The 72,089-nt window shown below is 39.4% G+C and overlaps 1 protein-coding gene and 1 pseudogene across 1 annotated transcript; one reads left to right on the forward strand and one right to left on the reverse strand.

Moving 5' to 3' along the window:
* Nucleotides 1–15,708: 15,708 nt before the first annotated feature.
* Nucleotides 15,709–52,609, reverse strand: QRFPR (pyroglutamylated RFamide peptide receptor). The gene is made up of 6 exons (XM_040967233.1): nucleotides 52,270–52,609; nucleotides 25,491–25,649; nucleotides 22,378–22,439; nucleotides 18,418–18,653; nucleotides 16,950–17,047; nucleotides 15,709–16,239 (listed from the first exon to the last, which is right to left on the reverse strand). The coding sequence occupies exons 1-6, from the start codon at nucleotides 52,607–52,609 to the stop codon at nucleotides 15,839–15,841; spliced, it is 1,296 nt and encodes a 431-aa protein (XP_040823167.1). The 3' UTR covers nucleotides 15,709–15,838.
* A 12,893-nt stretch (nucleotides 52,610–65,502) lies between these two features.
* The window catches only part of LOC121147504, a 7,105-nt pseudogene continuing 518 nt past the window's right edge, over nucleotides 65,503–72,089 (forward strand).

The raw sequence follows: 72,089 nt of genomic DNA on the forward strand, positions 1-72,089 counted from the left end.
TTTTCCTAGACAAGTAAATCTGGACAACCATAAGCTTTATATATAGTCACTGTATTTTCTAACACAAGATAAATATATGACATCTAAATTCTGAAATGTTCAAGTGCATACCACAAAAGCTCACCTTGTATGCTTCTATCAACACCCAGAGATGCAGGAAGACTGTAGATTCGGGAAACATTACTAAAAAATAAACAAAACAAAACAAGCAGTGATCAGCTGTTTTGAGTGTTTAAGCAATGAGGGAGAAGTCACAGAAAGAATGAATGAGGGAGAGAAAAAGAAGCAGAAACTGAGATTCTCTTATTCATTGTTTTACTCCGTAAATTATCTCAACAGCCAGGCTGAAGCCAAGTACTAGGAACTTCATCATGGTCTCAGACCCACACGGATGGCAGGGACCCAAACCCTCGAACAATCTTTTGCTACCCTCCCAGGCACATTAGCAACAAGCTGGATCAGGAAGAGAAGCCAGTACTCAAACAAATATTTCAATATGGGTTGTTGGTGTTGCAAATGGCAACATAACTCATGCCACAACTCTGTACTAAGGTCTAACCTTAGATCCTGCTCTGCCTTTTTCATCTTCAGTAAGTAGCAGGCTCCTAACTGTGAGCTAGGAGGAACATTACATGCCAGAAGGATTCATTTAGATTTTAAAGAAACATTTTCAGATCAAGATTACTGAGTAATTTTGAACATCAAAACCAGATAGGTATTTTATAGCTTTTCAAGCATTCTGACATAGTAAAATGGCTCTTCCAGAAATTAAAAATGATCAAGTTTTGAGATATTTAACTACACACTATTTGATAACTACTTTTATTGGAATATTTCGCTTAGGAAAAACATATGGAGTGCAGTTAATCATACAGATAATATTAACATCAGTATAAAAATGTTGAAATTGGATCCAGGATGTAGTGGATTAATCCTCTACCTGTTGTGCCAGCATCTCAAATAGGTGCCCCTTTGTGTCCTGGCTGCTTCACTTCCAATCCAGCTACCTGCTCATGGCCCAGGAAAGCAACAGAGGTTGATTTAAGTCCTTGGACACCTGTGCCACCGTGGGAAACCTGGAAGATGCTCCTGGCTACTGGTGTTGTGTTGACTCAGCTCTGGCTGTTATGACCATTTGGGGAATTAAGCATCAGATGAAAAACCTCTGTTTCTTCTTCTCACTGTAAACCTGCCTTTCAAATAAAAATAGATAAATATATTTTAAAATGTTGGCAGTCCCTTTTGCTATTTGAACCTGTTTTTCCTCTATTTGTTGTCATCCCGTAAGCAGTTTGTAATAATTGTAGCCAGCATTGTGGTATAGCAGGTAAAGCTGCCACCTACAGAGCCAGCATTGAATATGGGCACCAGTTCGAGTTCTGGCTGCCTCTCTTCTGACCCAGCTCCCTGTTAATGTGTCTTAGAAAACAGCAAAGGAAAGTCCCAGTGTCTGAGCTGCTGAACTAATGTGGGAGACCTGGATGATGCTTCAGATTCCTGACTTCATTTTGGCTCAGCCCATGTCACTGCAGCCATTTGGTAAAATAAATCTGAGTATGGAAGATCACTCTATAGCTCCATGTCTCTCTGTAACTCTCTCAGATAAATAGAAAATATTTTTCAAGAAACATTAAAAATGCATTCGTATTAAAAATACAAAATTGACTAAAAAGAAATTTTATTGAAATAATGCCAGAACATGATCAGTTATATTAAGCAGAATCTTGACATACTCTAGGACAAGAAGGGGCATTGAATGCAGAGCAGTATTTGAGTAATAAGAAGAGAACAATAAATAGGAACAATCAGTTATGTTCTGAGACTCCTGGTACAGGATATTAATGTTTCAGCCAATTTTCCATTGCTATACCGTAATACTCCAGACTGGGCAATTTGTAAAGAAGGTAAATTCGTTGTGCACACAGTTCTGGGGTCCTGGAGCCTGATGTTGGAATCTGCTTAACTGTATCGATACATGTCAACTCACGGCAGAAACACAGAAAGGAACAGGGTGCATACATGTAGGCCAAGACTGAAAGATGAGGTCAGGCTCATTTTTATTTTATTTTTTTTTTTAAAGATTTATTTTTATTATTATTTTTTATTGGAAAGGCGGATATACAGAGGAGATACAGAGAGGAAGATCTTCCATCCGATGATTCACTCCCCAAGTGAGCCGCAACGGGTCGATACTATGCCGATCCGAAGCCAGGAGCCTCTTCCGGGTCTCCCACGCGGGTGCAGGGTCCCAAAGCCTTGGGCCGTCCTCAACTGCCTTCCCAGGCCACAGGCAGGGAGCTGGAAGGGAAGCGGGGCTGCCGGGATTAGAACCGGCGCCCATATGGGATCCCGGGCATGCAAGGCGAGGACTTAACCACTTGCGCCACCGCGCCGGGCCCCGGGCTCATTTTTAACAACTCACTCTTTTGAACATTAAACTATTTCCTCAAAATCAAGAACTCGTTCCACAAGAACAGCATCAGTGCATCCCAAAGGCTAATGATCATTTAATGAAGGTCTTATGACTTCCCTACATTGGTTTGTTGGAGACCAAATTTGAACATGAGTTTTGGTGAAAACAAACCACATTTGAGCCATAGCAACAGCTTTTCAAATTGAAGAACTTTTGGTTTTACAGCATAATAAAAATAGATTTATGTATTACACCATAAATCAAATGGGAAAATGCACAATTTTTAAGAATTACCTTTTGGTGGTAAGCATTTGGCATAGCAATTAAGGCTCTATGTGAGACTCCTGCGGCCTGTATCAGGGTACTTTGAGCCCTGTTTACAGTGCTTCCAATCCAGCTTATTGTACTGCACTTCCTGGGGAGCAGTGTATGACAGCTTTAGTTTGTAGGTATCTACCACTCTTGGAGTCCTGGATTGAGGTCAGACCTGTCTTCAGCCAGGGACAAACCTGGCTGCTGTGGGCATTTCAGAAGTCAATCAGTACATGGATAATCTCTTTCTGTCTATTTGACTAGTTATTTGTCTTTCTAATAAAATACAAATCAAATAACTAAGCACATTTTTAAATGCTGTTTTAAGACACTAAGTTCATAAGAATTTGTTTTAAAAATTATCTTTCAATTACATCTCACTTGGCTTTCCCCCCATTTATTTGAATAAAGATTATAGTATTTTTCTCTCTTGTCATATAACTTCTTTTTCTTTTGTGTCCAATGTGATATTTCCTTTGCAGTATGATATGCTCATTGTCACGAACATTTTAATATAGGTACTCGTCTTTCAAATATTTGAAAAATGTGTTTTTTCCTCCCACAAACATGTAATGATGATGTATGGGAAGAGTCAAAGTGAATTTTAAATCGTCAAACAAAATATGCAAACACTAACAGTAATGCAAGTGTGAGTTATGAGAGGAGTCTAATAGAAACCCTCTAAAAATATAAAAAGGTGAAATAAACAAAGAAAATATTTATCTGTCTTGAAGAAGAATGTTTTCATCTAAAGAGAATATGGCTGTCCAAGTTTCTCTAGTATGCCTATGTGGTTCATTCTGTGGTGAGTAACAAAAACACCACTAAAAAATAGAATATTCAATGGTTTCAGAGTGGGTATTGATGTAAAGTCAGGTAAAACTGAAGTAGTGCCAGTTGGTTTCTCTATAGCAGAGACCAGATGACTCATTTGTTTATTCTTCATTGCAGAACCATAGCACCTGGACATTCATTCATTCTACTGCCATGAATCATAGAGAAAGTCCTGTGATCTGAGCACTGGCAGAGGAATTGGGTACCAGTTCCCACCCAAAGAGAGTTGGGAATTTTGTTAAAGTCCATTTTGCTTTAATCTCCTAGGCTATAGTCTATAGCTGTTGCGGCCAATTTAAATTAGCCAACACAGGATCAACTGAGCAGGAAAACAAATCAGTCAGAAAACAATCATAAAAATTGTTTAAACATTGAGGAAATATGATAGCCTATTTTCACAGATTTAGGATAAAACTGACATGTGATTTCAATGTGGTTTCAATGCTCTTGTCTCTGGCTTCTGGGTACTGTGGGTTCTGAGAGCAATGACTCTGGTCGAAGGAGGTGGGTTTTGATCACCCACAGGGAAAACAGAATTGAACTGAATTCATGATTCCCAGTTTCAGTCTGGCTCAGAAACAGTCATTGTGCAAATTTGGAGAGTAAAACAATTGATTGAGGGAGCTGCGTTTGTCTCTGCCCTCAAATAAATAAATGTACAAAAGTAAACTTCATTTTCTTACACAAATTAAAATGATGTGTAGTTTTTTTTTTCAAAATGTAGATAGTCCGGTGCCCAGCGCGGTGGCGCAAGTGGATAAGTCCTCGCCTTGCACACCCAGGATCCCATATGGGCGCCGGTTCTAATCCCAGCAGCCCCGCTTCCCATCCAGCTCCCTGCCTGTGGCCCGGGAAAGCAGTTGAGGACTGCCCAAGGCTTTGGGACCCTGCACCTGCGTGGGAGACCCGGAAGAGGCTCCTGGCTTCGGATTGGCATAGCATCAGCCGTTGTGCTCACTTGGGGAGTGAATCATTGGATGGAAGATCTTCCTCTCTGTCTCTCCTCTCTGCATATCCACCTTTCCAATAAAAAAAAATAAAAATAAATCTTAAAAAAAATGTAGATATTCTAAGAAATGTGTGAGGAACCCTCAAAGCCTTAGGTATGGATTTCCAATTTTTTTTCACAGCATTATAAATAATATCACATTGCATGGATATGCCACATTTTCTATCAGTTGATGAATTGCTGGACATATTTTTTTAACTTGTTAGCCATTGTGAATAATGTTGCCATCAACGTTTATGTACAAGTTTTTATCTGAGTATGCTTTTGCTTCTCTTGTGTTCATACTCAGGAGTGAAAGGATAGTTCAGAAGACAACTCTATATTCAACTTTTGAGGAACTGTCAAACCATTTCCAACAATACATGAGACTTACCATTTCCCCATTACTGTTGCACTCCGCCTTTCTGGTTACAGACATTCTCACAGATGTAAAGTGGTTTTTCACTGTGGTTTTGATTTGCAAAGATGTATGACGGGTGTTTTCAGGCGTATGCCAGGGGTCTTCTTTGGAAAATATCCATTCAAATTCTTTACGCACCTTTATTTTACATTATTTATCTTTTTCATTTTTGCTATATGTTCAAAAACAGGAAAATAAAACCAACTAGATAAAACATGCCATTATATATTCTGAGACCGGTTTTAAATCTGAATTTATTCTAGTATAAGTGTTATGTTAAATGGAGTACTTGGCAGTTTTCATTGTGGCCTTGACCTGACCCAGTTCTCCACCACAGAATGTGTTAGGAATGTAAGATTCAGAGATGGAAGATTCTGCTTGAAATATTCCTCTTTCTCCTAAAGAATATAGTATCTCAAGTTAGGGAGCAATGGCTCAGGGTAGATTGAATTTTGTTTCCCTCTCTTCCATGAGCCACAATGTCTTTTTGTCACATCTTAATCCTCACAATAACTTTTAAGATAAATATTTATACCTATATTTAACTTTAAATATTTATTTACTACATGTTATGATTACATCATATATTATGCTTTCATTTATTTCCTTACTATGTTTGTTGTACTCATAAAGAGTGTAGAAAGAAACATCACATAGTAGGATGTGAGAAAAAGAAAGTAAAACTAAAAAATTCTAATGGGAAACAGTAAGTCTTAATTTGAAGATCAAACAATGATATATTAGCATAAAACATAGAGAAAATTGGAGAAGCAAAGCACCAGGAACCTGTCTCCTCACCCACACAAAAGTTACATTACATTAGCAGCACATGTCTATTTTACCTTGTTGTAAGTCTAATGTTTGTTGAAGTCTTGGATTATTCAATAGTTAATTTCAGCTAACCTAGTAGAATCTGTCCATCTCCACTGCCGCTCTGCACAGGGAGCAATCTGAACACAGCTTGTGAAAGCCAGCAGGGAGGAAGGAGCCCTGCCTTCCAAATACTGAGGTGTGTGCTCTGACAGCCGATTGTTACAAAGAGGTGAGAGTTCACTGCTGTCACATTAATTGCCTTAATTCAGGCCTCTCTTCTGGCTGAAGTAGCTTCCACGAGATTTCAAGGGCTTTCACAGACTCCCATTTTCTAGGATAGACCATATGTGACGCACAATTAAATCTTACCAAAATAAAAAAGACAAATACTACACAAACTATCAGAAATAAATACTAGAGGTACAACTGAGAACTTAACATAGTTGTGGAAATTAGCACATTGTTTTGCAACGATGTGCTAATCAATCAAAAGCAAACTATAAAATACACCGCGATGATTGGATTAAAAACACAGCAAACCAAAATTTACAAGCTAAAGTACAGCAGTGCTAAGAAGAAATCTGTCAGCATTACCACAGTAAAAAATAAGGTCAAATCCATGACCAAAAATTGGCTCTATGAAAAGATCAATAAAATTGACAAAACCTTACCTGAATAACTGTTCCTGCTATGACAGGAGGTGAACTGAGCAGTGCTGGCTCATGGATCACCTGGCACTCGGAGGGGTTCTGATGGAGGAGCCTGTGCAACTCCTCTGGCAGGACATAGACCCTGCAGGTAAGTGCAAGAAGCATGGAAAGAAACAGCCAAGAGGTCATGGTAGGTGTCCCACATGTATTTGGCATGGGTTGGGGACAGACCAGGCTAAATCAGTTCACATCATCCACTGGCAAATCCGAACGCCGGAGCAGAGTGTGTGGGTCGAGCCAGGTTCGGTCGCAACAAAAGCAGTACACAACACGGAATGCCAAGGTGAGGTTGCCTGTGCCAGATGTGACCACAGCACTCAACCAGCACACCTGAGAACCAGGAAGGGAGGGGGCAGAGCTGGCAGGAGAATAAGGGGTGGTTCCCTTACTGGACAGCTACTCCCACTGGAGAGCATGAGCTGGGATGGGGACAGACCAGACTAGACAGGGCTACAACACATATGCACCTCATGTGGACCAGATCAGGGAAAAACCAGGCTGGGCTGATTATTCCTACTGGTGCAATCTACAATTACAGTGGGTGAGGGTTGTTTGGGATTAGCTGTAGCATCAGCTGGCAGAAGCTGGGGACTAGTTCTGTCAAGTTGAACCACAGAACCACCTAGAGAGTGCATAATCCGGGAGTGCAAGTGGCCTGGGAGGGAAATAGTGGGCTCCTCCCTCTTGGGTTACCACCCCCCCATGGAAGGGAACAAAAGCTAGGACAGGGGCTGGGGTGGCTTGAGAGATACCCATCAACATCCGTGAAGGCTGGATAGCTGAGCTGGTTAGATGGAACAAGGTTTTAATATCCATTGATATGTATGAGAGCAGAAGGGGATGTGGGACTGACTGGTCTAGTCTGCCACACATACTGGCAAACCAGGGCAGGGGACGAGCCCGGTGGAGGTTTATTGTGGGTTGGTCCGAGTAGGCTGCAGCCCACATTAGTTTGTGTGAGGGCTTTGTATGTGCTGGGCAGAGCCAGGATGGATTGTAACACCCATTGGTTCCAGTGGAAGACAGGGATGGAAAAAGAACCAACCCAGCAATTGCAACCACCAGCTGATCAGGGCAATGGACGGTGGCGGGCCCTGTGCTTGCTGGTACATACAAGAATCTGGTCTGGGAACACCTCAGACAAAAATTCTTTGGGGATCCCCTCAATCGAGCTTCCAGACTCAGAGCCCTAACCATCAAAAGAGAGAGAACAGAACAAGTCAAGCAACCACCTCAGCTATATGTTGGCAGTGAAAAACTGGGCAAATGGAGACTCTATGATGGACTATGTCAATCAGTAGATTCCTCAACGGCCTCATCGTTCTTGGAGTGGTGAGAGTGGCAGCAATTCAGAATTATCTAACCATCAAAACCACTTGATCAAGACCGTTGGAGTATGCCCCACATCCGGGACCTGGGGTGGGTGGGTGGGAGACTGGGTGGGCTTCTCCCTTAAAATGCCCTTTTACATCAGATATATTAAGGAAACAATATGGAACTAATTGTTTTGCCCATCTTCCTGTAGTGCTTGACCTTTTTACCCTAATTATGTCAAGATTGTAAAAAAAAAACATACCTGCATAAATGAAAGATAATAAAGAATATTCAACTTACAAAAAAAATCTGGTAATCTCTGTGGGGACATTACTGCTGATTCTATAGAAATATAAAAACAGAAGAACAATAGTTGTACATCAATGAATTGGGTAACTTCGTTGAAAAAGACAGATTCCTATAAACCCTAAACAGATACCAAGGAAATCAAGAACAAGTAGATATTTGAATAGATAGTCCAGTAATGAGATTGATCAACAAGTAGAAAAATCTTCTTCCATCAGAGAAAAGTCCTGGAGTTCTTTGGTCTTAGGGAATTCTAAAAATCGTTTAAAGCATTAGCAACCACAATTCTCAAAGCTTTTCCAAAAAAAAAAAAAAAAATTGAAAAGGAGCACTTGTTAATTCAATCTAAGACCCTGACATATAGGTGAGACAAATATACTGCAAACCCGAAATTATAGATAAATGCCCTTTGTGAACATTGTGGCAAAAAAAAATCCACACAAAATATTTCCCAACCAACTAAATTTATTGACACTTCAAATATACACCATGATCCAATAAGAAGTATTTGTGGACTAGAACTATAACTCAACATATTTAAAATGGATCTATGTAATATATCATTCTAAAAGAATGAGAGAAAAATGTTACATGATCATTGCAATTGATGGAGCAAAAGTACTTAGCAGAACAGGCATTGAGGCATAGCAGCTAAACCACATCTTAGGAGGGCCTTATCCCGTGCTGGAGTGCCAGTTTGAGTCACAGCTATTTTCGTTATGGTCCAGCTTCCTGCAAAGACATTTGGAAAACAGTAGATAATGTCCTTGCATACTTGGATTTTTTTGCCTCTGTGGGATAACTGGATGGAGTTCCTGACTCTTAGCTTTGGCCTGACGAAGCCCTGGGTGATGTGGACATTTAGGCAATGAGTCGGGGGCTGAAACAGCTCTTTCTCTCTGTCTCTTCCTCTGTTTCTGTCACTCTGCATTTCAAATAAAATAAATAAGTCATTTTGAAAAGTATTTGAAAAATTCAACCTTTTTTATGAAAGAAGATACTCCACAAACTGGAACTAGAAGGAAACTGTCTCACCAATATAAAACCCACACATGGGAAAGCTACGGTGAGCAAAACTGCATATTTTTCCTCCAAGATTAAGCAAACATAAGTATATTCATTCTCACTACTTATATTCAGTACAGTATTGGGAAATCTAGCCAGAGCAATTTAATAGAGAGAAAAGAAAGAAATTAAGTTCCAATTGAAAAGGCAAAAAGTAAAAGTATCTCTGTGGGTATTATCATGTGTATGTAGCCCTAAATTCCACTTAAAAACTATTACAACTATCAATAAAACCCATAGAGTAGCTGGATCCTGCATCAATACATAAAGAAAAATACTTCTACATATTTAAAGGTGAACAATCTAAAGAGGATATTGTGGAAGTTTCTATTATAATAGCATCAATAAGAATAAAATATGCAATATCCATAATCATGGAAGTGAAGGAAATGGAAAATTACAGGACATTGCTGAATGTAATCAAAAGGGACATGAGTAAATGAAAGCATATTCAACATGATTGGGAGATTTAATATTCTTAAGTTGGCAATATAGAACTGGAATAAAAACAAATATACAAACCAGTGACATGGAATGCATATACCAAAAATGTATTCACTGTTTTTTGACAAGGGTGCAAGGAGCACTAAATGCAGAAAGAAAAGATTAAAAAGCTAGATATGCATGTGAAAAAGGGAATAAATTGAATCCCTAACTCATAATGAATCAAAGAACAAAACATAAGATGTAAAGCTACAAAGGTTTTAGAAGCAAATTAAGGGGAGCATGTTGACACTGCTTTGGTGAAATTTTCTTGACTATGAAAAGTCAAGGCAACAATAGCCAAAAAAAAAAAATGATAAATCTAATTTAATTATTTATTTTAGAATTGTGCATTAAAAAATCTACTATAGACATAGTAAAAATTCAGCCCACAGAGTGGAGAAAATATCTGCAAATCATTTATATGACATGAAATTCAGAATATGGAAGAACTTCTAAAAATGGACAGCAATGAAAATTCCAATAGTTTAAATGAAAAATTATTGAGAACTTGGAAAGACATTTCTCCAAAGAAGATGCATTAATCACTAATAACAATATGAAAAAAACAATCAACGGCACTGATTAATAGATGTAAGACAAAATTTTAATTAGATGCCACCTCAGCCTACAGGGAGAAAAATAGCAAGTGTTGGATGGGGGTGTGGAAAATAATCAAAACCACTGAGTACTACTGATTGGAATGTAAAATAATTCAACTGCTTAGGAAACATTATGTAAGTTCTCAAAAATTCACAGTAGAATTATCATAACAGTCGGGAGTTCTGCTTCTGGGTTTATATCCAAAACAGTTAAGAGCATAATTGTGAAGAGATGTTTGCTCACTCATGATTGTTTACCATGAACAATTGAAGTGCCTATCTATGGAAGAAATGAATAAGTAAAACGTGGCATGTACACACAGTGGCATATGCAGCTTAAAAAGAAAAAAAAATCAACATATATTACCACAAGAATTAACTTTATGAATGTTGTGCTATGGGAAGTAAATGAGTTACAGAAAGACAAATAACACACAACTCTGCTTACTTGAGGCAATCAGAGTAGTCAAAATGCTATAAACAGAATTGCAGTTGCTAGGGACTTAGGGAAGGGTGATTTTCCAACAGAAATTTTTAGCATTGAAATTATGCCAAAAGGCAACATATGCTCACTGTGGAGCTTTAATGTCTTTCTGTTGTTGCTGTTAGCAAGGCAGGAAATCATTGGTATCGACAGCAAAGCTTTCAGAAACTGTACAGTCAGTAAGAGATCTTGCTTTCAGTCTCTTTCTCCCCCCTCCCTCACTCCCTTTCTTTTTCTCTCCGTCACTCCTCTGTCACTCCTTTAAATTAAATATAAGTAATTAAACCTTTTAAGATGCTAGAAAAATAAAGGAAATGTTTGAATAAATGTTAACTAAAAACTTTCTAAAAATAAAAGTAAGCAAATTCCAGCTGAAATGTCAAGCTCAGAGTACTGAAGAAAAAAAGTGTACACTCGCACACACATTTAAAATTGCCGAAGATCTGAGACAATGGCTGAGATCCTAAGGAGAAAGAAGATGCTTCAGACTGACATTAGAAGTTTAATCAGGCACATGGTACCTAAAAGACAAAACATAATGGATTCACATGCGCTGAAGCAAATGTACATAGAACTTACACTTTTAGATTCAGCCAAATTGCTGTTGAAACATGAAGATATAAACAACATATGGCTGGGCCCGACGCGATGGCACAGAGGTTAAGGTCCTCGCCTTGCACACCCGGGATCTCATATGGACGCCGGTTCTAATCCCGGCAGCCCCACTTCCCATCCAGCTCTCTGCTTGTGGCCTGGGAAAGCAGTCCAGGACTGCCCAAAGCTTTGGGACTCTGCACCCACGTGGGAGACCCGAAAGAGGCTCCTGTCTTCGGATCAGCATAGCATCGGCCGTTGTGCTCACTTGGGGAGTGAATCATCGGACGGAAGATCTTCCTCTCTGTATATCTGCCTTTAAAATAAATAAATAAATAAATCTTTTAAAAAAATGTCTACAACATTGAACCAGCACACTAACCCTAACCCTAACACTTTCTCAAAATCTCCCATGTGGGTGCAGGGGCCCAAGGACTTGAATCATCTTTGACTGCCTTCCCAAGTCATAAGGAGAGATGGATCAAAGGTGGAGCAGCTTATGATTCATCAATGCAATGATAGAGGCAGAAGGCCCTGAAAGAACATATTATCTCTCAAGCACTGCACTTCATGTCTTGATCTTGACTGGAAGTTCAAGGTACAAAACCCTAGTATTTGCTTTAGAAGATATGTTCATGTGTTCCCTGCGACCAAAAACCTCTGAAGATTTCACTAAAGTAGCAGACTCTTAAGTTGTTTTATCTTTGTTTCTCCCACTCTCTTGGATACATAGGTCCTGGCAAAGCATTGCTTTTTATTCTCATCAGTTCTATGAAATAAAAGCTCATAAATAGAGTGCACAAATATGATCTTCTGTGGAGTATCCGGACAATTCCTATCTCTTTGAACTGTACTGTGAAAGAATAGGAAAATAAATACAATTTCAGTTGACACAATGAAATCCTTATTATCACCTATCCCATGCTGATGTCAAATATTACTCATTCTATTTGTTAATAGGTGTTGAAAACAATACATTCATCTGATCAATAGCTATGGCACATGCTTGTAAAGGTAAAAGCTCTAGGTCCCAGCACGATGTTCTAGTGGCTAAATCCTTGTCTTGTATGCCTGGGACCCCATACGCATGCTAGTTCATGTCCTGCTGCTCCACTTCCCTTCCTACTGCCTGCTTGTGGCCTGGAAAGCAGCAGATGATGGCCCAAAACCTTGGGACCCTGCACCCATGTGGGAGACCTGGAAGAAGATTCTGGCTCCTGGGTTTGGACTGGCTTAGCTCTGGTCATTGAGGTCACTTGTGGAGTGAACCAGCACACAGATCTTTCTCTCTGTACCTCCTCTTTCTCGGTATATTTGTCTTTCCAACAAAAATAAACAAATGTTTTTTTCTTTTTTAAAGTACCAGCTGAGACTCTTGAAGAGTGTAAATATCTGCAGTCATTGCTCATGATGCATTCAGGAGCTAGATTAGTGAATTACATTAGAATGGATGAGCATGGTACCCAAGTGGGAGACCTGCTGAAAGCTCCTAGCCTCCTAGCTCCTGGCTTTGGACTGGGCCAGCCCAGCAGTTGCAGTCATTTGGGGACTAAACCAGCAGATGAACAATTTCTCTTTCTCATTCTCTCTCTCATCTTTCTCTCTGTACTTCTGACTTTCATAAATAAATAAATATATTAAAAATTTTAAGAGAAGAGGCAAATGCTCTTTATGAAGGACAGAAATTATATGAAGTAACTCTGTTTAGTGTAATGGTCCTCCAGGTTTAGAGGCTCGTGGAGCTGAGCTGTGAAATGCATCTTGTCTGTTGATATTTATCCAAATGTTAACAAATGAAATGCAAATTTTCTGCTCCCATCCCCAACCCTGTCTCTTTGACCCTCAGAAATCATTCCAATCCTTATTCCAAATATCAGGAAAGAAAAAGTGGATGGAAAAAAAGAAATGAGTAACAGCATATGGAGAGACAATAAGAGTGAAAGCAGATACCTCACCAAGGGTTCTAAGACTCAAAGGATTTTAAAAAGTGAGAAGAATAGGGGAAAAGGCAATGATTAGAGTGCCTCTGGCAAACTCAGGTTGAATTTTTGGTTGTGTTCTACCATCACTGGTATTCAGTGTCCAGATGGGACTCAGAGCTCTTGTGTCTCATAGTAGGAAATTCTAAGTAGCAGTCACACCACATTTCTCCTCTGAACTTATATAACATGGCAAAGGTATAGAATATTTGAAGGACCAAAATTATGCCCGACTACTTCTGTTTCTGCAACACCATTAATTCAATGCTAGTAAAAGAATGTGTTTTACAAAATGTCGGGACTTTCTTACAGTAAGAGTTTATTACCAGTACCTAAATATTTTCAGATGAAGTTCTGAAATATTTAAGAATTTAAATATTTAAATATTTAAATATTTAATTTAATAATTAAATAGTCACTGTCTCAATTGGGTAATCCTCTGCCTGCATGTTCTGGCATCCAATTAGGCACTGGTTCATGCCCCGGCTGTTCTATTCAGCCTGGGGAAGTGTGAAGGATGTCCCAAAAGCCTTGAGACCCTGTACCCTTGTGGGAAATCTGGAAGATGCTCTTGCCTCCTGGCTCCTGGCTCCTGGTTCCTGGTTCCTGGTTTTGGATTGGCTCAGTCCCAACCATTGAAGACATTTGGGGAGCAAACAAGTGGACTGGGGATATTTCTCTCTGTCCCTCCTCCCTGTAAATCTGCCTTTCCAATAAAAAATAATCAAATCTTTAAAAAATAAATAACTAACTAACTGATCAAAAATTATTGAAGTCCATGTCACATGAATCATGGCTGATAAGTACATATAACTCAAACTGGTTAATCAATTAATTTTCAATTATTTAATGTTTCATAATAATCAGTGCATGACTGCAGGGTTACCAGACATAACAAGTAGACACTTTATGTAAGTGATTCATAGTTAACTTACTTCCATACAAACTAATTTGTACCACTCTTTGTTTTGGGTTTTCTTCTCCTGTGTCTCATTGACAATTTTCCTAATACCATACAATGTTTTATCTTTGTCTTGATATCTTGATGCTGTGACTGGACTCAGGAATTCTCAGATGTTGAAGCAGAAGTGAGAGGATTGTGTTATGCTGGCCTCTGGATCCAGGATGCTGGAATGTCAGAGAAAAGACTGGAGTTTAAGGGAGACCAGAGTAAGGAAAGTGAGTGGAAAATTCTCTTATCTCTCTATCTCTCTCTCTATCTATTTATCTATCTATCTTGGCATTGGAAAGGCAGATTATACAGAGAAGGAGAAACAGAGAGAAAGATCTTCCATCTGCTGGTTTACTCGCAATATGGCCACAATGACCAGAGCTGAGCTGATCTGAAGCCAGGACTCAGGAGCTTCTTCTGGGTCTCCCATGTGGGTGCAGGGTCCCAAGGTTTTTGGCCATCGTCCGCTGCTTTCCTGGGCTACATGCGGGAGGTTTGGTTTTGGAAGTGGAGCAGCCAGGATGCAAACTAACACCCATATGGGATCCTGGTGGATGCAAGGTGAGGATTTAGTCACTAGGCTATTGTGCCAGGCCTTGAGTGGAGAATTCTTTCTGACTCTGTTCTTGGAGGCCAGCTTAGGGCATTATGACATTTTGAGGGCTTAAAGTTGATTCAATCATTACTCTCTTAATCATATATGGAACCTTCCAATCCACTAGCAAAACCAGCGGCTTATAATCATAAACACCTGACATAGTTTAGTCTAAATATATTACACTCAATCTATAAATGAAGTTTCCCAAATATCCTTCTTTTGGTTAGAGATTGCAGTGACAGAACAGTCATATGGAAGACATGGTACAGGGATGGGTGAAAGCCTCAGAAAGAAAAGTCAGCAGAAAGAGCAAGCCCAAGCAGCTATCGTAATTCTCTAGACCTTGAAGGTGCTTTAGAATACAAATGTGCTTGTCAAATCAAGTGCTTCTCTGTTCCTGTTATAGCAATTCTGTGAAATAAAGGAGGTCTCGCTGCCAGTTAACAGAGGAGAAATACCTAAGCTTAGAAAAGGTTAAGAGATTGGTCGTTCATCATAGAAACCATCACCATGAAGGCTGCAAGGAGCCCCAATGCAGTCTCATTTATCTGCCACTTGGCTGCTTCTCCATTTCATTAGGGTTTGATTATGGCATAGGATTCATTTACAAGAGACTATAACATTTAACTCCAGCAGCACACTAAACATGACAGTACAATGTCTGACTAGTAACAATATTCATTGAAGATATAATTTCCAAGTAACTTTCTCATTCAACTTTGTATTACATTGAAAATCACATGACATTGACTGTACAGAGGGAAACTGTTACTCAAGAACAAAGTTTTTCTCTGCAGATTGTTTATAAATTTTTCAAAATCTTAGTTTTATGTATAATGCCATCTTTCAATGGAAAAGTGATTTTTGGGGGTTGACATTTGAATCACAAGATGGTTTTTTACCTCTGTTCAAAATAATTTCCTCTTCAAGTTACAAATGAAAAGCATTAGTTATGAAGATATTGATGCAGCTAATGTCCACTGCCTAGAGCAGAATTCTCAGACAGTTCAGAACTAAAGAGGGCAAGATGTTGTCTGAGATGTTTTTTCTCCTCTGGCTGTTCACACAGTTTGACTTCAATGTTGCCGTCACTGAAGGCTTCTCCTTTGGTCTCTTCCACTGGGTTCTCTCTTCTGGAAAATTTTGCTTTCTTCTGCATCAGTGTAATTCCTGAATTTCCCTGTCTATGCACTGGAGAGAAGGTTTCTTTTACTATGCAATAACAAACCGCAGACAGAAAATTCTTCTTGAAGTTTTCATTCATAAATGCGTAGACAATTGGATTGCAGATGGAGTTGGAAAATCCAATTATTTGCACTATAGCAAAGATCATCTTGATTGTGACATCATCATATTTTTCTTCAAAATTACCTGAAATAAAGAAATACTTCAGAATTAACACTGGCTTTAATGAACGTGCCATGTAACTTCAGTTTGTTACCTGTTTTTCCCAAAAATTTACACTTGCACAAGGGCTTGAAAATGTGGAAAGTTCTCAAATTCGAGGGGTATTTGATATAAGAACAAAAATAACTTCTGAGATGAGTCTTCAAATTTAGAGAATTTAGCCTTGTATACAGAGCCTGGCAGTTAACTTGGGCATAGCATTATAACTGGAAACTGCAAACCACAGTTACCTTTCAATGTTCACTTGAATCACAGAAACACAGTAATAACGAGGACCCCAGTGAGTGCTGAGTTATCAGAGAGAAAACATTTCAGGTCAGATTGACATCCAAGTGTGTGACTAAATTCATATGATTCGAGTCAGTGTTTTAAATATGGAACACACAAAAAATGTCACAACTCTCTTAATATTTAAAAACTTGGAAAGAACTGGAGTAACCTGGGAGAGAAATCTCAAAGCTTTTTCTTTATTCTGTAATTATTAAAGATTTAGTCATACTGTTCATAATTACTTATCCTACCATGAACTGATGTTCTTGAAAACACGAAGGAAACATATTAGGTATCTGATGCTTGATTATCTAAATGATTAGCAACAAATTCCATCGATTCATTGTCCATTCTAGCAGGAAAAGAATCGGAACATCTACCAAGTGAGAATGACATGTACTCACTGTATTCATTCATCATGTGAACTATGTGGAAAGGTGCCCAGCACACTGCAAAGAGAGCCACCACTGTCAACATCATAATGACGGCTCGCTTCTTCTTCCTAGACCCACAAGCAAACATTGTATTGTTTAAACTGATTGTAAAGTTATTGAATAGACATAGAATCTAGGCTGTTAAACCTAAGTTTTCAAATTTAAAAGTTCATACTAGGTGAACTGTGGGCTGGTCATCATTCCCCCCCTTACATCATGAGTTCTCTAAGACTGGATTCTCGCTGAGGGTCTGGCACTCTGTAAGATGTTTCACATAGATGATGTCATTAATTTTCTCAATGAGCCTTTGCAGAGGCAGAAACTGAAGCACACGCCTAGTTAATATCCTGTAAATTCAGACGGCTTCTAAAACATGTACCTGGAATTTGAGTTTATAGCAGTTGATTGTCAGTGGCTAAGCTTTTATTAGCTTTATTTTGAGGAACATGCATGTCTATGATCGCAAAATAGCAACAATTGTGACATATGAAAAGTCCAAATTAGAGTTAAAATGTAATCCTCTCTATATATCTAAATAACATGAATAACCAGACACTTAATTTTATCCAATATTCTTGAAAAGGAAATTTAAAATGTAGAAGGCATCTACGTGTTTTTCGTGATGTTTTAAGTATATAACAGTTCGTACTCGTTTTCTCTTATTTCAAAGTACTGATTTTTGAGCGAAACTGCCAACTTGACAGCTGATCCCAAGCTAAACACAGTCCTGTATCCCAGTTCACAAAGAATTTCTTTATACAAACTAGGCACTAGAGGCCACTGCACACTTAAATAAGATCCCATCACATTATTAGATTTCATCTAGGGTGTTCTTTATTATAGACATTTAACATAGATTATAAACCACACTATGTTTTAAAATTTTTACTCATGATGATCAGAAAGAAAATAAAATAAGTGTATCAACACTAATAATTTGAAGTAAATGCATGCTCTGACTCCCCACAGGATGATCCTATATATCATCTCATGTATTTTGGCACCATCCCTGTGTGGGAGGAAGTAAGGATGGATGTGATGCTCCCTGGAATGTGTAATGAAAATGGAAGCCTGGGAGCAGGTCTGATCTGCATCTCATGGTGATAAGTTGCTGGGAGAACAGTGAGACCATGCCATAGGATTCTGACACTCGCCATAGTGTTTCCTACCATGTCCTATTTACATATAGATGAAAATACGATCAGGTTGTAAATTCCAAAGACGTTTCTCCACCTATCATATCCCTTTTGAATTGGGAGTTGATGATCTTGTTCTTTCTGTCACTAATAAAATGTCAAGAGTTTACAAATGCAATCAGAGTAACTTGCAAATGATGTTCTGACTAAATTATACAGTTCTGAGATCCCTTGAAGCCATCTTTTCCAGTTCAACTGAAGAAAACTATTTTGAACAGAGGTGAGTATTCCATTAGACATACCTGGCTATCTTGGACATTTCTTTCCCATGGATGGTTCGAAGCACTGAGCCATCTCCAACTCTTTTTTTAATCCAAAGTTCATAACCAATTTTACTGTACAGGATGAGCATCACCAGAAGAGGTAGGAGGAAGAGAATAACAAGGATAAAGGTGGTGTAGATTTTCTGATGCATGGGGCTTGTCCACGTTTCCAAGCAGCAGATGTGTTCTTTTTCATATAAGAAGTCATATTTAATCTTTATAAAAAGAGTAATTCCATTAAAATCTTGTAAGATCAGTCCCATTTACAATAGCCATAAAAAATAAATATCTTGGAATAAACTTAACCAAGGACATGAGGAATATATATGATAAAAAAAACTATACAACCTTAGAGAAAGAAATAAAAGAAGTCATCAAAACATGGAAAAATCTGCCACAATCATGGATTTGTAGAATTAATATCAGCTAATGTGATCTCAATCAAAATACTTGTGATATGTTCTCATATCTAGAAAAAAAAGAATCCAAAATTCATGTGTAGGCACTAGAGACCCTGAATAGCTAAAACAATCTTAATATCAGCTAATGTGATCTCAATCAAAATACTTGTGATATGTTCTCATATCTAGAAAAAAAAGAATCCAAAATTCATGTGTGAGCACTAGAGACCCCGAATAGCTAAAATAATCTTAAACAACAGACACAAATCTGGAGGTATCACAATGCCAGGCTTTAGAACAAACCGCAAACAGGAGTAATAAAAGCAGACTTGTACTGGAGTAAAAACAGACATGAAGATCAACGGAACAAAACAGAAATCCCAGAAATGAACCCACAGAAATACAGCCAAATAATTTTTGACAAGAAAACATATCAATTTGGGGCAAAGGACGGTCTCTTCAACAAATGGTGCTGGGAAAAATTTGATCTATACATGCAGTAGTAAGAAAAAAAATCCCTCTTATATAGCATTAGATACTTCTCATGATTACCCAATGCCATGTAACACAGCTGTTGTGTCCTATTTTTAGAGAGTAAGCCAGGAGAAAATGTTTGTATGCGTTCAGTATGGATGGAACACTATTTCAATTACTTTCATTCTGTGGTTGTTTAAATCTATAGCTGTGAAACCTCTAGATGAGAAGGGCCAAGTGTATTTTTAATGAGATACAAATGTGATTATTCTTTTATGGTGAAATGTGGTTTTCGACTAAAAGCTCAAGTACTTAAGAGTTTTATTCTTTTTCTAATTTAAGTGAAATTGAAGTCCATGAACTGTTCACTTTCATTTTATTTATTTACCTTTATCGACATTTAATTCCAGTATTCACACATTTCACTTGGTTGAAAGAACAGAATAATTACTGAAGTATTTATTACACACCTCTTTCAGGTGTTCTGGCTAAAATGTGTTTCAATTATTGAAGAGAGAAATTTTGAAGAGGTTTCAAACTTGCTTGAATCAAACAGTATCAAAAGTCCATCATAGATTGTTACTGGTATTTCATAATGCATGCATCAAATGGCTTAGAAAGATGCTAAAAATGGAATTAACAGCTTATAAACTGTGAGATTAATAAGGAATTGTGATTCAAACTTCAGTCAATTTAAAAATATTTAGAATGCATTTGTTTTATTGATCTGATTTCTTTTTGGTACAGGTTGTATATCCTTTTTATGAAAATCTAAAATCCAAAGTATCACCAAAACTTTAAATTTTTTAAGTGAAGACATTCAGAGACTATGAATTTTAGAGTATTTTGGGTCTCATATTTCTTGGTCATGGATTTTCAATTGATAATGTCCAGATGAATATTCCCAAATTTCAATAGCTCCAAAATCTGATTTGTGATTGCAAACACTTTGATATTTTGCAAACAAATGAGTTTCAATCTGCTTTCCTCATTTATCATTCTGTTGCCTGATCTCTAATGTTTAGACTTATTTTCGGATGTTTAAAATAAAAATAATAACAGCAGAAAGTTCCAAAACACTTTATTTCAAAGAAAAAAACTAAACATTTAAAGCACATTCAAGTCATTTGTCTTGGTGATGGAAATGAAAATGAATTCATCAAAACTACTATCCTTTTTTGTCACTCTGAAGTTTTCCAGATGGCTGCTAAGGTTTTAGTCTCATTGCCCAAAACCTGAACAGTCAATATTTAGTTTTACAACTAATATTTAATTTCAACCAAATGAGGAAAATAAAGTTTTTGGTTACTCACTAAAAGAAAGAACATTACAAATTATGACCTGAGTTTTTCTTGCAATACTACTTTGGCCCAGGCATCATAAACTCATGGTAGGACTTGCAAATTTTCTCTGATTTGACATATTTTTTTTTGGTAGGGAGAGAGGGTTCAGGGCAAATCCTGGCATTAGAAAAAAAGGCATTTTGACAAGAATTGGGAAGTTGTAAATTCATATTTTCCCCCTACAGTGAAGGGGCAGAAAGCGATGACAATTTTAATATAACCACAGGCTTGCTTCTATCCTGTGAAAATTGTCAAATACATCATTCTGGGTGAGATCCCAGTAAGAACAAAGCAAAGCAAGCACTAGTGAGCAGTGTGGATGACAGCGCACTTCACATCATCCAGGTGAGGAGCTAAGGATCTCTGCATGCTCACCTACACTGTCTCTAATACTCTTTTTGAAGGTGAAGCTGGCTGTGGGATGCACATTAGGAATTTATCTAATTTGAGCATACAAAATCAGAATTTTTCTTTACAAGAAACAAATCTGATTTGGCTAATCTATGTAAGAGAGAGGACCATCTTCACCAATTAGGTTATACAGTACACATTTTCTACAGCATAGGATATAATTACATCATTTTAAAAAGTCATTGCATTTCTTTTTTACGGGCCAGGATTCAGCCTCACAATTGGAAGCTGGATTGAAGCAATGAAAAGGCTCCACTAATAGGAGAATCCTGCAGGAGATGAGGATAGCTTCAACAGAGAGGAGTGGGTAGTTGAAGCTGTGTACAGAATCCAAAAGGTCTTCATGAGCAGATAGCTGCAGAATGGAGCCAGCACTGTCAAAGGGTTTATCTTAAAAACAAAACAAGCAAACAAACAAAAACCTCAAGAATAAGTTAGGAGCATCAGCTGCACCCAGAAGGTACTGACTCCAAAGATCCTCTCTCCCGCCTTCTTCCTATTTTCCTCAAGTCTAGGGGAAGAAAGAGGCAGCCAGTTGAGTAGGCATAGAGAAGGGAATGAAGTTGCAGGAAGAGAAAGACACAGACACAGAGGGCAAGGAAACAGAGCATAATAACCTTGTTCAGTAATCTACACCATAGCAGGGGGAGGGAGAAATCTAAGTGACTGAGTGTATGAATGTATGTGAGTTTGACATTGGACTAGACATTTTAATAACAGAAGCGGTACAATTCTTGCAACTGAAAGTGACCCCAGGAATTCTGTTATATGAATGACTAGAAGAGTTGCAAAATGTGCTCCAAGTTTCATCACAGTGTTTCATCTTCAGAATTGGGAAGTCCTAAGATGCATTTTTTATAGGTAGCAAGGCATATTAGAAAGTTGCTCTTTTGCTCTCACCTATAAGCTTGCAGCTCATTCAGTATGCCAATTTCATTTTTTAAAATTCTAGCTACTTTTAAAATGTACTTTTACCTGACAGCTCACTTTTTGATGAGCACTGAACTGCTAAAAAAAAATCGCAAAACATTAAGGATCATTAAGAAAAACCTTCACAGCTTGCAGTTAAATGGGAAAATTGACTTTGTTACTTTTATAAAGTTTTGTTTTAAGCATTCAAGTCTTAGCAATATAATGCCAATTTAAAACAGGGAAAAGTCTCAAAAATTGTTGTATTCTATTTGTAAGATCATTATTGAAACAATGGAGGTCATACAACTATTTTTTGTAATGCAGAAACAAAAATGATAATAATTAAGTGTGGAAAAATATTTCAATAATATGGTTATCGATACCAGCCCCAGGTCTACCTCAAGTTGTTGTACATGCCACATGGGTGATCCTACGATGATTGCCACCAACCAGACCACACCTGTAAAACAGGACAGTTATCAGCATGCAATTCAATAAGTTATATATACATGGATACTTAGATTATATATATGTGTATACATATGCAAATGTATATATTTATATATATACTTATTTCTGTAATAACAAATACTCCCTGTACTCAGTGCATTCATCACCTCTTTTTTATGGCAGCACAGTGTCTCCTCAAAAGCTCTTGATTCCATTCTCTCACCATCTTCAAAACTGTTGCTGGACCTCTGGAACAATGTTTTCAAGATTAAAATTCTTTCATAATGTTGTGTGACAGCTGCCTATTAGATGAAACCAAATTCCTTAGTTTGGTTAGAGGATTCCCTCCAATCTCATTCGTTTTCACGGAGAAACAACATTTGGTTCAGTTAATGCACGGCACTGCTTTATATCATTGCACTTTTATTATGCACTGGCCGTTCCATGCCTATTGTCTACCTGTATGCTCAGCTTTCAGGAAATGACTAAGAACCACTTTCTCCAGGAATCTCTTGAATACAGCACTCTTCCCAAATGAACGGACTACTTCTTTGTCTCCATGTGCTGAACAGCACAGCAATTTTACTAATCTGGCACATTTCTTGTTAATTTCCTCTGAACTCCTTTGAGGGCAAGGACAATAATATTTATTATTTGTTCTTCTTCAGACAAGATTCCAAGGAAAACTCCCAGTTGTGGCAGGAGTACATCCATATGTGTTGAATGACTAAATTTTGGACCATGACACAGAGGAGCCTAGATCACTTCTTTCTAAAATCCAAAGTAAAGTGACTTTCAGCATCATGATACTGTAATTACTTTCTTATTTGGAAAATACTTACTACGTTAAACACTAGGTGCTCTTTCTAAATTCTGTCCTCTACATGTTTGTTAAAAGCAATTTAGTCATGTGCTCTTAACAACAAAAAATGAAATCAAGTTCCAAGGGCCATTTCCTACATGGATCTCTACAAACCAAGAGGAAGACAGAGCCAAGAGCACCCATTTTGATTTAGGGGGTAATTCCTCTGTTTGTTACTTCAATATTGGGTGGGATTACTAAGAAAACAATCATGTTATTTTGGATTTCTAGGACTTTGAGACTCACCTAACCATAATTAATGTTTATTACAAGCACATGAAATTGACAGTGCCTAAAAAGTCACTATGATCCAGCAATCATGAATCACTGAGAAACAAACCTCTCTCTCTCTCTTTCTCTTCCCCCAACCCCATCTCTGTATTGTCATATACAGCCATGCAGATGTTTTTGTGTTTCTAATAATAAGTACACTCTGGAGGAAGTGGGTCTAATTGGCCTCGCTCATCGCCAACCATCTTGGGCCCATAACTGTCTGGGGATGGACAGTCTAGGGCTGGAGGAACATGACTGTACCCTCAGAAAAGACCTCTGGGGACAGGCACTCTCACCTGGAGGGAGGTATGGGGCATGACAGACAGGGACGTGTAGGCAAAGACGCCAGGTAACAAAGGACAGAAGGCTGTGAAGGCTTGTTTCACAGCCTTCTTTTCTTTCTGCCACTTTTGTGAATAGAAACTATCTTGAAAGTCCACTAAAAATTTTGCTTTTAGATGTTGAACTTTTCTCTTCTCTTCTACTTTTTAATAACTCCTTTCCTGTGTGTATTCCTTTCTTTACCTACCATCTACAACCACATGCAATTTTTAGATGCCCTGATGTTAGAAGGATTTCAGGTATTAACAGGACCAGAAATCCTTGAATTCTTTCCAGGGAAGATGTGACATAAATTTGAAAATGGCTTACTAACACTAATAATGTCCTCTCCCATTGATAACCAATTCACATCAAAGCATATAAAATGAATTTGGTATTGCAAAGCCTTCAGGGATTTTTTTTTATAGATTTATTTATTTATTTATTTATTTATTTATTTATTTATTTATTTATTTATTTATTTTAAAGGCAGATATACAGAGAGGAGAGACAGAGAGGAAGATCTTCCGTCCAATGACCCACTCCCCAGGCGGCCACAACGGCTGGAGCTAAGCCAATCCGAAGCCAGGAGCCTCTTCCAGGTCTCCCACGTGGGTGCAGGGTCCCAACGCTTTGGGCCATCCTCAACTGCTTTCCCGGTCCACAGGCAGGGAGCTGGATGGGAAGCGGGGCTGCCAGGATTAGAACCAGCGCCCATATGGGATCCCGGGTGTGCAAGGCGAGGACCTTAACCACTGCGCCACCTCACTGGGCCCCAGGGATTCTTTTAGTAACTAAAATCCAATCAATGCTGGCTAAATCTTACAGAACAAGTAAATGTTTACTCATTTTTCCTTCAAGTGGGATAGAAAAATTACTTTCGTTGATTATCGTATTACTTCTTTTTAATCATCAAATTTGGTATAACAAATTGAAACCACTGTGAAGCACATTAAGGTTTTAATGACTCAATTATAATTACTGAATATAAAATATTTCCATTTTTGTTATACAAGGCTTTAGGACTTGTTCTTAAAATTTCCATTTTCCATAAAACACGCATTTGTCATGTCTTGCCAAATCAGAAACAAGGCAAACTGGCCAGCCTCAAATTCCTGAAGCATAATCATGGAGCAGGTGGAATTGATCCTTGTCAAGGATCTTGGAATTCAGTTCACAATGTCCTCAGACACTTTGGTCTTCAGGTCTTGTGCTCTTATCACCAGGGCAGTCTTTGGTCAGCACCTCTATTCTCTGCATTTTTCAAATTACTGTTTCTTATCCCATATCACTGTGTGATTGCCCTTTTCAGCTTGGAATCTCTTGACCGAGGACCATTTGTCAGTTTTCATGAATGTTAATGTGCCAATGTCACTGATGTGCTTTCACAGATTTACTGAACAGAAGACTTAAAAATTTAGCACCAACTAAAGAAGTGTATGCAAAATGACACATCTTAGTCAAATGAGCAGAAAGCTGAAACCCTCAGTTTATACCCTAATGTCCACATGGCAGACAAAAAGCTACTGTGTTAGGTAACTTGCTGTTTTCTGTGCTCTGCCATGAAGAATGACATTACTACTGCCACGGGCACAGTGGTCTCACCTAGCATTGTGAAAGCCCTCTGGTTGGTGTACTGCCCCTTCATTTTAAAGGGGTGAACGAGTCCTTGGTGCCTTTCCACAGCGATGCAGGTCATAGTGAGGATTTCAGTCACAATAGCGGTAGACTGGACAAACGGAACCATCTTACAAACGAAGGCACCTGCAGCAAAGAAAGAGGATAATTCATACATTCGGAAGAATAAACTTTCCACCTATCTCTGTGATGATCACAGTTAATAAATTATGAGCCTTTACTCAAAAGTGTATGATTATATTTTAACAACAAGTAATGAGAAAAGTTGCATTGGACTACATTTACTCTACATTTCTAAAAAGTGTGCATTTGTGCACAAGAATACATATTAGGCAAATAATTATCTAGTCTTTGACAATAGGCTTTGAGAATCAATATTACTGTTGCTCAGGAAAAAGAAAAGTAAAGCATGAACTGGATGCCTGCTGTCAAAACTGTAAATAAGTTTTTAGTTTTTTTTTCTTGTATTGATAGCCTGTGGAATAATAATGAAAGAATAATTCTCATCAAAGATGCCCAGCTTTCTCTGTGTTTTTAATGCTTCTTTGACTGTCTGAAATTGTCTTTATGGTTTACAATATTACATCCCTAACTGATTTCACTTGCTCTAATGCAAAAATCTCAAACTGTCAGCCATAGGACAAGATTTGGCCTGAAAATATATACCATTTGGTAAACATTTGTATACAGTTGGTATAATCACATTTTCAAAATAATTGAATATAATATTTTGAACTGCTAGAACTATCTACCCAGCCTCTTTCTTCACCATTTGAATTGGAATCACCTCTGGCTGGCATCACCACTCTTGAATCCATCATGTTTCCACCACCCCCAGTTAGTCAGAGAATATGAACAATTAGGAAATCTCACAGGTCATACACTCCATACTTGCTCCAGAAGCAGAGGTCCTTTCTTCAACTTCACTCACAAAGGCTTTCCTAAGCTCAAGCACCTCCAGAAGAAATAACTTTCTTGCGCATTTCTAGCATGGGCCTTTGCCCTGCTTTTCCTTCTAACTCCAAGAAAGAATGTTCTTTCCTAAAATAACACTCTTGCATCCTCAACGGAAATGTTTGCTCAAATGTCACCAGATTGGTTATATGTCAAGTTAAAGCTATGTGTCAAGCTGACCAGCTAGCAGGTACTCAGACAGCTGTTAAAATATCCTTTCTGGGTGTGTCTGTGAGGCTCTTTGGGAAGCATTAGCCTTCAAATTCACAGACTGAGTAATTTTGTCTTCACAATGCAGTTGGGCATCAAGCAGTCCAGTGAGACACACATAGAACAAAAGAGCAAAGGAAGCGTGAATTTGCTCTTTGCTTGAACTGGAACGTCGTCTTCTACTCTCAGTCATCAGTGCTTGTGATTCTCAGGCCTTTGGCCTAAAATATGGACTCATATCATTGGCTCCTCCAATTCTCGACCTTAGGATTGGAGCTGGGGCTACATCACTGGGATTCTGGAGCCTCCAGCACTAAGGGAGTTAAGTTGTTGAATTCTTCATTAATAAGGCAATTCCTCATCTCTATATCTCTACACACACACACACACACACACACACACACACACACACAATCATCATCATCATCATCATCCATCTATCTACCTATCTATGTTCTTTTTTTTCCCTTCCAACTCATGAATATAGGGCCCTTTCAATGTGGCCAACATATTTGGCACCCATATTTGTAACTACAGCCTTTTCCATCATTCCTTTCTCACTCATAATCTCTCTTTTTCTGTTCAGTCTTTACCACAATTGAAAGTGTTCCCAGCTTTACTAAAAGGTAAGCACCGCAACAACAGAGAACTTTGGCAGTTTTCTCCTTTGTTTATACCCAGAAATTAGAATGATACATAGTAGGTCCTAGATAAATACTAACAGAAACAAGAAGAATGAACGACTAGGAGGCTTTTCATTCATAAAAACATCATGTTCAACTTTGGAGAGGTCTGGAAGTTGTAGAGTAGAAAGTTTGCAATTTCACCTATTTCTTGTTTTGTTTTCAGCAAGTCTCAGAACCAATCAATTACCTTTCCTAAACATCTCCTGCTCATATATGTGAAAGAAACATTTGTGTTACTGCTCTATTCTTTCCTAGTAGGTTGGCTGCCCCTTACTTGCTTTCTCCAACCTGCTAGTTCCCTGGACCACAGAGAAGAGAACCCCCATATTCAAGATGTACTCTGGGTAAAGACTATAGGATTATATTACCTTCTTGAATCTGAAATCATGGTTTTTTATTTAAAAATTTAACTTAAAATGTAGATATCTATTTCATTTGAAAGGTATAGAGACACAGACGGAAGAGGTAGAGAGCGTTTCCATTTGTTGATTCATTCTCCAAAACTTGGCAATAGCTAGAACTCAGCCAGACTGAAGCCAGGAGCCAGGAACTCATGCTACATTCCCCTGTGACTGACAGGGACACGACCATTTGAATCATTATCTGTTACGTCCCAGGGTACAAATTAGGAGACCCAGGAGTTGGAAGCTGAGTCAGGACTTGCTTTGTGAGTTCTATTTTATTTTTAAATTTTATTTTTTTGAAAGATAAGGAGAAATTCTTCCTCATTAAGTTTATTATTATTTATTCTTATTATTGATAAAGAAGTTTATTAAATCCCTCTTCTGAATTTTAAAAATTGTTATCTTTTGTTGAATGCGCACGCAATTAGCTTGAAATGAACTGTAATAACAGAAATTTGCACTAGCTCAAGATCCTCTTACCTCCTATCCAATTGAGCCTTTGTTACTTAGAAAGCTTTTATTTTACTGTTGGAAATTATCTGTGCTACTGATACAAAATAAAACTGCTCCACTATCACTTTCAAAATCAGCATACCAGTCAATATTCATTAAAGGCACTTGTTTCTTCACCCTAGTAATTTTAAAACTCAAATCCAGATCACTGAGTGTCGTCATCTCCAAGACAAGAATACTGAAGCAATCATCCTTCATAGATAACCGTTACAAACTTAGGACATTTCTCTGGTTCTTTGGCCAGTGCCACATCAGTCCCATCTTCACCTTTCCATCTCACAAGGACTATTAATTCTCTACTGCTGTCTGGGACACAAAGTATTTGATATGACTCAAGCCCTCTGGCAAAGCCTGATAGTTTATCAGCAGTAGAGCCTTTCTTTGATTTATTATTATAAGATTAGCTGTCAGAAAAAGATTTTCTTTTTATACTAGCTTTCTCCTTGTCAACTTTTTGAGAACTAAGAAATTATTGTATTTACTCAGTGTAAATCTTCAGGTTTACTTCACTGTAAGTCTTCTCGAGGTTTCTAGGGATTCTTGACGACAGACAAGCCTTTCTTCTTCAGAAAATATTCATCATTCCCACTCTGCACACATCAGTCCAGTAATTTTTCCACCATGAATTCTTCAGGTTCTGCCTCTTTGATGTTTTTACCCTTGCTATTGTGTTTCGTTGGTAGGTATTTTTGCTGGAATTCACTACCTTCAAACTGGCAGGTCTTTCCCCTTTGTTTAGAAAGATAGCTGTGATAACAAGCGACAGGATTTACTTTCAATGTCAGCAATCTCACTGTATTTGAAGATCCGTTATACTGTGAACGAATTAGCTAGCTTCAGTTCCTGTTTTAGGTAGAATACTTGAATAAATAAATATGTGAGTAAATTGCTGTTGTGTATATTTTTCATAGGTTCTCTTGCAAATTTGGTCAGATTTTCCCATTTTTCCAACCAAATTACTTATAAAAGGATAAACTGTCCCAAGGCTAAAGGAATATGGCAAATAATTTGTCATGATACAGACATGCACCCAATATCAACATATTTTAATATGACTATCAAGATAAATGATTTTTGTGGCAGTGTTCACTATAGTGTATGTGTATATATATATCATTATATGTATTTTGTATATATGTATCTCTCATTATAATCTTGTCCCTCTTATATTTATTATGCCTGTGATAATAGCACAATGCACTCATTAACTAATTCCCAGACATCAGGATATACTCTGATCTTGACTCATTGGAGTTGGGTAACAGAGGTAATAATATCCACCTGTCATAGGTTTGATATGTTTTGTAAAATGACAAAACGCCTGCTATAGGATGTGCTCTTGCATAAATGGCAGCTCTCTCATTACTAGGCAGCCTAACAAAAGAACTGAAGTAAGTTTATTGCACACAGGCTAACATGTTCCCGGTGACTAATCTGACCATTAAGGGATATCTGATTCAATTACCTTAATTTCAAGATAAAGACCTTGCAGTTCAAAGGCGTTAGATCACACAGTCAGGTCTGCACAACTATGAACTGACGAAAGGAGTGCCAGAGGCCAAGCTGTCTGCTTTCAGTCCTCTCCGTTACATCACTCTCAACCTAATGCATCCATGCTACGAGAGAGCTTTCTTGTCTACAACGTCACAAACCATCTGTTTAGTAACTCACTTTAGAATTGCTGGCCAACCTGCAGTTCTATCATCTGTCATCTTACCTGCACAGAAAATCCAGACATTTGCCCAACTTGTTATTTCTAATATCTCCAACCAACTTTAATTACTGGCAGCATTTCCTTAATCAGATATCCAAGTTCCTTCAGTGTTCTACAATGTAATTGATCTGCAGTGAACAGCTGAGTTCCTCGAAACTTAAGCAGATGCCTTTTTATGATCAACTCTTTACGTTTCTTGGGTATTTCCTTTCGTGCTAACCATCTTAGCGACAATGAGTATGTTCACCAAATTTGAATCTATCCACATCCCCTCAACCACATCTGATCAGTGAGAGAGTTGATACAGGAAATACAGACAAAACTGAAATTGTTATACAAGCCATGACTAATGCTCTGTGTGGGTACTTAGACATATCTATATAAAATGAAATCAAAATATAGGTTTATTTTGTTGCAAACATTTTAAAATTCATGTTTTTTTCATAAAATATATTTTTATTTTGAATTTTTGAATTATGTGGTACAATTTCATGTAGGCTGGGATTCCCCCGCAAACTCCCACCCCCGACAGATTTTCCCCGTTTTACTGCAATGCTATAGTCCTTCATAAGGAATCACAATTCCATCAGTCTCTTATTTAAGTGTGTCCCGACATTGTTGGTGCAGGCAATGACAGTCCAGCATCCCATTGTCTACACATTTCCCACAGTTTCAGCGTGAATCCATTTTTCATCTATTCCAAACTTTTTAAAGTGCTTATTTTCATTTTTATCTGAAAAGCAGAGAGATATTGCCTATGCCAATTCACTCTCCTTTTGCTTTTCTGTTGCTAGCTGAAATGATCACATTTACCTTTACTTTTTAAACTTGCTGATATAGAGCACATTGATTTTTAAAAAATATTTATTTATTTTTATTGCAAAGTCAGACATACAGAGAGGAGAAGAGACAGAGAGGAAGATCTCCCATCCAATGTTTCACTCCCCAAGTGACTGCAATGGCTGGAGCTGAGCTAATCCAAAGCCAGGAGCCAGGAACTCTTCCGGGTCTTCCACAGCGGTGCAGGGTCCCAAGGCTTTGGGCCGTCCCCAACTGCTTTCCCAGATCACAAGCCAGGAGTTGGATGCGAAGCAGGACTACCAGGATTAGAACCGGCACCCATATGGAATCTCGGCTCATGCAAGGCGAGGACTTTTACCACTATGCTATCGCGCCGGGCCCAGAGTACACTGATTTTTGAATGTTGAGCCATAATTGCACACCTGGAATAGAGTTGATTTTGTCATGTTATAAAATTCTTCCTATGTATTTTTATTTTATCATTTATACATTAAGCATTTTTGCATTTAAATTTATGTGAGATTTTTTTACTTTTTAATTTCATAGTATTTTATTTATCAGGCGTAAGTGTCAGGATTTTCAAAAAGTCTCATAAAATTATTAAAGAACAGTGTCATAAAATGAAATGAAATTAAAAAAAAAATTAAGCTGTTTCTTTTTGCAGAAGCCTGTACTTAATCTACTAGGTCGATATCTTCTAAAATCCAGAAATCTGCCCACTTAATATCAGCAGACAATTCCTGAAAATGAGACACTCTATTTGAAAAATGGATACATGTTGCCAATTTCACATTATGTTCAAATGCCAAGTTAACTCGTAATAGATTTTATTAAGCGTAAATAAGACAGGAACGCCATAATTAAGTATATTGAATGTTTACAGAACAAGCGACTGGTTGCAAAAAGTCAGGATATTATTTTTCAAGTCTTTTCTAGGTGTGTTGCTTTGCATCCATCGCGTGTATAGTTTCTATGCTGCACAACAAATACACTTCTCCCACGGCATAGCAAACCAGCACCAAACAAAGATAGACAGCTTAAAAACACAGGTAGAATTTTCTAAAAGACAAAACTATTACTTGGAATAACTTGTAATTTATGAAAAAAAGAGCAGATTGGAAATCTGAAGGAAGTTGAAACGCAAGGAAGGCTAAAATGCAGTCATACTCCTTACTTGTGGAAGGTGATGTTATGGTGAGGTAGGTGGCAAAAGGGCAATATTAGTCAGTCTCTGAAGCACAGAAACTGGCAGGGATTATCATTTTCATGCTAAGGCAAGGAATCCCAAGTAGATTTTCAGAGGAGATGGTTGTTGCTATAGAATGAAAAAAATGTAAAGTTGAGGTTTATCTGCTCTCAAGTTGTGCTTATAGAATTCCCAGCGTGTTGCTCCAAAACGCACCATGCAATTATAGCCCATTAGGTTCAAGGATAATGTTTATCATTCTACCTGTGTGGCTGACAAATTATTTTCATCAACAGTAGTTTGATCAAATGCTTTTCAGATTATTTCTATGTATGGCTTTATTCAGAGTGATATCCCAAATACATTAGGACTTGGCCAGTGTCTCAGCATGACATTTAAAGGGTTATCCCACATTTTCTGTAAATTCTTCTTATAGATGGCCTATCTTGTGAAAGTCATGAGCTTTACAGAATGGCCCCCAAATGACTCAAATAATGTGGCCCTTGCATAAGTATCACCAACGTACAGAACACATATACTTGTACCAACACCATCCATATTTTTCAAAACAACTATTTGTAAATGTGCTATCAACTGTGTTTGGACTGTCATTTGATATTTTTCGTATCCATCATCTTATGTTGAAAGCACACATTTTTGTTATATAAATAGTAACTATTTGTGTGTGTGTGTGTGTGTGTGTGTGTGTGTGTGTATGTGTGTTGGAAGTTGTGTTTATTGTAGAAGCTTGGAAGGTAAATGAAAAACAAAATTTTCTTCCAGATATGAGTTTCTAAGTTCTCGTCTCTAACTAGTGTGTACATTCAAGGTTTCGTCTGTCTGCTTTATTCTCACGTGTTGTGGAAGCTTTCTTCCGCTGTCTGACAATCCTTAATTATCCTAACATATTTAAGAAAGGGAGAACATCAAACACTGCTCTGTGTATATGAGCTACAGTTGTCCAAAGGAAAGCTTGGATTTGGAATGAATGAAAATGAAAACGTCTGTGGCTTATAGGGAGCACAGCTCAGTGATTCTGAAGTTCTCTTTAGAGTGCTTCTTTGAATTACCTGATGAGAAGTGTCTCCATGCATATGACTTGCCATAAAACAAGTTGACCAGAGTAAAATCAGGCTTATTTTGAATTTTTCTGTTAATTTTCATTTTTATGACAACTACGCTACTTTTTTTTTTGCTTTGCACTCTCCACTGAGAACAAAAATTAGACTTTCAAATAATGAAGTAAAATTATCTTACATTAAACATTAGAGGAATAATGAAGAAATAAAAAATAACAGAGTTCATTATGTTCAAAATGTTAAAATAATCCATTATGTAATAATGATGGATTAATTATCAACTAGGGAAGATATTGAAATGGTCAGGATGGGCAGTAGAGATTTTTTGAATTTGAAAGTCAATGGGCAAAAAATGCATTACCAAGGTATTTTCTATAGAAGCACCTAATAGAGAGCATTATTCCTGTAGTTTATTCACTCAGCTCTTTTTAACCAAAAATACAAGTATGATAATTTCCAATTAGTATAAGCTAGAGTAAAACATAGAACTGTAAAAGGATATTGATAAACTACATAGTATCAATATAATAAAAACCATGAAATAATTTTCAAAGGCCATAAATACAAGACAAAATTAAATTCAACAGTAAGAAACATTCATCAATATACATACACATAGTTAAAATTTCTGTTTTGATAAAAATATGCAAATTTTAGGACACATTAAAGACATTGCAAATAATAGATCATGATGTTCACCATAATTCCCTGATGTTGAACTAAAGAATTTTCATTTTTTGCATTGATTTTTTTATCTATATTAAGGAGGATAACTTGGACTAGAAGTTAAATTCAAACAGCATAAGCAATGAGGAAGATCCATTAGTGTTTTTAAGGGACAGAGAGAAGAAAGAGGCCAATAGAGAAAAAAGATTTCTCACTTGCTAATTTGCTCTACAGATACCTATAACAGTAACTGAAATCTGGAGCTGGAAATTCGAGGTCTCCCACGTGGGACTCAGCTCCTTGAATCAGCATCGGCATCAGTAGGAAGCTGGAGTGGGCTGCCGGCAGCAGTCAGCATACAGACACTGTGATGGGATGCAAGTATCGCAAATGGTGCTTTATCACATTCATTGCCCTCTGCCCACACCACCAGGAAATGTATCAGTTAATATAAAAGGAATTTTGTAGCCTTAACCTTCACTGAAGTAAATGCTTATCCAATAACTGAACAAATTAGCTTCATGTTAGTATTAAACAGAACTACAAAATGTGAGTTATTTCACACTCAAGCACAAGTTAAGCTGCTATAACAATTATCCTAGTTCACATATTTTAAAACAAAAAAATGATATCATATGTGTAGGCCAAGAATTTTAAATATAGCAACAGGGCTTCATTCCATCTGTGTTCCAGGAGAGAACCCATTTCTTTACTTTCTCCAGTCTCTAGGTGCGGTCCACATTCCTTAGCTCACGAACCTGCATCACCCTGACACCTTAATGGCCATTGCATCTCTTTGTCTGCTACAGACACTCATTCCTTTTTTTCATAAAGATTCTTGTAATCACACTGAGTTTACCTAGATATTTCAAACTACTTACTCATATCAGCAAAGTCTCCTCTGTCGTGTAAGCTTACACAGTAATAAGTTGTAGGGGCTGGGATTTAGGCATATTCAAAGGACCGTTTCATCTTAACACATAGAATTAACATGATTTAATGTTCCATAGTGACTTATTGTAAGTACATTTATTATCTCTAAGACAGTACATAATATTAGCATAACACCAATGAAAACCCTTGTAGATTATTTTAAAAAGCTGGCAAGATTATTTTTACATGTAGCTGGAAAGATTAAAAGTCCATACATGACTCAATTAACTCAAAAAAGGCCCAAAGAGTGAGGGACGTTTTCTATGGGATTATTAGTGAGGAAATAGATTTCTAGAAATGTTTCAAAGTAGCTCACACAATTGGAAGGGAGTGTGCAATAAAGAGATACCGTAAGTAAGTGAGAAATGATTAACTGCTCCTGGGCGGTATAGAGAATAGCTACTTTGTACTTGTGTATGGAGAAATGAAGAGCTATGATTCTTATAACATGTACTAAGGTGGTGGTGTCTAACTGGTTAAGTTACCAGGTAATCATAAGATCATTAGATAAGCATAGCAACAAAGTTGTTAAAAATAACAATTCTGGAGAGGCAGGCATCCTGCCAGGCAGTTAAGATGCCCACATTACAAATCAAAGATCAAGTCCCAGTGCTGCTCCAAATCCCAATTTCCCATTAATGCACATTTTGGGAGGCATAAGGTGATGACTCAAGGACTTGGGTCTTTGCCACACATGTGGGAGCCGCAGCTTGAGCTCTTGGATTCAAGTTGGCTAAGATTTGATTTTTGGGGAAATTTGGAGTAATGAGCCAGCAGATGGGGCTTGCCGGCTTGCTCACACTCCCTCTCACTCCTCTGTCTTTTAAACAAAAAGTGAAAGATGTTTTTAAATAGTTTTATTAATATGAAGAGAAAAGGATTTATATACTCATAGGCACAGTTCCAAGAAAACAGCCCCACTTCCTTCACTCCTCTTTCTACCTTGCCCTCTTCCTCCTTCCATCCCTCCCTCTGTATCTTTATCTGTTTTTGCTAAGATATAATTTCATCATCTCTATGTTTACAGGCTTAAATAAGCACAAATCATAATTTTGAGCAAGTAAGACGTAGAAATTCCCCAGGTCCACAGGAATATAAACAAAGGCTAAAAACAACAATCCTATCCCAAAATGACAATCCTATTCATTTTTATATCCTATCTTAACCACCACATGTGAGAGAAATCACGACATTCATGACTTTGAAACTGGCTTATTTCATTAAGTATAATGGTTTGCAGTGGCATCCATTCTTTTGCAAAAGAAAAGATAACATTCCTTTTAGGGTGGAATAGTATTCCATACTGTGTTTACACTTCTTGGTTTATACTTTCACACATGTAGATCCAATTCTCATTTGCAGAAGAGACTGTCCTTTCTCCAGTTTAATTTCAGTTCATTGTCAAAGATTAGTTGCTTGTAGGTGTGCTGGAAGCTTTGTGCTTAGAAAATAAAGCACCGAGGAGCCCGGCACAGTAGCTTAGCAGCTAAAGTCCTCACCTTGAATGTGCCAGGATTGCATAGGGCTTCCAGTTCTAATATTGGCAGCCCTGCTTCCCATCCAGCTCCCTGCTTGTGGCCTGGGAAAGCAGTCAAGGACGGCCCAAAGCTTTGGGACCCTGCACCCACACAGCAGACCCGAAAGAGGCTCTGGGCTCCTGGCTTTGGATTGGCTCAGCTCCAACCATCGTGGCCGCTTGGGGAGTGAATCGTTGCACAGAAAATCATCCTCTCTGTCTCTCCTCTTCTCTGTATGTATGACTTTGCTATAAAAATAAGTAACTCTTTTAAACATAAAAAAAGGAAAGAAAGCACTTAACAAACTGGAGATGAACACCTACACAGCATACATAAAAAGGATGTAAAAAAAATAAAGGTACATAGCAAACACATATTACAGCCCCTATGAGGCAGGGAGAGAGAAGTAAGTGCAGGTATGAGGATTTTTAAGTGTGTGTGTGTGATTAATAAGAGAACTATTATTCAGACGATAATAAAAGCATATTATTAATTTAACCCCATGAATCTGAGCTCCCACAGGGTTTGAAAACAAGAATAAGAAAATAAAGAATGCAGGGTAAAAAAGAGAAAAATAGCATACAAAATATTTTACAAAAAGCTAAGATGAGAGGGACTTATTTAACAGCTATAATCAGGAGTTGAAGCCAGTCTATCCTTGCTGATGGTTAGATTCCACATGAGCTAAGCTTCCAGCCGTTATTGCCATGGGGATATTTAGACTGTGTTTCAAAGAACAGGTGTGCACCAGGAATTCTAACAGCTAGCCTCAGATTCTGGGATCTTTCAGTTACTTTTCTCAAATTGCATGTTAGAAAAATCAGACAAGCTTTCAGAGAAACTCATTTCTAGATCACATTCTGGGAAATTCTAATTTGTGATGTGTCCCTTCGGCCTAGGTAGTTTCAAAAATTCCAAGTGATTTTATTATGCAGCAAAGCTTAAGAAGCTCCAGGATGGAGAATGTCTTCACTTAAAACTTCCTAACACCTCTTCCGATTGCAAGGACTGAAAGCTTTCAGAAGGGGGACATTCTTAGTCTGTCACATTGGTTTTTTTCATTTTATATAGTGTGTGCATATTCTTATGCAGGTATGCAGTTGTTCTCTCACTCGCTAGACTCTTTGTATATAGGTTGTGCAGTCAATGGACACTCTTTGCTCCGCTTCCTGGAAGGAAATCAGACACACAAACACAAAAAACGCACAAAAAACCACATAATTACAAAGTAGCACTCCGAGGAGTTCTGTTTGAATACAAACATTGATAATTCAGTCAAACTATCCCTCTTAAAAAAACAAAAACATAAAAATGCTGCATTGGAGTGGAGACATGACAGTAGGGAAGCTATGACGGAGGTCAACAGCCACAATGTCATGTACTGCTTGTTATCTACCTTACCGGGTGGCAGTGGCCATGACCACAGCACTGCTGAGGTTACAGGCATTTAAGTTGCTTCTGGTCATTCAGACCAGTATAGCCTGATTCCCCTTGAAATCGTGGCATTGTTGTAAAATTCATTATTATTATTATTATTTATATTATTTTCCATGATACAGTTTTATAGGGTATAGGGATTTCCCCTCCACCCCCCAGTATCCCTCCCCATTCTCCCCAACCACTGATTTCTGTCGTATTATTACAACAATGCAGTCCTTTAGCAACAGTCACATGTCCAACATTCTATTTAAGCATATCATGGCATTGTAGATAAAGGCAATCATAGAAAATCTATCATCATGTTGTCAAGGTATATTTGACAGCTTTATTGGGAGTTCTCCTTTTATGCAGCAATAGAGTAGCATACTACAATGTATCTTCACTTCCTCACATGCTTTTGACCATAATTACACACACACACACACACACACACACACACACACACACACACACACGTAAGTGTGACATATCAGTTCAGGTTTTGAAAACCGTGCAGTCACCATATGCCTTCATGACTTACTAATATATTGCCTTAGAGTAGGGCTCTCTACTCCAGAGCAAAGTTCAAACTCCTTCACATTGAGGCTCTGCCTCACCTAAGTCTTTTCTCTCCACCTTCACCACCCATCACTTCCCTCTATGGCAAGCTTCAGGCATACAGAACCATTTGCATTTTCCTGAAAACTGGCTGTCCATGTTCCAGAACTCTACCCAACAAATGCTGTGTGCCATTTCACCCTCATATCCAAGGTTAGCATAGCACCTGGACGACATTGGGCATTTAATAAATAGTACTTGAATGAGTAAAGGAATAAATACATAAGCAAATGAATGAAATTCTAGCAAAAGCAAATCCCAGAGCATGCACATGGACAATCATATCCCAGGGTTTTAACCTGAAAATGCAGGAACAGGCTATAAAAATAGGGAAAAAAAAAAGCATTAAATTTTCCTGAAATTAGGGGAAACTATAATCTGAAAATGGTGATAAATGCTTTCAAAAAACTGAATTAACATTGAGGAAATTTTGGGCCCGGCGCGGTGGCGCAAGTGGTTAAGGTCCTCGCCTAGCACGCCCGGGATCCCATATGGGCGCCGGTTCTAATCCCGGCAGCCCCGCTTCCCTTCCAGCTCCCTGCCTGTGGCCCGGGAAAGCAGTCGAGGACGGCCCAAGGCTTTGGGACCCTGCACCTGCGTGGGAGACCCGGAAGAGGCTCCTGGCTTCGGATTGGCATAGTATCGGCCCGTTGCGCTCACTTGGGGAGTGAATCATCGGACGGAAGATCTTCCTCTCTGTCTCTCCTCTCTGTATATCTGCCTTTCCAATGAGAAAATAATAAAAATAAATCTTTAAAAAAAAAAAAACATTGAGGAAATTTTGACCCACTTGATGTGAGTCATGCAGATTTTAATCATCAATAAGTTGAGCAGACACATAAACATGACCATATCCTAAATTCAGTGCCTCCCTTGATACAATGATTAGGTGGGAAAAGAAGATTTAATAGCATCAGGTATTGATTTTCACAGGACCTGCCTCTGTAGTACAAAGATAATCAGAAAGAAATATATTAGCCAAGTGTATCTGTTTATGAAAATCTTCAGTGATAGTCTACTAGCATGGTCACACTAATTTACCCCTGCGTTCTTGAGAAGCAAAAATGAAACACAGCAATGCTCTATTACTGACCAGTAGGTCTCAGTGTAAGTGGATGCCTGGGGGAGTTACGTGAAAATATAGGCTCTGATTTGTTAGGTCTGATTTGCTACCAGAGAGTATTTTTTTAAAAAACAATTTGGACTTATCTGTTTTAACACAGAGCCATAGATAAACACAAAGAAGTTAACAGGAATTTTTCATCTGTTGTTGTATTTTCTAAAAGGGCACATTGGCCAGGGCTGATCCAGGCTGAAATCAGGAGTCCGAAGCTCTATTTGACCTCCATGTGGGGAGGAGGAGCCCAAGCCGTCCTACCTTCCCCAATGCATCAGCAGGGAGCTGGGGGGAATTGAAAAAGTGCTCTGATAAGCAATGCCAGTGTTGGAAACAGGGGCTTAACTGGTCAATCCATAATGCCTGCCTTCTGATGAGACTATATCTAACAATGTTCCATGTGATGCTCATGGTGCTGGCTCCTGTAGCAAAAAAAAAAAAAAAAGTGCACAAAAGGTTAGATACTTTCTGTTTTGCCTCTAGGGAACTTCATTTCCTAGGCCCAAATATTTTTGTCACCAAGGTAATGGACCACAAGCCAGCACTCTGACCACTTGACCTATGATGTGACGTGCTGGAGGCAAAACCGTTAGCAAAGGAGCACCTTCTGTTGTCTTAAGAGCCTTTCTCCTTTGTCTCCCACACCGAGCTCTTGTTTCCTCTTCAAAACACAAGGAATCAGTATTGTTTGATACAAAATAAGATATCTGCCAGCTGCCAATGAAAGAATGGTTTATTATATTTACCTTTATGGATCACAAATTTTTCAAACAAAAAGGTCACAGCTGAGCCTGATGGAAAAAAATGTACAAGAGCCGTGCAGAGCCCACATAGCCAGTACACAGTTTGGGCTCCTAAGTTTGTTGATTAATTTTTCCGTTAGAAATTTCCTTACAATTTTTAAACAAAGAGTATTAAATTCCTTTCTTACATAGTCACTTTCCCACCTGTCAGGGACATCCGTTAAGTCAAGGTTTCCTGAAACTGATAGGAAAGAGTGTATTTTTATTCAGTTTTCTTTTTCAAAAAAGTATGTTTACTACACACCCATCCACAGAGAAAAAAACAAAAAGAAGACAGACAGAGCTGCCTCAACAATTTTTCTTATGAGACAAAGTGCTAGCAAGTTTTGGATTTTCTGGACATCAGCGTGCTGATCCTAGAATTTATATGGGGGAGTGAGAGACTCAGTATAGGAAGCATGAAGGGGCAGGAGGGAAGGAAGGAAACTGAGGCTATCCAACTAACTTTAAAGTGGATTATCCATCAGCACAATATGGAAAGAACAGTTCAATACACCAATGGAAGGGAGCCAAGAACACAGTAGGACAGTTAATGGACCATTGATAAAGGGGTCAAGGCAAAACAATGAAGCAAAGATCATCTTTTCAACAACGGTAATGAACTAGATGTTCCTGTGAAAAAGAATGAGTCTAAATATTACAAGAAAGAACATTTGTTTGGAAGCAGAGATGCATCCGAATCAAAGAATGACTCCCAATGAAACTGTTAGATATATCTTGACAACAGGATGCTGGACTCGGCCATTGTCTGCACCGTCAATGTCAGGTCACACTTAAATAGCAGAATGATGGATTTGTGATTATCTATGAAGGACTATATAATTGTAATAATACGGGGGAAATAAGTTGGGTGGGGGGGAGGATTTGGGAAGGCTTTAAGGGAAATCCTAGAGCCTATGGAAATGTGCCATAAAATTAAAATTAACAATAAAATAGAAGGGGTAAAAAAAGACGACTAAAAAAAGAAAGAAAGAACATTTAAAGCAAGGCTCCCTCAGGATACCAGCAAGTTCAACTCGGACTACTCACTTCAGCTGACAGGAAATGCCTAATCATGTTATTAAAATAAATTTATAATTCATAACCTTATCAAGGAGAACTGTTCCTGTAATAACTGCAGAATTACATGACATTTTAAAACTAAGCTATCAATGAGCCTCTCTGAACTCCATGGAAGCCTAGTTCATTTTGCAGCCTTCAAGGAGTTCCTAAGGAAAGTCGAAACTACATCCTTTGTCACATGGCAATCACACCAACCTAAGGACTGCATTTTCTCATCAGCATTGCTAAAGTGTTTAACTTGAACAGTCCTCCAGCCCCCTTCTGATTCAATCATGTTGGACCCCCCAAATCTGAGCCAACTGAATTCCTCTGTCTTAGCATAGCATAAGGGAATATAATGAGGATACACAGGACATAAATCCAAATGTTGACTCAGAAAATTTATGAGTACCAGTGGAAGCCACAAGGACATTAAGGAAGTAGAAAACTAAAAAGTAAATAAATAGAACTGGATGAGGTTCCTTACTGTATTAGTGTCCCTAACTCCTTTTTCTCTTTCTCTCTTCAATCCTAACTAAGGGAAATGCCTGCTGGATATGTCCTTCCACCAGCAGCTTAATGAACTATAATGTAAAGTATCAGTGAGGGTATAAATCAGGAAATTGAAAGCCTGTAGTCTGGAATGATCAAGAAAGACACAAAAACCTTGCACTCACTGTCTCCAAATGTGGCGTGTCCACCAAAGGAGTGATAGGTTCTTCTGCTAAGGAAGGATCTGCAGCAGGGAGCGAAGGCAGGGGCAGCAAGGGCCTGTCCCTGCCTCATGTCCTCTAAAGCAGTGTGTGACCCTAACGAGGTGAGCAGAAGATTCACCCCAGTGAGCCAGCCTGAAATCAGTGACTACAGAGCCAGGAGCATGCCATCTCAACTTTATTATCCCCTCTTCTCTGCAGTATAGGCAAGGTGGAAGTGCTCAAGAAGGCCCAAATCTGGGCCCAGTGTGATAGCCTAGTGCATAAAGTCCTCAGCTTGCATATGCTGGGATTTCACATGGGCACCAGTTCATGTCCCAGCTGCTCCTCTTCACTTCCATTTCCTTGCTTGTGGTCTGGGAAGGCAGCAGAGAATGGCCCAAGTGCTTGGAACCCTGTATCCACAAAGGAGACCTAAAAGAAACTCCTGGCTTCGAATCATTGTGGCCATTTGGAGAGTAAACCAGTAGAAAGAAAATCTTTCTCTGACACTTTTCTCTGTAGATTTACCTTTCCAATACAAGTAAATAGATCTTTAAAAAAAAAAAAAAAGGATCTGGATCCAAGTAAATCTGCACTGCATCATGGCAAAGATGCAACCAGAAACATGACATCAGAGCTGCCTGCACAAGGACCCCTAGGTTCCCTCATATATCTTTCCAGAATAGTAACTATATAGCAAGAATGTCCACAAGATAACTGCCTACAGGCACTCACAATTGAAGGTGAGATGGGGAGTTTGGAAAAAATTGTTCAAAGAGCTTTGTCTTAAATTACAAGACAGGGGCATGAGTCACTTGCACAGCATTGCGTTAATGTGGATCTGGTATCACGGGGCCTAGCATCTTGCGCAGTTTGGAAAGATACAGAACCTTGCAAGGAACTATAAAATCACTGTCACTCCCAAAAAGTGCTTTAAGTATTTTTTTTCCATTTGAACCTATTCCAGAAACATAACATCACATTTGAAATAAATAAATGCAATATTTGTTTTTGATTTGTAGAGTAGTGATAATTTTCACCGACATTATAAAGAGATTTCAGTAGTAGCTATTTTGCACAAATGCCTATTTTATTGTATACCATACTTACTGGATAGAAATCCAATCTGTACACAAATGTCCATTATACCTTGAACTGTGATTAAAAAAATTATTTGAAAAGTTGATTTAGGGAGAAGAGAGCTTTCTCTCCACTGGTCCACTCCCCAAAATGGCCACAACAACCAGAGCTGAGTTGATCTGAAACCAGAAGCCAGAGCTTCCTCCAGGTTTCCTACATGGGTAGCATGGCCCAAGGACCTGACTCATCCTCATCTGTTCTTCCAGACCACCAGCAGGAAGCTGGATCCAAAGTGAAGCATCCTGGGCCCAGCGCAATAGTGTAGTGGTTAAAGTCCTCACCTTGAACACGCTAGGATCCCATATGGGAACCCAGCTTCCCATCCAGCTCCCTGCTCCCTGGGAAAGCAGTGCAGGACGGCCCAAAGCCTTGGGATCCTGCACCCGCATGGGAGACCTGGAAGAGGTTCCAGGCTCCTGGCTTCGTATTGCCTCAGCTCCAGTCGTTGCGGCCACATGGGGAGTGAAGATGGAAGATCTTCCTCTCTGTCTCTCCTCCTCTCTGTATATCTGTCTTTCCAATAAAAATAAATAAATCTTAAAAATAAAAACAAAACAAACAAACAAAAACAAAGTGAAGCATCAGGGATAGAACAGGCATCCATATGGGATGCTGGCACTTCGCAGTGAAGAATTAGCCTGTTGAGCCCCTGAACCAACCCTTAAACTATGGTTTTGAAACTGCAAACAACACTTACAGCTTTTCTTTACTGTGTGCCTGCTAAATGCTGTGTCATCAATTCTCACAACAGCCGTCTAAGGCAAACACACCTTCCCTAAGTTTACAGATGAGAAAAAAATAATTGTCCTAAATTTACACTGCATTTACCAGTTTGCAAGATGTACAGATATTAAATGCTTCTCAATTCCACAAGGAAAACTTCTGCAAGTGCAATATCTTCTCACATATGCACTAAAAGAACTTTGTAGTGAGGTTCTGCAGGTAAAAAATTTCATAAATATCATAAACTGCAGAATGAAATCAAATGGGATACCATAAGAATTGGAAATGCATTAATATTCTTAAAATACAGTTTGACACATAACTAATTGACATTTCAGGGCTGCCCCAGTGGCAATAACAGGTTAATTATCCATCTGTAATGCTGGCATCCCACATGGATGCCAGTTCATGTCTTGGCTGCTCCACTTCCAATCCAGCTCCCTGCTTATGACCCGCGAAGCAGCAGAGGATAGCCCAAGTTCCTGGGGTCATTGCACCCACATAGGAAACCCAGAAGAAACTCCTGGCTCCTGACTGTGGATCAGCTCAACTCCGGCCATTGCGGCCACTTGAGGATGAACCAGTGGATGAAAGACTTCTCTTTCTGTCTCTTCTATCTCTGTACAATCTGCCTTTCAAATAAAAATAAATAAATCCTTAAAAAAAAAAATGACATCTTCATCATAGTGTCTACTGCTTCCATGACCACTAGAGGGCAGCAGCAGATATGTGTCTCTGACTAACTGCTTAGTGAGCAGATTTGACACAAGACCATCTAACTTAAAACCAAATTAATACAGTAATAAATAGCGGAGCATTATTAGGACCCAGAATTGATGTCACCATAAGTTTTCAGTTTCACTAAGCCATGCTGCCTCTTTCTATTTCTCCTAGGATGTGAGAAAATGTTATCTTAAGATTTCTATTGTCCTTGCTAACTCTATAGTCTTCCTGGTATGACAGAAAATATATTTATCAGGAACCCAGGCATGGGGAGAAAAAAATTTAATTCTACAAAGAAAGATGAAACAACAAGCTGTTACTTGAGTACTTGGGAATTAATTGTCGAGAATCTTAGTTTTCACAGTAAAAAAAAAAATGAGTTTACCTTCTGTTTAATCTTTCTTAGAGATGCAGACAGAATGACGAAGAACTGCAAAGAAGTCCCTTAAACCGTTTCACACACTTCTAACAACTGCTCAGAGCAGAGAGGGGCCCCAACCCCAGCATGAGAGCAGTTGGTCTAACTTGAAGTATAAAATGGGTGCGTCAGAAAGTTCAGGGAACATGGAATTAGGGGCCAGCATGATTGGAAGGTGCATATCCTACCACGTTCAAGCAATGGCATCCCCTGTACGCACCAGTTCATGACGTTGCTGCTCTGCCTTTCTTCCAGCTCCCTGCTTGTGGCCTAGGAAAGCAACGGAAGATGGCCCAAAGCCTTGGAACCCTGCACCTGCACGGGAGACCTGGAGGAGGTTCCTGGCTCCTGGCTTTGGATCAGCACAGCAGCAGCCATTGCGGTCACCTGGGAAGTGAATTATCGGACTCTCTGTCTTTCCTCCTCTCTGTATATCTAACTTTGCAATAAAAACAATAAATAAATCTTTAAAAAGGGAGAAATCCAATGATCCCATGTGACTTTTGAAGCAACCACTTATGAACACAAGGGCAGCAGAGAGGCAGATGCTCACACCATTCCAGACCAAGAGAGGTTAGATAATGAAAGGCTCAACTTCATCCTGGAAGATCCTCCTTCAGGATCTTGGCCATGGGGGAGGCCATCAGCAATGTTGATGACAGAAGCAAGCAGCTCAGGAAGTTTATAGCCCCTGCTCATTGGATTCAGGGTAATGGAAACATGAGGCAGACTCCATTAAACATACCTAGTTGCCTCACGTGCCTTTCTTCAGGGAAATTCCAGTCTAGTGACCAAAGCTAACCAAGAAACTTGGAAGCTAAGAGAACCACGAGGGTTACACTTTAATTATTAACTTGGCTTATCCCATTTCCATACAGCAAGGCGCTTTGTTGGGGAACAACCACTAGGACACTGAAGACGAGCAATCTCACCGTTATACACCGTCTATAGCTGTGCCTGCAGCGAAAGCAAGGTGGGAGGCCAAGCTAAGGAGAAAGATGAGAATCAGTCAGTCTCCCCCAAAACAGGGTCAAGAAGCTGCCTCAAAGTAGCACCTTTCTCCCACAGGTATCCCCGGCAACGGACCAGCAAGTCTTCCTTATACAGTTCCCACTAATTTGCACCTGAGTGTCTGCTGTAATTTCACATAGCGAAATTACTGTGTCGAGGTCATTCAAGTAGGAGTCATTCTGGCCCTGCCTCTTTGATTCCCTTCCCCAAGTCCTCATCTGTGTCTCCCCCAATGACCCTACCATTATGGCAGTGTACAATGAAAATGTTCAGGCTTTCTTATTGCTAAATCCTTTCCTGACACTATTTTAACTGTAAACTGCTGCTATTCTAAATAAATGTTATCTTTTCCATAAATCCCATCTCTGCTATTGCCATCCTCTCATCTTTCCAGAGAACTGAGTAGTTCTTATGACTTGCAACATATTTTTTTTTCCAAAGAATGCATAGAATAGATTCTACAGAACATCACCCAGTGGCTGACCCTGCAGCACAATTCCTAGTTTTACTTCCAAAATACAATCACTGTTGGGCCACTCTGATTTCTTTCATATATGTGTATACCTCTCTACTTTAAACAAAGTATTCTTGATCAGTAGCTTTCATCACTCCTGTTGAAAGAGTTTTTTAAAGCTCACAGTACATTTGATTCTACATCAACTTCATCAAATTTGAATTTCCCCAGAAACTGTGAAATGTCACAGAAAAAAAGGAAAATTAGGATAACAATTGTAAATGATGCAACAACCAAAAAAACTCCAATAAAACAGAACTGAAGAGATTTCAGGTTATGCCTTCTGCTCTAAGCTACCTCCTCTGAAAATTGCAATCTTTTCACCAAATAAACGTTCAGCCATTTCCTCTGGCCCAATTCACAATTTTTCACCTCTGACTTTCTAAGAGCATGCTTGCTTTTTCAGGCTGCATATGATGAAAGCCCTTCCCTTCCTTCCTTTGCTCTCTTCCAGTAAGATCCTTATTTGCCATTTAGAGCAAAATCTTTCAAAAAATAAATTTGACTTTTGAATTTTAAAAACCAAAATTGAAAAAAGAGATAGATTCTCTTCAGTTTAAGCTGGCCATGCTGTGACACAGCCATGCCTGTCACAGGCTCTGTGTGAAACAGGCTGCAAAACTCTGTTTTGCGGTATTACTATGAATAACTGGAGTCCTAGGCTTCACACAAAAGAACAGCTTCTAGTCTTTTCTTGAATATTTATATTGACACATTTTCATTTTTTCACACCTTTCTAAATTCAATTCAGGTGACTCAGAAAGATGAAGGGTGTTGGCAAACGTATATCAGGCTATGTTCTGGAATATCTGCCTCATGTGAAACCCACGTCTTCATTTTCCAGGCTTTCCAATTCCCGTCGCTCCTTCTTTAAAATATAGTGCCTGAGCTGAGTTGGTACATGTGATTATCACCATGGTACGTAAAATTGCATGTCCACCCTTTCCTTTAGTCTTCAAAGTGAACCGAATCTTAGTGCTGTCAGCATTTACACTCCATGAGTGGTTCTCAAACTTAACTGCAATCTTTTTAAATTTGGGAACTTCTGAGAATGCTATACTGTCATCTCACTCACACCAGTTACATTAGACTCCCTAGGGCTGAGAAGCTTATGTTTAGGAACTCCCCGGCTGATTTCCATGTGTACAAATATTGAAAACCACTGCTCTATAGGGAATAAATTTTGATGGAAGAGGATCTGCTTTGGAAGAGTCAGGAAGGCTTCCCCAAAGAGGTGGTGCTTGTTCTTCAGAAACTGCTTTTAGTCAATCAACCAGCCACTATTAGACAAGTCTATTCATTGCCACAGCAAGATTGCTTGGAAATTCACAGAGCCATATGTGCATTGGGTGAAAAAACATTCCTCTCCCTGGCTTTGTAGTTGCACCCACAGCAGGGTGAAAGAGGGCATCGAACCCTGCCAGCTCCTGACAAGGCCACTAATGCTGCACTTTCCTCTGAACACTGCAAAGGTCACTGCAGCAGTGCTGAGGCTCACAAAGGAAGCAAGAATGAGACATGGCTTTCTACCTTCTTCAGAAGCCGTCAGAATTGATCCTCTCTGCCTTTAAGTTTTGGTTGAGGTCAACTCATCATCAGTACCTTTCTCTCCTCAGCCTCTGGACTCAAATCCATCAAGACTGGATATTCCCAAATCTGATATACACCCCCAAATGCCCAACACTTGCGTTTTGCACCCTGAAATACTCAATGTTCCCTGCATGCTCCATTACCCCTTTGACTGTCCTTTCCCTTTCTGAAGTAAAGGAAATCTGACTGTATTCCACAAGGACACAGTTTTCTTATCACCTATAGTATCCCTGCATACAGCGTAGCTGCCCAAGAACTGCTGAATACAGAATAACTCACATGATCAGTAAGAAAAGCTTAGACTCTGAGCAGTGAGACAAGCTAGTGAAAGACTATTAGATGCTAATGAAACATTAATGTGCAACGTCTTGCGCTCAGATTTGATAAAAGACTATGGCTTAAGATAATGATCACATATTGATTTCAAATGTATTACTGACAAGACTAGAATCCTCATCATAGTCTCTATGCAAAATTAATTTTAAAAACCATATAATAAGACACTCACTTGCAAAAATAAGAGGAAATGTGAGAACTATCAAAACATAGAACACAATGAAAAGAAAGCACACAAGAAACCAAAGCAAAAAAAAAAAAAAAAAGGAAGATATAAGCTTATGAAAACCTATTCTAGAGCATTAGTCAAAACAAAATCAACCCATCTTCATTAATTAATTGCATTATTCTGGATTCAACTGAAACAGGACCTGCTTGATGAGTGAGTGTGGAGGAGTATTCAGACATTGTGAATAAACGGTTAAAATAAAAAGAGATCATAAGATAAAATGATCAGCTGCCGACAGTGGTAAGCCAATCTGGTGATCTTAAGAAGGCACACAAAAAATTCACCTTAGGCATTTGAACAAGTAGATCAGAGGAGAGAATTGACAGAACCTCCCCAGTGTGACTTCTCTATCTACTGGCAATATAACCCTGCCTTCATGTTAGGGATAATGGAACAGTCAGAAGCATATGTTAGTTACAGTATTTGGGATCCAAGGATCTCACATTCCTGCTAGCCATGCTGAAACAAGTTCTGAGGAGTGGTGTGAGAATCAACTAATACATGGAAATTGATAAGGAAATACTAATTTCCTCAGGTGGAGAAGGATTGCTGTAAAAGTCTTAGATGCTGTGTTTCAGGTCATATAAATACGTTAACTGTTAAGGGATACACTTTTACCACACTTATCATTGAGTTTTCATTCATGTACACAAGGATACCCAGCATCCTTGATCGTAGGTGTGTTGGAAAATCACTGCTTCAGTATTTTTTTTTTACTAGGCCTACTTGGTGGCTGCTGATTTTCATGATATGAAATTCCCACTTGGACCAAGCTGGTCAATGACCAGTGGACTTGGAGAATTAGTGCACACTTAACTGATCTTAACTGGTACTGACGATGGCACAGATAACTTTTTACAGCCCTTCAGGAGACTCCATGTGTAGACAGCTAAAAGAGCCATCGGTTATTTTACTTGTCAAACTTCTCAATACACACATGACTTTTGTGACCTAGTGAAAAAGTGGTTCTCAGTAGTGTGTAGTTCATCCCTAGCAGAGGACATGTGAGGACTGAAAGAAAAACCGACCATTCACAGCCCTACCACTGTCAGCAGTTCTGACAGGCAGGGGCTCTGTACAGGTATCACAAACTGAAAGCCCTGAAGTCACTTGCATCTTCATATGTTGAGATTTTTTTCATTTACCCAATTCTATTCAACACATTCAATTTAATTTAAAAGACAACAGAAATCTGTATTTTCAACACTTCTCAGACAGAAGAGTACACACTAACAACACGAGAGGGGATGAGGCAGCAAGGGAGACTCTGGGCACGCCAGCACCACCACCCCGCAGGCCCCCCTGCCTCCATGGAAAGGGAAGAGGCTTCCTTTTGCTACTTCTGCTGCCTGGTGGTCTTCACTGTTTTTTTCTTTCTTATCACCCTTGAAGACAGAAGGGCCTTTTACATAATTTTCATAGAAATTCTCTTACCAGTTACATCCATCTACTTCATTTCCCACCATTGACACAAACTGTGTTGCTGAATCGCCTTACATAGTATTCTTACAACCCATTATCTTTTTCTTTTCTTTAAACTCTGGTTTGTTCCCTGGGTACATCCACTCCTTTCTGCTGAGAACAGCCTCAGATATTCTTCAAAGAACAACTCAAACAACCTCTTTGGGGAAGCCTTCCTGATGCTTCCTCCTCTATCAAAATCTATTCTTGTTCATCTAGAGGAATCTCCTATTCTCTGAGGCTTTCAAAAGCAAAAAATGTGCTTTATTGATTGCTGCATTCCCGAAGTAGAATGTTTTGCTTTATAAAATAATAAATGCTGCACTGATTTTCACTCTTCGGTTACCTTGTCTTGTCTGCTTTTTGCTGATTTGACAAGGTGGCTTTGTAGTTGTCAGTTTACCCTGTAATATGTAAAGCAAGTCTCTTCCCATAGCTGACTCCAGCTTTCTGAAGGTTCTCTCTTGTCCCTGGAACTTTATTTTTAGTGTTGGCCCCTCAACTTACACGTACTATTTATCCTAAGAATTTGGCCCTAGATAAACACGGGGCACTCCAGGTAAACATTGGTGAAAAAAAAATTGACACACTTCATTCTCTCATTAGCCCCACAAAATATGTGAAGAATATGCTACCCTTTCTTGATTATTGCAAGCTCAAGTGAAATGTTCTGCGCAAAGAAAATGCACAAAGTGGAATCTTGAGGAAAACTTTGTGACTGAAACCTTTGAGATTCGCTCTGTGATCTGTCCTTGGTACCTCACCTCAGGACAAGCGGTGGCTAAATATCCACCTCAATCACTGCAATCTCTCTAATACCCAGTAATTTACAGAAGCCCAAGGCCCAGAATCGCTGACCGACTGAGCAGTGGAAGCAGTGTAGACCACCAGGTGTTTGGATCCACTGTTCAGTTGTGCTCAGCTTTACCAGTGAAGCTATTGTCACTGATGCACGGGCTTTGCATCAGTGCCTTCACAGACATTCATAACTGAAACCCCTTCCTCCTCCTCAAAACTACAAGCTCTTTGTAATGACCCCAAATCTTTTTTTTTCCTGTTAATTCTATTAAGTTGGTTACATCAGGCAACTTTAAAATGCCCAAATGCCAAGACGTCATCTGAGTGCCCAACAAGTCCTGTACAACGACATTGAGTCACTGCCAAGTGAATGCTACACACTCCTTCTGTAATGTCCCTTTGGGAAATACTTAGATGATAGATAAGATGGGAACAGGAGCTTTAGCCTCTGGATCCATGATCAATGACTCAGTATAAGTTAAAAAAAAAAAAAGCAATGTTAAGGAAAATACCTGAAAATCCCCCCATCGAAGTGGGACGGGGGTAAGCAGCACTCTCTGAGAGTTGAAGAGGGTTGCAAATGGCAACGCCTGAAGAATAATAATACATTTCACATTCTACAAAGATTCATCTGCTAGCTCCTCCCCCAAGCACTCTGGAAGTATTGTTGGGATTAAACTACTGCTGCAGGGATTATAACAGGACACACTTTAGCAGTCCTGGAAAAGAGTTGATTACTTGGAAGAACACAGCATCTATTCCTGCCACATCCCCCTTCTTTACAAACTGCAAAACTAGCCTCCCTCTTGGTGTATTTCTAAGGAGAGAGACCAAAACGTACTTGTACTGTACGGGCCAAGTGAGAATATGCATTTCACATCCCTTTTCCTCCTGGGACTCCATTCATCTGATTGTTAAGAAGGGTCAATCCAACATAATTTTCTGTAGATACTTATTCTTGCACATTCAAGAAACTTTCTAGAAGCCACACAAGCAACTGGGAAACAAGTGGGCAAGTTAAGGGAATAGGATTTTAAAATCTCATTTAAAAGTTATTTGTGATATTATTATTTTACTTTTAACTTAAAAGTGGCCACGAGCGCAGGGGTTTGACTCTAGCAATGTTGAGAATGGGAGTTAGAATAAGAGGGAAAAGGTACAACTCCCCACCTCACTTCTGGGGAACTTTCCAAAAGCCTCCAAATGGCATCTCTAAGGGACTAGGATGAAATGCCGGACAGAATCAGAAGCGACCCTCCACATCCAGCCCTCCTCCCTCCCTCCAAATCTTATCTCCAGGTGGTCCCAGGTAGAAAAGTTCCACGACAGGGCACAGGACCAATCTGACACGCGGAGAAATGTTAGAGAGGCAAGGGTGTGATTTGTGTGCGTTGTCCGGGACCCCAAGCGTGAGTTCCCAGAGAAGGAGTGGGGCACCGCCGCTTACCCCCCAGCCAGTTGTCGGAGATGTTCTGGAGCATGGTGACCGGGATGCAGAAGAAGGCGATGAGCAGGTCGCTGAGCGCCAAGGAGCAGATGAAGATGTTGGTGACGGTGCGCATGGCCTTGCTGCGGGTCACCACATAGACCACCAGCGAGTTGCCAAAGAGCGCCAGGGCAAAGAGGAGCACGCTGGTGAGCACGAAGGCCAGCTTGGCGCGTGCTGGCAGCTCCGGCGTATACACCAGCGGCCGCAGCTGGTACAGCGCGATGAACTGCTCTCGAGTCAGGTTGTGATCCCGCAGGAGCCTGGAGAACCGTTCCGGGGTGATGTTGAGCGCCTGCATGCCGCGCGCTCACCGGGGCTTTGGCACCCCCGATTGCTTCTGCCCATCCGCGTCTGGGCACGGGATGTGTGGCGGGACACCAGTCGAAAGACCTCTGCGCTCCCGGGCTGGGCTCCCGGCTCCTGGACGCACCTAGTGTTTGAGAGCAGGAAAGCAGCGATGGGATTCAGTCCACAGTAAAGAGGCGGGAAGCCAAATCACAGCACACTCAACCCAGTGATCAAAAATATTTGCGGTTCAAAGAAAGTTCTCCGCTGGTTCTCCAAGGCGAGAGCTGCGCCTGTGCGAGCCCGGGCGCGCCTCTTGTTCGCCAGGCTGCTGGCCATGCGGTGCGGGAGCCGCGCTCGCTCTGGGCGCGGCTGAGGGTGGGGCTGACCTGGGCTCCGGCCACTCAGCTCCTGGATCCCACAGGGCGGACACCGCCTCCGTGCCCCGCACCCACCTTTTTACTGCCCAACTCCTTTTTGCTTCTGGGATTAAAAGAGAAATAAAGGAGGTGGAAGGAGAGGAAATATTGGATATTGGGTTCTTCCAGGATCTCGTGGGTTTTACTTCTTGAGAAATAATAGAGCCGCAGTTACCTAAAGTAGAAAGGAGATTTCAGCTATTGTATGCAGTTATTATGTATATTGCACATAGGAAGTTGCAGAAGGAGAATGCTGAGGTCTCGCTTACGCTTCACCGAGACCTGCCCTGGCTGGTTATATCGTCCTTAACTACGTCACAACGTTGAGCCACAAGTTGCGCATAGGTACAACTGGAGTACACTATTCTGTGTCGTGTTATGTAACTGCCATCCAAACTAAAACTCACAAGGCCACAAGTGTCTCCCCTGCAGCCCCTTTCTAGGCAGACCTGACCCTCTTTCCATCATCCGTAACTCTAACCAGTGACTGATCTGCACTCCATCTCTCTAACCTTTCCACGGAAGATTATGTAAAAAGAATCATACCATACGTAACCCTTTGATACTGATTTTCTTGTTCAGCATAATGTGCTCCAAATCCATCCAAGTTGCTACCTGTATGACTGTCTGTTGATTTTCTCACCTGGAAAGCTCCATAATTTCTTTTACCAACATTTTGGCTACTTCCATTCTGGAATTGTTACAAGTAAAGTTGCTATACGAATTATGTGCAAGGTTTTGTATTCACAGAGTCTTTTTTAAAAGAAAGAGTTATTGGTTGAATAGAAAATCAGAATTACAGAGAGTGGGAGAGAGACAGACATCTTCTGTTCCTTGGCTCACTCCTTGGATGGCGCACCAACCAGGCTTGGTCAGGCTGTCATACCAGGAGCCCTATCTTGGTCTCCTACATGAGTGACAGCTGTTTAGATACTTGGGACATTCTCAACTCCTTTTTCAAGGCCTTTGGACGGAAACTGGGTTGGAAGTGGGGCACTGGGGAAGCAAATCAGCACCCAAGGCAAGCCGTCACAGAGTTTTCATTTCCACGGGAAGGTCTGGTTGTTGGTGGGAGATGTTTATGTTTAATTCTCAAGAAATTACCAAGGTGCTTTCCAGCTTGGCTGTACCATTTCAACATTCCGCCAGCGATACCTCCGAGTCAGCCTCTCCACACCCTGGCTGCATTCTGTGCTGTGATGTCCTTTGGCCTTTTTATACTTGCGCAGTGTCACCCCGCTGGGGTCTTATTCTGCTTTCCCCAATGGCTATGATATGGAACTCCTGCACCTGTTTACCCCTCAGCACCTCTGGCAGTGATACAGCTTTCATCTGGTTGATTTGCTGTCAAGTCAGGGGTTCTTCTTACCAAGTCCAAGTTCTTTATCAAGTAAGCAATCAGATTATATTTTATTCCAGTCTGTCACACATTTTTTCTCTTACCAAGAACTTTTCCCAGAATAAGGTTTTTAATTTTGAGAAACTATGTATCAGTTTTCTTGTCTTGTTTATGCCATTAAGTCATACAATTTTACAATAAACTTGTTAATGTCTTCAGTCTTTGTTGGGACTTTGACAACCCAACCATGTGGAGTGTTCAAATCCAACAGTAGAATGTCTCTCCATGTACACAGGGCCCTCAAAAAGTTCATGAGAAGTGCATAATATTAAAAAAGAAACCCCACTGTGCACATAATTTACATTTTTACAGTGTAATATGCTTATTTTTTCATAACTCAGCTTTTTATTTATTCCTTTTTGAAGCACACCTGTAGTTTAATCTTTGATTTCTTTCATTTTTAATTTTCAGCACATAAGTCCAGTATGTATTCATTAGATTTGAACCTGATTAGAATCATGCATCATTTAATGATGTGGATGTATTCTGAAAAATGCATGCAAAGAATTTCATAATTGTGTAAATATTATACAGCACCTGGGTATTCACAGATACCTGGATTTTCATACGCACATTACTGGGCTGTACCTGCCAACCCTTTAATCTGGCCTCTTCATGAAACACTAGTTATATAGATTTATATGGTTTACACATTTTTATAGACATAGGGAATACAATTCAAAATGAATAAGTATTATACGTAAGTCATCATTAAATATCCTGCATCGTACATCATCACCTACTGTCATTATTGAGCATTCTGCACTGTACATAATTGTACATGATATGTTTTCATAAAAGTGATTAGTGTTGTATGTTTATCTACACCAGGATTACCACAAAAACATGAAAATTGCATTAAGATACTAAACTCCAGTGGCACAATGTCACTCCATAACATGAATTTTTTAACACTAAAATCTTATAGAAGGACGATTGTATATGTGGTCCTTTGTTGATTGAAATGTCATTATATAGTACATGATATAGCTCAATTGCTTGGTGCATCTGCACACGGAATTGTATTTGTGTTCATAACTATCATAAATAAATGTGACTGTTTTGTGTGAAGATTTGAATCTTGCAGCTGAAACTTAGCAAAAAAAAAAAATAGATATTCTGGTATCCTGCTGTTTTTAGTTGGAAAGCTCAATGAAAACTGGCTAGATTCTTTTACTTGAGGGTGCAATTGAGTTCTTCAGTATTCTTGATGATTTCCTGTCCAGTAATTCAGTTATTTGTGGGCAGGGGGTTGTTGAGGTCTTATTGTGTATTTGTTCATTTGTCTTTTCTCCTTTAAGTTCTATCAACTTTTGTTCTGAATAAATTTCAATTCTTTTGCTAGTGAATGCATCTGTAGAAATTAAATGCATTTTTAGTGCCTTGACTCATTATGTAATATTCTGTCAAAACTAAATTTCCTGTTTTCAAGTTTAATTAATCTCATAGCAATATGGCCATTGCTGTTTTACTTTAACACTGGCATAACATGCTTGCCCCTTCCCTTTTAACTTTCAATCCATCTGTAGTTTAAATGATGTTCTTACATGCAGCATATCCTGTGTCATTGTCCATTTGTTTTACTACTCTGCCAATCTCAGTTTTGAGTTAGAGTAGTTCCATTTAATCTAATTATTGATGTTTTAGAATTCAAGTCTGCGAATATATAAACATTCTGCTTATCCTCACTGCCATTTGTTTCTCTGACATTTTTCTCCATATCTCTATGAATTACATGAGCATTTAGCACTCTGTTTAGATTTATCCATTGTGTGTTTGAGAGTGTTCATTTCTATACCTTTTTTCTGACAAATGTTCTAGCTATTACATTTTATATTTACATTACATATTACATTTTACATATGTAAAATGTCGACAACAATATTACATGACAACATGCACTGTTGTCAACATTTACCACTTTGAATCAAATGTAGAAACTTTATTTCCTTTTATGTCCCTTATTTCTTGAGTATGTTTTCACTTGGTACAGAACTCTGAGTTGATTTTTTTTTCTTTTCCTTTTCGTTTTTCTTTCCTTTTTAGCATTTGAAAAAGGTTTATCTACTTCCTTCTGTTTTCCATGGTTTCAGAGATGAAATGCCTTCACTCAATGGGCTTTTCCCATGGGTGAGATGTCATTTCAACACATTTCCAAGACATTTTTATTGTATGCTTTTCAAAACTTTGCCATGATGTGTCTTGGTATTGTTTTGGGAGGCATGGGAGTTAGGGGGACTTACTGGATTTAGGTTTTCTGGGTTTCTTACACAGTTATGTTGTTTATAAAAAAATTTTGGTAATTCGTATATTCACTCAAAAACACTTTTTCAACCCTGCCTTCCTTCTCCTTTCTCCTGTAACTCCGATGACACAAAGGTTAAATATTTTTATGGTTTCATATGTTTCTGAGGTTTGGCTCAACCAGGAAAGGTATATTTTTTTCCTAGGTATCCTTTTTTCCAAGACTGAGAAACGTCTGTGTTTATTTATTATTTTTCATTTTTAAAAGGAGTTTCATATTTATTTAAGCAACTAAAAGAAACAGACAGAGAAACCATCTACCCACCAATGACTTCCTTCAACCTTCCAAATGGCAACAACAAACAGAATTGTGCCACGCCAAAGTTGGAAACAGGAACTGCATCCTTGTCTCCCACAAGAATGGTAGGAGTGCAAATACAAGCATGGGAGATAGGCAGAATAGGAGGACTTCAATAGGGCTACAGCAATATAAACCAGCAGCCTAATCTGATGCCCAACAACACATGCCCAACTTTCTGTATTTGTACTTCTTGGAACAGATTTTTTCCTCTTTCTTGTCCTTTCTTATGTTGAACCCATCTCTTGAGTTTTATATTTTAATTATTTTATTTTGTTTTTGGTGCTTCTTTATTTCTTCTACTTTATTGTTGAAACATTTTATTTACTTGTTTGTATAAAATCTATAATTTGATTTCCTGTAAAGTTTGCGATTATTGGAATGTTTTTATGATGGCAAATTTAACATCCATATCAGCTAATTCCAATAACTCTGTCATCTCAGTGCTTATGTTGACTAGTTCTCTTTTTGGATTTGAGCTGGAATATTCCTGGCTTTTGATATTACGAGCTGTTTTTCATTAAAATTGGAAGACTGAAATTTTAGATTATGAGACTCCAGATACGATTTAATTCTCATCTTACTGACCTTTACTCAACCCCCATGGCAGAGAGAGACAGGCTCACACTCATTACTGCCAGAAGAGAAGTCCAACGGCATAAGAATTCGAACTGTTTCTTTTGGAATCAAACCTGCCCATTTTGTAACAGAAGGGCTTTTTTGTAATGCAAGTTGATTTCTCTAGATATTGAGAAAGTTTACGGAAAGGAGTTATCAGATGTACTCTGCTACTGCCACCATCATTGCTTTAGTCTTTATCATTGGAACAATAGTGTAAGTATTATACTGTACAGATATCGCCATGAATTGAATGTTGTCAACATAAAATTAATACACTGAATCTCTGATCTCCACAGGGCTGTAATGGGAGAAAGGCTCTTTAGAGTAATAAAAGTAAATGAGGTAATAAAAAGTGGGAACCTAATGCAATACTTGTTGGTCACATGGGTTTAAGATGATAGAGACCATTGATTTCCACTCCAAGTACGTGCTGAAGAAAGACCCTGTGAAAACAGAGCAAGAAGGTGTCCATTGCAAGCAGGGAAGAAAGCCTTCACAGAAGCCAAACCACTGCTGGCTTCTAGGTTTATGAGAAACTAAACAACTGATCCTCAACTACTCACTCCATGTCATTTTAATTTTTTTTTTAATTTTAATTCTTCTTCCTCTTTTTCTTCTTACTATTATTTTATGATAGAGTTCAATAGGCCCTGGAATTTCCCTTGTCCCTTCCCAAACTCACTCCCTCCTCACTGGGTTACCCTATATTATGACTATTAGTATAGTTCTTCATGAACAGTCATATGTTCATCATTGCGGGCATGGACAATGGCAGAGTCCAGCATCCTATTGTCAAGATATAATAAACAGTTTCATTGGGAGTCCATCTTTGTCTGGAAGTAGAGATGCATACTGCATTGTATCCTCACATCTGGATGTGATAGTCTCCGTTACGCAGTTACTATACATCCCCCTAAATGAAAAGTCACAAAACAAAATCAACAACAGAAAGAAAAAAGAAATTGAAAACATCATAAAGTTAAATAACATGCTACTGAATGCCCAATGTATCGCTGAAGCAACGAAAAACACAAACTTAAAGAAAATGATGTTACTGCATGATCTATGAATCAGTGAAGAATTTAATGAGAAAGTGTTTTGAAGAAAGGAAACTAACAAAAACAATCAAAATCCATGAAATACAGTTTCCACTGATCTTTGATGGTGAAATATGTCTCCTGTAGGCAACACATAGTTTTTTTTCAAACAATTCAGTCTACTAATTATGGCATTTGATTGATGAGTTTGAGCCATTTACATTCAGGGTTAATATAAATGGGTGGTAATTTGGTTCTGTCATTTTAGCAATGGGTTGTTCATTGACTTAGTCTTCTGTTGTTAACTTACTGGGACGTTCTTCACATTTACCTTTGGTTTTGGTGGGTGTTATCCTTTTCTTTGTTAAGAGAACATCTTTAAGTATCATTTGTAGGGTAAGTTTGAAAGAGGCAAATTCTTTTAACTTTTCTTTATTGTGAAAGAATTTTATTCCATTTTCAAAGACAAAGGAAAGCTTTGCTGCGTACATTATCCTGAGCTGACAATTTTTCGTATTTAGAATTTGCAAAATGGCACGCCATTCTGTTCTGGCCTGTAGAGTTTCCTGTTATGGGTCTTTGGTGAGTTTAATTGGCATTCCTTTAAATTTCAATTTTTTTTTCATGTGCACATCTAAGGATATTTTCCTTATGTTCGATTGAAAAGAGCTTAATTATCATGTGTCTTGGTGAAGATTGCTTTTGGTCAACCCTGTTGGGAGTTCTGTGCCCCTCCTGGATGTTATTTCCTAAATCTTTCTCTAGATTAGGGAAAATTTCCTTTATTATTTAATTGCAAACATTTTTAAATGCAGCTTTTCTTTCTGCATTTTCTGGAACTCTCATAACTCTTATATTAGGCCTTTTAATAGTGTCTTAATTCTTGAATACTTTTTTTAGCTTGACCCAGCTCTGCTTCCAACTTTTTGTTTGTTTCCCTCTGGTGACAGGAAATGCCTTCTAATTCTGAGATTCTTTCTTCTGCCTCTTTCATTCTATTTTGGAGACTCTCCACTATACTTTTAATTTGCTCCATTGTATTACCATTTCTGATATATCAACTTTCATTTGATTCATTTCCAGTGTGACATATTCCTTGAATTCTTTGAACACCTGCTTTACGTGCTTCTCATTGTTGATACGAAGCTTTTTAACAAGTGTTTTGAATTCTGTATCCCCCATTTTCTCAATGTCATCCCAGGTTAACTCTGAGGTTGGCAAAGGCTCTTGCTCCTTTGCGGGGGTGTCTTCAGCAATGTTCATTGTGCTCCTGTCTCTTGTTTTGCTCTTGATACTTCTGATTATTGGAGTTTTCTCTGTGACAAGTTTCTAAGCTCTGTCACCCACAGGTTCAGTTTTTCTTATTGCAGTTGGTACATGGCTCTTTGTTTGCAGTCATTTGGGCTACTCCCTCCAGTGAGTTTTAGGTCTGGGTTTTAATGTTAGATTTCCACCAAGGTCTCCGCAGCCCCAACTTCTGGCTCACCACTCTCCACCTCCTGTGAAGCTGCGCTGAGGCTGCACTGTTGGCCCTGTAACCTTTCTCTCACTTCTGGTTTGAGCAATTCCCTGGATTAGGGAGACACCAGGTGTCCTATATAGCTAGGTTGTTGGTGGTGCTGATCTTGCTGGAACCTCTTAGATCTGAGGACTTATTTTGACCCATACAATGTCATAGCCAGTTATTTTCTTGTGGGACCAGTGCAATGCACTAAGCTCAGTGAGTTCTTGCAGAGCTCAGTGCATGTGTAGCTCACTGTTGTCCCTACAGTCATAAGCTTTCCACACTGTACAAAATGGCACCTGATATGCCACTACTAAAGTTCTTGATCTGCTGGCCATCAGGTCTGAGGGCTACCCTGATCTATCTTGGGTGGGAACTGTGGGATGCCACATTGTTGCAGTTTATTGAGTCAGAAATGAGTTTACTCCAAACTCAGTGCATGCTCAGTACTTTCCCTTAGCCTTTGCCTCCTTAAACAAAAATGGTGCCTGACTCAGCTCTAGGGGGCAGACTGGGCTGTGAAATCCTCCCTGTTTCCACACTGCTTGTCTGGAATCTGCTGCTCTGTCTCTGCTCATGGTCCAATCAAGCAGACCAGCAGGATGAGCAGTTCTTTGTCTGGGTTCACCTCTTGAGCTTCTGATAAATGTTGCTTCCCACATGGTTGCTGGTGGAGTTCTGGCTGCTGGTGCAATTCAGATCATACTTGCTGCTGGGGCATCAGTTGCTGCAACATCACACCATTGTGTGTGGTGCTTTCCTGTGTCTGTCAGTCTACAGGTGCCCCTCTGCTGTTGCTCTGTCCTCTCCTATTTCCTGGAATGTGCCCTCTATGCTTCACACTGGCTGATTTTTTTCTATCTGTTTAAATCTGTCCTTACCCTATTCCTCCATCTTCATTCTTCCATGTCATTTTATCATGACAGCCAAAGTCAACTGATACATTTAAAGGAGGGAGATATATGTGTAGTTGCAAAAATGTCCAAGGACAGTGATTTCAGAAAGGTCAGAATGAATTAGCCTATGGGAAATATATCTCTAGCTAAAGAGAAAAAATAAACAGAAGAAAATCACATAATTGTATATACTGGATACTTTTATATTCAAACAAATTACCATAAGAGGTGACTGGAGATAACTTAGGGTTAAAAGTAATTCCACCTGACTATAATCCCTGAAACATCTTACAACTAATAAATTCAACAAAGCAGCAGATAACAAAGTCAACACTCAAGAGTTTGGGTGTATTTCAGTTCGCATTAGTGAACAATCTGAACAGGATGTTACAAATGCAACTCTTTTATGATAGCAGCAGAAAGAATAAAACACTTAGGAGTAAAACCCTTGACATTAAATTATGAATTTTAATAATATACTATATTTAACATAACTCCTATCAAAAGCTCTGTGGTTATTTTTTTCAGAAATTTTTAAAATCCACCTTAAGATTCATATATAATTACTAGGAATAGCTGAAACAGTTTGGAAAATGAATAATAAAGTTGTGGGTTTCACAATTCCTAATTTTAAAATTTACTACAAAACATTACTCACAACAGTGTAGTATTATGTAATTTTAGCACAAAGACATACATATGGAATAATGAATAATATAAAAAGCCTAGTCGTAAACCCTCAGATACATAGTCAAATTATTTCTGGCAAAGATTCCAAGGCTCTTCAATGAGAAAAGGATATTCTTTTCAACAAATGTTGCCAGGAAAATTGAATATTCATGTCCAAAAAAATAATAGTAAATCCTTACCAAACACTGTGTATAAAAATTAACTAAAAATGGATCACAGGGCCCGGCGCGGTGGCGCAAGTGGTTAAAGGTCCTCGCCTTGCACGCCCGGGATCCCATATGGGCGCCGGTTCTAATCCCGGCAGCCCCGCTTCCCTTCCAGCTCCCTGCCTGTGGCCCGGGAAAGCAGTCGAGGACGGCCCAAAGCTTTGGGAACCTGCACCCACGTGGGAGACCCGGAAGAGGCTCCTGGCTTCGGATCGGCATAGTATCGGCCCGTTGCGCTCAGTTGGGGAGTGAATCATCGGATGGAAGATCTTCCTCTCTGTCTCTCCTCTCTGTATGTCTGCCTTTCCAATGAAAAAATAATAAAAATAAATCTTAAAAAAAAAAATGGATCACAGACCAAAGCCATAAAAAAAAATCTTAGAAAAATCAAAGGAGGAAAGTTTTGTCATTGCGTTTAATATGGCAATGAGTTCTTGAGTCTTACACAAAATGTCAGACACCAAAAGTAAAAATAGATAATTTGGACTAAATAAAAATTAAATGTCTGCCCATTAAAGAATTCACAGAATAAATCTGGATTCACAGAATAAATCTAACAGCGAAATGGTGAATAATTTATCTGATAGAATTAATATTCAGAATATATAACTAACTCCTATAATTCAACAAGGAAACTAAAGTAAAAATAAGAAAAGTTATTAAGCAGACATTTCTCCACAGAAGATAAAAATGGCCAACAAGGGCATGAAATAATGCTCACGAGTTAAGAAAATGCAAGGCAAAACTGCAATGAGTTATCATCTAACATTTGTTATAATGGCTGCTTTCAAAAAAAGAAAAATGATAGCAAGTATCAGTGAGAATGTGAAGCATAGGTAATTCTTTTACATTGTTGGAAGAAAAGTAAATTGGTACAGTCATTATAGAAAATACCATGGAAGTACCTGAAAAAAGCAAAATGAATAGAATTATCATGTGATACAGCAATTCAATTTCCAGGTATGGCCTAAAGAACCAAAAACAGCATCCAGAAGATATATCTGTGTATTCTTGTTTATAGCCGCCTTGTTCCCTGAAGTCAAAATTTGGCAGCGACCGAAGTGTCCTTGGATGAATACAATGCTGTACATTATACACACACCATAAAATAATATTAATGCTTTAAAAGAAAGAAAATTCTATCATGCTCAAGCATCAATCAACATACAGATTCTAATGCTATAGAAATGTGTTCCTTTTAATCACAAAAACATATATTATATGATTCCACCAATATGAGGTGCCTAGAATAGTCAAATGATAGAGACAACAAATGAATGGCTGCTTCTGAGACTGGGAAGAGGGGAGAATGGAAGGATTTTGTTTGGTGGGTAAAGAATTTCGGATTTGCTGGCCCAGCATGATGGCGCAAGTGGTTAAGGTCCTCGCCTTGCACACCCCAGGATCCCATATGGGCGCCGGTTCTATCCCGGCAGCCCTACTTCCCTTCCAGCTCCCTGCCTGTGGCCCGGGAAAGCAGTCGAGGACGGCCCAAAGCTTTGGGAACCTGCATCCACGTGGGAGACCCGGAAGAGGCTCCTGGCTTCGGGCATAGCATCGGCTGTTGTGGTTACTTGGGGAGTGAATCATTGGATGGAAGATCTTCCTCTCTGTCTCTCCTCTCTGTATATCTGCCTTTCCAATAAAAAAAAATAATAATAAAAATAAATCTTTAAAAAAAGAATTTTGGATTTGCAAAATGAAAACAGTTCTGTAAATTGGTTTTGCAACATGAGATTATTAACACATCAGAATGATTAAAATGGTAAATTTTATGTTATCTGTACTATGAAAATTTACAAATATGATTATGAAATATTACTGTTAAACAATCTTTAGCCTGCATTTTTATTTAATTTTTACAACTATCATGAAATACAAGTGCTAACTTTCATTCTCCCTCTCTCTGTAAGCACTTATCAGATTAACAGAGAAGGAAAGAGAAAAATCTTCTGTCTGCTGGTTCACTCTCCAAGTGGCTGCAATGGCCAGAGCTCCCGACAGTGTGGCAGCTGTGGGGGAGGTGCCACTGCTGGGCCTGACCCAATGCTGGGGACTCAGGCCAAAGCCACTGCCAAAAGGCGCTGACTGAGTCCTTGGCTTTGGGCAGCCTGTGCACCAAATGGTGCCAGGTTCTGCCTGCCGGCCGCCTGGCAACAAACCCTGGGGTTTTTAGGATATGTGATTGCTGCCTAGGGATAAGCACAGTGTTAGTGCTGAAGGTTTGGAGGGGAATGTCCATAAGATTTATTTTGGCCAGACTGATTCACCAGCCCAATTAACAATCCTGAGATGGGCCGTTAGCATAGAGCATCACTGACTGTCACACACCAGTCCACACTAAAGCTATGGATGGGGGCCTGTCTGGCAGGCTAGGTACCAATACCTGACTGGTTGGTGGAATAGTGGACTGGTCATACTTGGCAGGTCAGGACACTAACCAGCACGTAAGAGAACTCAGACACATGGTAAACTCTGTGGGGGAAATATGGACTGAACTTTGTGGAAATACAAGTTCTGCAGGTTAGCTCGCAAGCTGGGGTGAGGATGGGCTGAGCTAGGTGTGACCATCGCACCTGCCATCACTTACAGGTAAAGGAACTGACAACATCTGGGCAGGACAAGACAGCAGCATCCAAATGTGCATCCTAAAATAGGATGTGGGGTGGGCAAGGCTGCAACTGGAAGGGGGCGGATCGGGAAAGGCCAAACAAATCCCAACTCACAAAAAAGAATAAAAAATCAGAATGGAGCACATGTCATACTAAACTAGGCTCTTACAGCACTGGTCTGCAAAATCCAGGGATACTAGGCCACAGCACTGAAGGCAAAAATTGAGACAGGTGGGGGTCTTAGCCAATTGGGTCAGAATAACCACTGGCAAGCACATAATCTAGGCCTGGGAATAGACTCGGTTGGGGAGCTATGCTAGTACAACCTTGCTGGGTTGAGGATCTATGGGAGAGTGTGGGGGCAAAAAGGGGGCTGCGTTCTGGTCTGGATATGGCTGCAATCTCCCTTGGCATAAGTGTGAGCTGGAGCTGGGCACACCGAGCTGGGCTAGAAGCTAGCACCATCTGGTGCTCTGGAGAACCTGGGTAGATGTAGGATGGACTAGGCTGGGTCTCTGTTCCTACTGAGCCATGTGTGAGTAATGTCTGGGTGTGGATAAGCCTTGGCTTGGCTGAAACATCCAACATCAAGAACTGGAATGAATTGAAGGCCAGCAGTGAGAGCTGGCCCATGAAACCACCAGTATGCGCAAGATCTGGCACAGGGAGAGGTTCTGATGGAGGAGCTTGGGAAGCTCCTCTGCTGGGACACAGTCTCTACAGGTGAGTGCAAAAAGCACGATAGGGAGCAACCCAGACCAGGCCAGAGGAAGATATCCACCATCATATAGCATAGGTAGGGGACAGACCAAGCTTAACCTGTTCACATCACCCACTGGTGAAATTGAGCACCAGAATAGAGTGTGGGTCAGGCCGAGATCGGTTGTGACACAAACCAGTGCACATTACGGAATGCCAAGATGGGGCATGGTGTACCAGATGTGGTTGAGGCCCGAACAGCACATGTGAGAATTGGTTGGGGGGAAGGGCAGAGCCGGCACTGAGAAAGTGGGCTCCCTGCTGGACAACCACTCCCACTGGAAAGCATGAGTTGGGATGGGGACAGACTAGACCAGGCAGGGCTACAACACCTGTGGACCTCAGGTGAACTAGATCAGTGAAGGGCCATGTTGGACTGACTGTTCCTACTGGTGCAAGCAAAAATTAAAGTGGGTGAGGGTTGGTGGGGCTTTGCTGCAGCATCAGCTGGCAGAGGCTGGTACTGGGAGCTTAAATCTGTCAAATTAAACTCCAGAACCACCTGGAGAGTGCATAATCTAAAAGTTGGAGTGGACCAGTAGGGAAACAATCAGCACTTCCTTCGTGGGTTACCACTCCCACTGAAGAACAGGAAAACCAGGACAGGGACAGGTGTGGTAGACAGAACAGCACCCGCCAGTATGTGTGTGGGCTGGATAGGAGGGTTGGTTGGGTTGCACTAGGCCTCACTGCCTGTTGACATGTACAAGAGCTAGATGGGATGTGGGACAGATTGAACAAGTCTGTGGTACATACTGGCAAGCATGGGAACCAGAGTAGGGGGCATGCCTGGTAGGGGTTATAGTGAGTCGCCCCAACTAGGCTGCAGCTCCCACTGGTTTGCGTAAAGACCGAGTATGAAGCAGATAGGATCAGGCTGGACTGCAACACCCATCGGTTCCTGTGGAAGACAGGGCTGGAAACAGAACTGACCCAGCAGTGCATAAGCTGCTTGGGGCAATAGACTGTACCAGATGCTGAACTGGCAAGCATACACAAGAATCAGGTCTGGGATCACCTCAGACGAAGTTTCTTTGGAGATCCCTCCAAATGAACTGCTGATCTCAGAACCCCAACCATGAAGAGACGATGTCAGCCAGTAGATTCTGAACAGATTTCATCACAATTGGAATGGCGAGATTGGCAGCAATTCAGTACTGTTGAACTATTAAAAATACTTAAGCAGCACCCTCGGAGCGTGTCTTACATCTGGAACCTGGGATAGGAGGGAAGTTGGGTGGGCTTTTCCCTTTATTTCTTCCCTAACCCCAGATACGGGGGGAGGGGGTGATGATATTAGTGTGAAAACAGTGGTATTAACCACATTTCTGTAGCCCTTGACCCTTTGTACCCTAAGTAACTAAGTAAGATTATAAAAAAAATAAAGTAAAATGAAACAAAAAACAAAAAAATAAAATATCTGAGAAAAGAAAGAACAAATTTTGTCAAAGTAGCAACTGCTTTTTTTTTTTTAAGTAGCTAAATGTATCCATCAGTTTTTATTATAATGAAATAACTGAGGCAGCTAATTTTACAAAGAAAGAGGTTTGTGTAACTCACATATTTGGAGGATGCTAAGGTTGCAGATGACAGGAGCATGCATAAATACAAGTGATCACATCTAAGCCCAGGAAGCAGTGAGAGAGAGGGTGGCAGAAAGACAACCTCCCTTTCTTGGGAGCTACCAAGGAGTCACCTGGGAACTACCTCAGGTCGCCAACTACCAAAGGACTTCCCACTAGGCCCCACTTGTTATCATATTCCAACAGCACCACCTTGGGAACCAAGTATTTAACTCATGGACACTTGTAGGACAGTAGATCATATAACTAGATTAAAACCCAATGTTTTGCTCAGGAAACAGCTCGTTAGTCATAAATTTCAACTCTGCTAAATCAACTGCAGACACAAAAGATTTTTTAAGCCATTAAACTTTAGTTTCCTAGATTGTGACTTGGGGATTACAATGACTACTTTACTGCCTTGAGCAGTAAACGATTCATACAAAATGCTGGCATACTAGTAAGTGTCATCCAAAGAGTGTTTGATATGGCTTAGCTGTTATTACCTCTTCTGCCAAATTGAAAAGTGGTCATAGATTTAAATGAGTGTTAGCAGATTAAAACTCAAGGCAATAAAGATATATTTTAATTTTCATTAATATTCCCCAACTTTATGTACTCCCCATAAAGTACTTTACTTTCAAATAAAAATATTATTTGAGAATGTGAATCACTAAAGTCATATTGCAACTGAATATGCAATAAGGAACCTTAGGGTTCCTTAAGGGGGCATTTACACTGAAGTGTTTTACCTCCTTGGATAAGATATTTCATGCAATGTGTAAGAAGCTCCCTAGGACTATTGCACCCCACATTAGGGCTCTGTTTCAGATTCTGGCTTCCTGACAATTTACACACTTTGCAAGGGAGCAAGTGACAGTAACTCAAGCAGCATGATGCACTCACATGGGAGATTTGAGTTATTGGCTCCTACCTTCAGCCTCACCCAGACCCAGTTGTTGTGGGCATTTGGGGCACAAGCCAGCACATGGGAGATCCTTGTCTGTCTGTCTTTCTCTCTTACTGTCAAATAAACACAAACCAATCAATCAAATTCTAGGCACTTGAGAGCATGCTTAAAAAATTAACCTTCCTCAAGTTTAGTTGATTTGCCTGTTAATTATATATTAATAAGGTTGGAATTTCATGCAATCACTGACTGAATAAGATATCATTGAACTTAATATATGCAAGAATATAAATTATATATGCATATATAGAGAAAGTGGGAGTCAATAAAAGAGTAGTAGTTTAAGTTTATGTGATGTTAAGACTTATTTTTCTGTTTTGACATTTTCATATTTTTACTGAATATACACATCAAGAGAATTACTTAAAATATTTTTGAAAAGATATACCAAGAATGTCAATCATATGGACATTTGGCAATGTGGCTTAAGTGGCTGTTTGGAATACCCACTGGTTAGAGTCACAACTCCTCTTGTTTCTGGTTCAACTTCCAGCTCACATGCATTTTGCCACCCACAGGTGGAGACCGAGAAGGTGGTCCAGATTCCTGTTCCTGGCTTCAGCCTGATGCTGCTGTGGCTATTGCTGTCATTTGGAAAGTGCATCAGAAGATAGATCCTCACTCTTGCTCTCATCCTTGCTTTCACTCTCTGTATATATGGAAATCTTTCTCTCTCTCCCTTTCCTCTGTGTGTGTGTGTGAGAGAGAGTCTCTGTGTGTTTGTGTGTGTATGTGTGTGTGTGAGAGAGAGAGAGAGACTTTCAAACAAAACAAAGTATTTCTTTAATGTCAAAAGCTGAAACTTGCGTACTTGAATATAAATATGTAACACATTTCCTTCAGTTTTCTAGCTTACTGCATATGGTTGACCTGAATCCTAACCTCTATACTTTGGAAAAAGTCATAAACAGATTTTAACATATGCCACTTATGAATTCATCATATACGTATTTTTTCCTGAGATATGTTACATGTTATTAGATATTGAGAACAAAATGATCAATCTGATTTTTACAAATCTACTTCTATTTACTTTTCAGCACTTTGACTCCTTGAGAGATCAACATCACCAGGATTCTGTGTCCAACAGCTTTCCTGAAAACCTTGTTGGGAATCCTGCCAGTTACGTTTCTCTGGATTACTCCGGTTTTGTTAGGTTTGCCACCAGGAGTCACTGTGCATTCTTTGCTTGGAGTATGTCAGCATATCTAACCAAGCTGAATTCAGTTTCATGTGGAGCATAAACACCTTCAATTTTAAGAGGCACTGTGTGTTCACTTTAATCAGCAAAAATGGCCTTGCTTCATCCTTGTCCAGGCACGCTTGCATTTTAGAACTGCTGCTCTCAGCAGTTCTCCACAGGTTCCAAGTGGCCAAAAGAATGTCTTTTCACTTTTATTTGAAAAAAAAAGAAAGAAAAAAAGAAAGAAAGAAAAGAAAAAAAAGACCTAAATTGTCCTAAGTCAGAAATTCAGACATAATGAATTTGTAAAGTGTCTAAAGTTATAATACACCTGTGGAATCCTAAACATCACCAATGCCCAGACTTCCCTAAGAGAGATTCTACTTGAATTAAAAATGATACAGTGCCTGTAACATGCATAATAGCCTGAAGAATGTTTGCCAAATGAAAATGGAACTTGAACAATACGGGCTATGAGAAGAGGTATGCAGGGGTGGAGAACAGTCAGTGATGGGATCACAAGGGTTGTGTGCTTGGGGAGAAATGACACCCAATCACACCCTAAGGTACAGTGTGTACTTCTAGTCTATTTCTTTTGTTTGATTTTAAGATGATTTTGATATATTTTTTATTTAAGAAGCACTTGGGCCCTTTGTTAAGGAGCAGCCCTACCAACCATGCTGGGACAGTTGAAGCAATCAGCTCAAAGATTGTGATATAGGTCATAAAATAACAAAATTCTATGTGGACTGCATACATTTTCTCAAACCCAAGCTCCGTTGGAAAGAAGGCTGCCAACTCCCAGGCTTACATGATCCTTGGGATAGGTTAAGCCAGAAAAGGTCAACAACCTGAAACATATCCAGGATGGAGAAAGTCCTGGGGACATGTCTCAGTGGGAAGCAGTAAAGTCAGAAATGTCTAGGGAAGTAGGAAAATGGAGTCAGAGTCCCTTGGCAGTAGGTGCAGGATGTGAGGTGAAGCAATGGGTGTCAGATAGAGTGGCAGGTGGCCAGTCCAGGTTGGGAGTTGTAATGAGGAATTCAGAAATCTGATTCCAGAAAGACTTAAAGGAAAAGGAAAGAATCATGTCTGGTAGTGACTTGTGCAAGAGAAATGTGAAGAAGAAAGAAACATGGTCAATTTTTAAAGCTCTTTCAGTGTTTAGTTGCAGAAGTAATTAAGATAAGAAAACTATTTGAGGGTGTACCAAAAGTTAAAATATAATCAAAGGCTATGTACTGTTATGCCAGATGCCTGGGGCTTCTGCCATAAAACAGCTACAGGTATGGGGCCCCAAAGAGAGTCCCATGACAGGAAACTAGTCATTCTTTATGAGGTGATATATAATCACACAGCCCCTGATTCCAATTCCTAATTGAATTTGTGCCTTATTGTGGTGCAAAAGCGATATACATTCAATAGAAACCAGGATTCCAAGTTTGAGTTTTGCTGTTTCCTGGGGTTAATCACATGGCACAGGAGACGGAGATGGGTGGGGTGGGCCACAACTCCCGCTCAGCCAGGTCACTTTGAGAGGAAACAAGCGATACTCCGGAGCATGCTATGTGGCCAAGCTCTAATGCTCCATGCTGTAGGAATGTGAACTTATCTGAAACTTATATTTCCAGCTTATGATGGATTTCTGAGAACATAACCCCCTAGAAAAGGAGAAGTGTCTATAACTTCTCAGTAAAAAGGAGACAATCTGAGCTTCCTCTACCTTCGCAGAGCTGAAGGCTAGAAGGGGCCTTCTCTGCCTCCTGCTGCACAGCACAGTAAAACAAGCTCATGAATATGGGGAAGGCCATGACCATGGGGACAGAAATACGAACAGCACAGCAAAGAGCTTCTAGGGAAAAATTTACAAGTTCCCTAACAATGGGACTGTAGGTGAGAGGAAAAGAGATTTATTTTGAGAGAAGTACAATAAAAAGACACCCTCCCATCAGTAATTATTAGTAAGAAGTGACATTTATTCAGGAAGTCTCTGAGTTCAATAATTGCCTCTGCAAAGTACACAGAGGTGTGACTTGGTTCATAATGAGTGCTCTGTGAATACCTGCTGCTGGAGATGTAACAACCACGCTGCTTAATAACACAAAAATGTGGGGGGTACTTATAATGATTCTGCATTGTCTCATTATTTCTGGGTATATCTTACTTAGAGGAAAAATGTAATAGAAGAAAAGTTTGGAAATCAAAGAGGTAGTTATCCTGTGAAAGCATACATTGTTAACAGGAGGCAGGCTCGAAGTAACTGAAATTGTAATCTTTTATTAGAAAAAAAGTCTACAGACCGAACAGGAAAAAAAATGACACAAAAACAAACCAACACAAAGTTGGCAACTGATGTGGCCCAGTGAACTACACTGTCACTTGCAATGTGAGCATGCCATATTAGACTGCTGGCTCAAGTCCCAGCTGCTTAACTTCCCATCCAGCTTCTTGCTAAAGTGCCTGGCAGAGCAGCAGTGGATGGCCCAAGTGCTTAAGCACCCGCCCTTTATGTGGAAGACCAGGATGGAATTCCTGGCTCTTGACTATAACCAGGTCCTGGCCCAACTATTGTATTCATTTTTGGATTAAGCCAGCAGATCAAATCTCTCTCTCTCTCTCTCTCTCTCTCTCTCTCTCTCTCACTCTCTCTCTTTACCCCCCTCTCTTTTTCTTTTCCTCTGCCTTTCCAATAACTAAAGAGAACTTATTCATACCTACAAATTTAACAGGTGGAAAATCATGACTCTGTTGCTTTTAATGTGGGCAATTATAGAAGAGTTGTTTAATATCATCCCATTATTCTCTTAACTGTAACATAGAGATAACAATGGATAGCATCACACATTACAGTGATGACTAAATGAATTTATAGTCCCTAAATCCATATTAGAAGATCCTTGTGTCACCAAGGGCTGCTGCTCCGCCCGATGCTACCGATATTATAAGAACAAGCCATACCCTAAGTCTTGTTTCTGCTAAGGTGTCCCTGATGCTTAGATCCGCATCTTTGACCTGGGTTGAAAGAAGGCTGAG

The sequence above is a fragment of the Ochotona curzoniae genome, unplaced genomic scaffold, assembly GCF_017591425.1.
Source record: "Ochotona curzoniae isolate NIBS_2020 unplaced genomic scaffold, NIBS_Ocur_1.0 scaffold_4506, whole genome shotgun sequence".
Classification (NCBI taxonomy): domain Eukaryota; kingdom Metazoa; phylum Chordata; class Mammalia; order Lagomorpha; family Ochotonidae; genus Ochotona; species Ochotona curzoniae.

Excerpts from the sequence above, each read along its gene's own strand:
- QRFPR (XM_040967233.1), bottom strand. The coding sequence starts at position 52,609 with ATGCAGGCGCTCAACATCACCCCGGAACGGTTCTCCAGGCTCCTGCGG. Across the intron at positions 17,048-18,417 it reads GAAATGTCCAAGATAGCCAG|GAAGAAGAAGCGAGCCGTCA; the intron begins GTATGTCTAATG and ends TTGTGGGTCTAG. Across the intron at positions 16,240-16,949 it reads TCACATGATGAATGAATACA|GTAATTTTGAAGAAAAATAT; the intron begins GTGAGTACATGT and ends TCTTTATTTCAG.